Raw genomic sequence first — 72,089 nt, forward strand, 5'->3', positions numbered from 1 at the left:
TTTGCTGTGTTTTTTTAATTTTATTTTATTTTATTTACTTTGTAATAATATTACATTAAAAATATATATATATGAGGTCCCATTGAACCCTACCTCCCCCACCCCACCTCTCCCCCCCCCTCAGCAACACTCCCTCTCATCATCATGACACAGCCATTGCATTTGGCAAGTATATCTTTGGGCACCCCCGCACCTCATGGTCAACGGTTCACACCATGGCCCAAACTCTCCCCCATTCTATCCAGTGGGCCCTTTGGGGATTTACAATGTCCAGTGATTGCCCCTGAAGCACCATCCAGGGCAGCTCCATGTCCCAAAGACGCCTCCACCTCTCATCTCTTCCTGCCTTTCCCCATACCCATCAGCCATCATGTCCACTTTTCTCAATCCAATGCCACCTTTTCTATGTGGACATTGGATTGGTTGTGTCCATTGCACCTCTATGTCAAGAGGAGGCTCAGATTCCACATGGATGCTGGATGCAATCCTCCCACTTTCAGTTGTAATCACTCTAGGCTCCATGGTGTGGTGGTTGTCCTTCTTCAACTCCATCTTAGCTGAGTGTGGTGAGCCCAATAAGTCAGATTGTAGGTGCTGGAGTCTGTTGAGGCTCAGGACCTGGCTATCACATTGTCAGTCCAGAGATTCAAATCCCCTAAATATATCTTAAACCCCGACACTAACTGCACCTCCAGCACATTAGCATGAAAGTCTTATGAAGAGAGTTCCCATCTGAGTTCAGATTCGTCACACATAAACACCAGTTCCAAAGAGGGGCCATCTGACCTGGTAGTTAACCCCATCAGCCATGACCATAACTCCCATGGGTCTCTTTAGCCCTCGAAGGAACCGATATCTGGGGGTTGTATCTGCTTTATCTGTCTCTCTGACTCTGCTCAGTTGTGCATAAGGGCAATCCTTCTGATAGCCTCCAGACTCTTTTTTAGAGACTCGTAGCCATATAAACTCATTTCTCCTTTCCATTTCCCCCTTACATTAGGTCAAACAGCATTTTAAAGTCATGTTATTTTATGTAGACAGGGATATTCCGCTGATCCGTGTTGAACCTTCCGTATGAGGTCATTTTCCAGTTGCATCATCAGTTGGTAGTTGATATTGGTCCCTCGGTGCCAGGGAGGCTCATCCCCGGGTGTCATGTCCCACGCTGGGGGGAAGTTTTGCTGTGTTTTTATCAAGAAACTTTGTTGTATTTTGTCAAATGCTTTTTCTGCCTCTATAGATATGATCATGTGATTTTTTTCCCTTCAATATGTTTATTTGGTGTATTACATTAATTGATTTTCTTATGTTGAAACATCCTTGTATACCAGGAATGAATCCAACTTGGTCATGGTGTATAATTTGTTTAATGTGTTGTTGAATATGATTATGAAGCATTTTGTTAATGATTTTCACATCTAGGTTCATTAGAGAGATTTGACTTTAATTTTCCTTTCTTGTTGTGTCTTTGTTTGGTTTTGGTACTATAGTAAATTGGCATCACAGAATTAGTTAAGCAATGTTCCTTCTGTTTCGAGATTTTGGAAGAGTTTAAGCAAGATTGGTGTTAGTTCTTTCCAGAATGTTTGGCAGAATCCTCTGTGAAGCCATTTGGCCCAGGGCTCTTCTTAGTTGGGAGGTTTTTAATGACTAATTCATTCTCTTTACTTGTGGTTGTTTTTTTGAGATCATCAATTTCCTCTTTTGTCAATGTAGGCTCTTTATGTGTTTCTAGGAATGTGTTCATCTCCTCTAAATTGTCCTTCTTGTTGGAATATAGTTTTTCAAAATATCTTCTTATGATAGTCTTTATTTCTGAGGGGTCAGTGGTGATATCTTCTTTCTCATTTCTTATTTTGCATATTTGCCTCTTCTCTCTTTTTTTCTTTGCTAGTGTAGCTAAGGGTTTGTCAATTTTATTGATCTACTCAAAGAACCAACTCTTGGTTTTGTTTATTTTTTCAAGTGCTTTCTTATTTTCTATTTAATTTAGTTCTACTCTGACCTTTGTTATTTCTTCCTTTCTTCTTACTTTGCGGTTAGTTTGTTGTTTTTTTACTAATTCCTCTAAGTGTGCCATTAGTGCTTCAATTTTGGCTTTTTCTTATTTTTTGATGTATGAATATATGGCTTTAAATTTCCCTCTCAGAACTGCTTTTGCTGCATCCCATATGTTTGGATATGTTGTGTTATCATTTTCATTTGTTTCATGGTAGTTATTAATTTTTTTTAATATTTCCTTCCTAACCCACTGTTTTTCAAAGAGTGTTTAGGTTAACTTACAAATCATGGAGCCAAATCTGGGCCTCTGGCCCTTGCAGATTTCCGGCTTCATTCTACTGTGTCCAGGGAAATTATTTTGTATGTTTTCAATCTTTCTGAATTCACTGAGACTGTTTCTGTGACTTAGCATGTGGTCTATCTTGGAGAATGACCCATGCGCACTTGAGAAGGTTGTATATCCTGCTTTATTTGGGTGTAATGTTCTGTATATGTCTATTAAGTCCAACTCCTATAAAATAGTGTTCAAATTCTTTGCTTCTTTATTGATTTTCTTTTGAAATATTCTCCCCAAAGTTGATAGTGGTGTATTAAATCCCCCCACTATAATTGTATAGGCATCTATTCCTTCACTTAATTTTTCCAGTGTTTTCCTCACATATTTGTAAGTGCTCTTCTTAAAAACATAATTGTTGGTGATTGTTCTTTCTACTTGAAATACTTTCCATTTCACTAACATGTAGTGTCCTTCATTGTCTCCTACTATTGTTTTGCACTTAAAGTCTATTTTGTCTGATACTAATATAGCTACTCTTGCCCCCCCCCCTTTTTTGGGTTAGTCTTTGCTTGTAAGATTGTTTTCCAGTCATTCACTTTCAACCTCCTTGAATCCCTGGATCTAAGATGTGTTTCTTGTAGACAGCATAGATGGGTTTTATTTGTTTATCCAGTCTTCCATTCTGAGTCTCTTGACAGGTGAGTTTAATCCATTGACATTCAGTTTTATTACTTTCAAGGATTTACTTATATTAGCCACAATTTCTTTGGATTTGTGTTTGTCATATTCTGTTTGATTTTCTTTTCCTGTTTTTGTCTTTTTAGTTGCTCTTACACTCTCCTCCAACTCTGTCTCTCTTGGTTTTTTCTTTCTTCTTGCAGAGCTCCCTTTAGTATTTCTTAAAGGGCAAGATTCTTGTTGACATACTCTTTCAGTTTCTGTTTATCTGGGAATATTTTTAACTCTCCATCATTTTTGAATGCTAACTTTCCTAGTTAGAGTAATCTTGTTTGGATATGTTTTTTCTTTTAGTACCTTGACTATGTCAAACCACTGCCTTCTTGCCCCCATGGTTTTAGATGAGAAATCAGCACTTAATCCTATGGAGCCTCCCTTGTATGTGATGGTTCTCTTTTCTCATGCTACCTTTACAATTTTCTCTTTGTCTTGAGCATTGGATAATCTGAAAAGTATATGTTTTGAGGTAGACCTGTTGAGATTTATGGTGTTTGGGATGTGCTGTGCTTCATAGACATTTATAACCATCTCCCTCAATAGGTTTGCTAAGTTTTCAGGCACTATTTCCTCCAACACCCCTTCTGTCCCCTTTCCCTTCTCTTCTCCTTCTAGGATGCCCATAATGTGTACGTTTGTGCTTTTTGCATTGTCATTCATGTCCCTAAGTCCCTGCTTGATTTTTTTCTATCTTTTTTATTTGATTTCAGATGCACTGTCTTCCACATCACTAATTCTCTCTTCTGCCTCTTTAAGTCTATTTTTATTTGCTGAGAATGTATTGATGATTCTTGAATTGGGCTGTTCATAACCAGCATATCTGTTATCTTTTTGTGTATGATTGCAATTTCTTCTGCATTATCTCCAAGTGATTTCTTCATATTCTTAATTTCTTCCTTCTCTTCTTCAAATTGTTCTCTAATATATGTTTTGAGAGTTTTAATTTCTTGTCTGATGTTCTGCTCCTCTTTCTGGTTTTTAGTTTGCTCATTGTATTGGGCTGTGTTTTCCTGATTATTGGTTTGGTTTGTAGTTTTTTGTTGCTGTCGGTCATCATTTTATCTTTACTGGTTTAATCAGTTGCTTAGCTTCTTTTTCTAGTTTGTGGTTTAATTAGATGTTTTTGTGCATGTGTTAATTCTTCTCTTTGTCAGTTTGTTCTTCTTATTCTATTTCCTTGTTGTTGGCTAAGTTCACTTGACAGTAAATATTAGGGCAACAGAAAGCAAAAGGAGTAAGAAAAGAAAATGAATAATAGTAGTATTGATAGGGAATATTAACAGAGGAACCATGTGAGATCTTGAAGAATGGATATTAGACTCATTTAATGTATGTAGAATTATAACAGTAAGAATAGTAGAGTATGTATAATGAGAGATTAACCTGAATATGGGGAGGAATATTGTGTGAATTAAAAGGCCAGTCTGCTCAGGACAGAGGGAAAGAGAAAAGAAAGGACAATAATATAAAAAGTGAATATAGGGAAGTGGACTTGGCCCAATGGATAGGACATCTGTCTACCACATGGGAAGTCTGTGGTTCAAACCCTGAGCCTCCTTGACCTGTGTGCAGCTGGCCCACATGCAGTGCTGATGGGCACAAGGAGTGCCATGCCATGCAGGGGTATCTCCCATGGAGGGGACCCCCACACACAAGGAGTGAGTCCTGTAAGGAGAGCCCCCCAGCATGAAAGAAAGTTCAGTCTGCCCAGGATTGGTTCCACACACACAGAGAGCTGACGTAGCAAGATGATGCAACAAAAAGGGACACAGTTTTTCTGTGCTGCTGACAACAACAGAAGCAAACAAAAGAACACGCAGCAAATGAACACAGAGAACAGACAACTGGGGTGGGGGGGAAGGGGAGAGAAATAAATAAATAACATAAATTAAAAAAATTTTAAAAGTGAATATAAGACAGAAAACAGAACAGAGGTATTAGAAATAAAAAGTCAGAAAAATAGGGGTACAAACAAAGAGAGGTGCAATGTAAGAGAACAACCAATGATCTAGGATAGAAAGATGCAGAGGAAAGTGAGTAGTGTTGATGGCCAAAATCAATACACACAGAAAAGAGGATATGGAGGATGAGGAAATAGAGCAAATGTGAAGTACTCCCTGCAGCACCTTATATAAAAAGAATAAAAAATAAGAGAATGAAAAAAGAAAAGAAAAAAACAGTTCAAAAAGGAAGGGAGGAGCAAGCAAGAAAAAGTAAAAGAAAAAAAAAAAGAAAAAAAAAGGGCCTTGGGGGAATAAAGAGGAAGGAAAAACAAGAACACAAACCAACAAAATATCAGGCTAAGTTTCAAGCAAGGAATCCTTTTTGCAGTTAAATAAAACGTTCCCCCTTTCTCCCATCCTCACTTCTCTCTCACTTCTCTCCCCACCCCAGGGCAGCAGGAAAGCTGCCTGAGAGTTCCAATAGGAGATTCATGTGGGTTCTTGTTGAACCAGCTCATCACAAAAAACGATGACTCTTAATTTCCAGAGAGAGAGCACCCACATCTCACCAGAAACCCCAAGTATACTATTGGAACCTTAGAAAGCATCTCCTACAGTCTCCCTCCTTTGGGTGTGCTATGAGAGGGCTAGCTGATTTTCTGATTCCACCTTCTCCCACACAAAGATTCCTAGCCCAGTGTATTTAGGTGAATTGGGCTTTCTCACCAGATTCCTAACTCCTTTCTTCCCAGCCTCTCCCTAAGCCAGCTGGTATGCTCCTCCAAGTGAAAAAAAAAAAAAAAAGAATAAAGGGGGGGGGGACACCATTAAATGGAACCCGTATTAGCCAGTTTTCCCTGTTGCACCCCCCACTGAATCCTTTCTACCCATGGAATCAGTCCAAAACCAGAGGGCTAGAGCAATCCCGGATATCCAGGAGCACTGGTCTCAGGAAAGGGAAGTCTGGGATACTGAAGACCCAGGGTATATAGGTCCATGGAACATGGGCTATGGGGGCCCAGGGGACACGGATGTGTGGACCATGCATCCGGGGACCACAGGGACCAGAAACTCCACCACACAACTGACAGTTCTCAGGGAAAACCGCAGCTGCCAGCCCCAGGAGGAAGGGTCCCACAAGCCCACACCTTCTGACCTCTGTACTTGTAACTCACAATTCTACCTTTAGCAAGCACCACCGCCCTCACTGTCTCTACAAATCGACGTACATACACCCTCCGCCCTGCAAGCCCCCAAGACAGCCCACTCCAGCAAATCTCCAACCCCACTAGGCTGCCTCTTTGCAGGAAAGACTGTAAGGCACACTCACTCAGAAGCCATCTTGACCCACCTCTTACAGTGGTATTTTAATAGCAGCTTTTCTGTACTTTATTCTGTAAGAAATTACATAAAACTCAAGGGCAAATACTTTCCAGGTCTTTATTTTTCAGTGATTCTAACTGGAAAATGAAAACCTTTCTCTGTGTGTGGTGGGGTAAAGGTTAAGAAGTCAGCCTTGCAAATTTAAAATATTTATAAATACACAAATGTGTGAAATCAAATAGTAGCAATTAAGGAAAAGAGCTAGCAAAGCAATGGTACCTGGGTTTCTCCCATATAGGAGTCTCTATATCTTTTGGGGTAGGCAGAATTTTAAAGATGTCCCTTTCCAGAAGATTCATGTGCCCTGGTTACTCAATTGAAAGATAATCTAGGATAGATGAAGTAGATTGCATTATCTGGGTGGGCTCTTTAAAGCAGAAGGGAAAGAGAAGAATTAGTCAGAAGGGCACAGATAGAGTCAGAGAGATTTAAAATAGAAGAAAGATTCCACCAGCTATTGCTGGAAGGTGACCATATGGAAAGCAATAGAAAGTAATACACCCTTATTCAGTGAGTAAATAATTAGCTTTAACAAGGAATGGTTTCCTGTCATTCACACATTTATCTTATGTACATGTTCAAATACTAACTGGAAAACTAAAACTCTTAATATTACATCTATTATATCCTAATCTTAGAATACTAGGGATGCTTTATCATAATGCTGCATGCAAATAAATAAATAAATAAATAAAAATAAAAAGCCCTTCCAACCCTAAGTAATACCGTGATTCACCAGTTTCTTTCCAGTTCACTCACAACCCTCATTTTCCCAAACCTCGTTTTTGTGACCCTCCTCTTGCTTTCTGTGCCTTGATATAAGGATTCAAGACCTTTGTCCTGCCTGTTGGTAAAACTTTCACTGGAATTGGACTGAATTTGCTCTCACTTCTGTGGTTGCTCATAATAACAACTGTTTCTTTTTAACCACTGCTAAATAAAACCTTATCTAATTTCTTATATTGTTAAATGGTAGCAAATACATACATATTTGTGGGCACCTCTAAGAGGAGAACTTAAATCTCATTTAATATTGTAAATATATTTTTTTGAATTTTAAGAAGATTATATTATTTGGTAATACCTTTATACATCACCATAAAAGGATGATTTTATTTTACTATTTATAATAAACTAGAGTGTTCATACTGTAGTGTTTTGGTTACACAGTTCAAAATTTCCCCTGATATTAAGATTTCCAGAAAATTAAGTGGAAGGAATATCTAAAAGATGTGAGAAACTGCTTCCTATAAAATTTACAACATTAGCACAGTAACTTTCCATATCTCCACTGAAAAAACCAAAGGTATATAAACAGGGTGAAATCCTAAATCAAGCTAGAGAACCAAGAAAGCTGTTAATTTATGTACCACAAACTTTGAGGGTTTTACTTGTTAAAATAAGAAGGAATTTTCCAGAAAAGAATAAAAGAGCCTTAAACAACAAAATGCCGCATGTGAAAAAGTAATATGTCTGGAAAGTAATTGAGACTATTACAGCAGTACTTCTTAAGTTTTAGGAAAGAAAGCTATATTGCTAGAGTTGAGAGTGGTCCAAAGAACATTGAAGTTGCGTCATTTTAATGTCACCTAGCCTCTGTGCATTCATAGTATCTAGACACACAATTAGACTTAGAGGTGGGGTGTGTATGTGGGGAGTATAATTTACTCAGCTGACAGTAAGGCTTACAAGAAGCCAAAAGTCAATGTTACAGGAGGCATCCCTAAGGAAGCTGGGGATTGCCATGACTTTTTATTGATACGTGGAAGTTTGTTATTGTAGGCTTTCTTCTAGGTTTGTTTGAAATGAATTTGCTCTACAAAAATGAAGTAGGAGCACAAGGGCAATGTTTCCTGCTTAGCCTTTTTAGATATCTGGATCCATTCTCAATGATTCCAGGTTACTAAATAAATGACTAACAACCTAAATTTACAATAAGTATTAAATTGCCCTCTTCTCCACAGTTATAACTGAGTAGTTCATACAGAGATCTGTATCACTCTCTTATAGAACCCACTTTTCACCTATGACATTGTATAAGCAACCATAGATATCCAGACATAAGAATTTTGAAAAAAGAAAGGAAAACATCATGAAATGTTTGAAAATATATGGTAATAAAAAAGAAGCAAATTATTTTGAGGACTCAGAAAAGATTTTTCTGGGGAACAGTTATTCCAAGAAAGAGAACGGCATTAGAGAATTTCTGATTTCTTTTTCCTCACCAAGATTTTAAAACATGTGAAAAAACAAACCAACACTTGAGCAAGCAGTCTTGAAGATACATGAATTGGAATTATCAAATATAAAACTGAAAAGAAAGTACCCACATAATAAAGTAATAATTTAATAAAGCGGTATACCAAATAAAAAAATTTCATCCATAACTCTGAGGATGGGCTAAATTGATGGAGAAACAGTAAGAGAAAATATAGTATTCATGGTGAACAAATCCAAGGAATCCAATAAACACAAAACAAGAATATTAGAAAAAATAAAAAAAGAATATTAGAAAAAGAAAACAGACACTTTATAGTGAAGAAAAAAAAAAGACGAAAAACAAAGAACAATAGACAGAAAATTTCCTGAGCTACAAAGAAATATTTGGCTCTGAATGTTGAATAGGATCATAAGTAATACATTTAATATGTGTGTGTCTGTGTCTGTGTGTAGAAAGCGTGTGTGTTTGGGGGAGAGAGAGAGAGAGAGAGAACACCTAGAAATATTATGGTGAAAATTTGAGTGTCAATATTAATTATTGCATTAAACCAGACAAACACAATAAATCTTTTTAATAACTGTTACCATTTAATTTGAATATTTAATATTCAAGAGCTATAATACACCAAATGAAATAGCTTTGCAATATATTTCTAAATACGCAGAGATACAAGAAGAATAAAACAAATTTAATATTATAATTAATAGTTAGTCTTGCTAGAAAGCAGGCACAAAAACAGATGTCTTAACCCCTTTCCCAGAATTCAATTGAAATGATGGAAAAAAACCCAAAAGTAGTAGATGGGGGGAGCCCCTGTATCTCCGAGTGGTCAACAACAGCACAAATCCTGAGAGGTTTTTGTGATCTAACCTGTGGTGAGAACTGAGTGAAAGAAATCATAAAAGGACAGATCAAAACTTTGATATGATGGGGTCAAGAAAAGAGACTATCGGGTGGAAAGTGGGGATCCACAGGAAATCTGGGAAACCATTCTACTGGATGCCACATGTGACACTATAAAATGACAGTCAAAGTCGACAGGACCAGGACTGTTAATTTTAAGCAGAAAGTAGAGGGAGCTTTCTCTGAGCTGACTTTATTCACTTATTCATTTTTCAGATATCAAGCAATTATTGAACATTGATGTGTGCCATGTGTTGTGCTAGATGGTTAGAAGAAAATGTTGAAAAAGATAAAATCCATTATTTCATAAGCTTTAGATTCCATTTGTTTGGAATTCCAGTAAACAACTATAGTAATAAAATAATTTCAAAAATTGTATGTGTTACAAAAGATGAAATGCAGCATGATGTAATCCAGAGTAACAGGTATTGGGGATAGAGTACTTTAGATTGAGTAATCAAGGAAGTTTTCCCTCTTTGAAAAGGGCATTTAAACTGAGACCTGAATATTTAACCTAAAAAATTTAAACTGAGACTTTAAACTGAGTCATAGACAAGCAGAAGATAAAGTGCTTTAAGCTGAAACAATAGCATAAAGAAACACTTATACGATGGGGCGGAAGGAGTTCTACGTTTCAGATGGAAAGAACAAAATCCTGCAATACTGTGAAGATATCAAAACCACCAAAATTAGTTTATGAATAATTTATTTGCAAAGAAAAAATGAATTTTTTGGGGGGGAGCCGGCTTGAAAGTATGATATTAACATCCCTATAGAAGAATAAACAGAGATAGTGGAGGAAATAAAACACAAGGCTAAAAATTTAGAATGCAAGAATATAAAGACACAGAAGAAATGTTTCCCAAACAGTCTCCAATGTAAGTACAAATTAAGCAATTTATAAAGGTGGCATTATATTATCAATAGGAAAAGAAAATATCAGCCAATAAACTCTGCCGGAGCAATTGGTTAGCTATTTGCAAAACTTTACATAGTCACTTATTACCATTCACCAAAATAAATTTGCTATGGATTATAGAATTAAATTTTTACTTAATAAGTAAATCTTAAAGAAAATATAAGGAATTAGCTCTTCAGTATCGTGGTGAGGAAGACTTCCTTAAGTAACATTTGTTGTTTCCTTGGTAGGAATATAAGCTAGCATGTACCGGTGTTGGTGCAAGATTATTTATCTTTTTATATTTTTTACATTTCTTAAATCATCTACCTCGAGATGGTTTTAATTTTAGAATTAGAAAAAATATATTTATTACAAAAAAGGAAATTGAGGGATTTTTTTTTAACATAAGAAAGTTATTTGATGGCTCCTAAATAACACGTGAGAAAAATCACCTTCTTCGCATATCTGAAAAGCCAGCACTACTCTTTAAAATATAGATTTATAACTGTTTTTTAAGTTGTTTCTTATTTTTCAATATTCAGGGAACAAATTGTCCAAACTTATTTTAGTATTTTAGTCTATTGCCTTAAAAACAAAGACAAATGTTGATCTCACCACTAAGATTCAACAGGAGATAAACTTGGTATCTCCATCTTTGATTATGGCGTCCATTGGTGCAACAGAGGTACATAATATATCACATATTTTTATCATGTTTTCCCATTCCTTCATTGGAAATCTTGTCTAATAAAAATAAAAACAACAGTCTATTTTGGGCTTTCAGTGCAGAACTTTCTCTTCTCTGCACCTGCAAAAATGATCAACATATTTTTTTCCTCTCTCTCTCTCCAGAATGCTAAAGCTTTTGTGTTTCATTAATCCAGAACAACTCCATTTTAATCCAGACAAAATGGGCTCCCTAGTACAGCCTTATCAATATTCAAATAAAATTAGCTATGCAAGCCAATGCAATCGTCTTCAAATATCATTGATATTTCTCAGTCAGCAAGTAACAAGGCTGTAGACTTTTTGCATTTTCATCTACTTTAATGTTTACCATTTCAGCTAATGAAATTGCTGTGGCTCTACAAAAAGCTCAAGTTTGAGTAAAGTTTTTTCTACAATTTAAACCAAAGTTGTTGTTATTTTTGTTGTTGTTGTTTAATGAAAACTCCTTGTACTAAAATGTTACTATATTTTGCCTCTGATCCAGTGTTAAATCTATAATTCCACCCTATGGGAAAATATGTATTGCTACTTTTTGGAACTTCCTGAAGCAGCTATTCCAAAACTCATGCCAGTGGAAGCTTTGCAACTTGATTAATATTAGCAAAATGTTCAAAATTCTTAATGGAAGTTCAGGGAACCTGTAGACCCCCGGAGAACAAAAATACATTTAACTGGAAAAAGATGAACAAAATTAAATTTAACTGGAAAGGGACTAATCATTTAAATATTTAAAATATGAATCACATCTAGCTGATTATTATTAAGGACAAAGCCTAATGAGATAATTTTGAAAATCATTTCTAATTTTCCACATCTTACATATGGCCTCTAAGGTGCATCAAGTATTATGCATAGTAAAGCCCTTTATATCTTATACCTTAATTTTATGTCCCACTCTCCTGTTCTTTCTTCATTTAGAATGTCTTCTACTAAATACTCATAAAACTTGCCTTGCCTTGAGCAATGAGTTACTTGAGTCTGAAATAACAAACTAATCATGGGAAAAAGTCTGAGTTCTCTTTGACTTAAACCACGTCATTGAGTCTTTAAGACTGATCCCATTTATTGGTCTTAGTATTCCTAATAGTTCAAGGAAACCATAATTTGAAAATTAAGTGAATAAAGAAGTCAGGATAATAAGAAGCCTAAGGAAATCAAAGAACGTACCTAAGTGTTTGTATATGGGATGCATTTTTAAAATTTTTATAATAATTCCATAATTAATTATATTTTACTTAGAATAATATCACACTGCATATCATAATACAAATATTAATAAATAAATCTAGTTTTAAAAATAGAGAAATAGCATTTATTATGACCCCACAGGTGCAGGAAAAATGTGTTTGGATATTTATACAACTAAAATATGTACATTCAACTAATACACATGCACACATTCATATAATCAACTAAACCTAACAAAAACACTATAACATTCTGAGTGAGTTTCATTATCCTTATAGAAAGATGAGGAAACAAAGGCCCAGGGCAATCTGTCTAATACTGAAATCTGTATGTTTAATCTACTGTACCGGGGGCAGTGGAATTGGCCCAGTGATTAGGGCACCCATCTACCACATGGGATGTCTGCAGTTCAAACCCCGGGCCTCCATGACCTGTGTGGAGCTGGCCCATGCGCAGTGCTGATGTGCACAAGGAGTGCCTTGCCACGCAGAGGTGTCCCCTGCATAGGGGAGCTCCATGCACAAGGAGTGTGCCCCATAAGGAGTGCTGCCCAGGAATAGTGCCGCACACACAGAGAGTTGACGCAAAAAGGTGATGCAACAAAAAGAAACATAGATTCCCGTGCTGCTGACAATAACAGAAGAGGACAAAAGAAGAAGACGCAGCAAATAGACACAGAGAACAGAAAACCTGGGTGGGGGGAAGGGGCGAGAAATAAATAAATAAATCTTTACCAAAAAAAATCTACTGTACCATGCTCTCTCTGCATAATACACTATGCAAAATGATTTCCAAAGTATATCCTAGTAGTGGGAGTCTTTGAGTAAGGGTGAATTTACCCAAGCATGATCTGAAAAATGAAACCCATATGCAAATAATCTGTACATTCAAAAATGATCTATCCCATCTAAAAATAAATATTAGTCCACCCTTCAATAAAGCAAAATAAATAACAAGTAATGAAATAACCATATTTAGACCTTTATACTTAAAGTAGATGGTTTGCATTGACTTAGGACTCATACTTGAATTTTAGTTGTAATAACATGAAGAAGTTCAAATATGAAGTTCTGTGGTTTTTCCCAAACTTTATGCAAGTTTCCCTTTTATATTTTAAAACTTCTGAAGCTATTTCATGAGTTTAATTCTAACATAAGAGTTGAGGAATATGAGCTGGTAATTAAAGGGCTTTATAACAAGTAGAGTCTAAAGAAGGTGGGCAAAGTAGTTCATGTAACTTTTAGTTTAAGAGACTGTTCATTCTATTTTGCCAAAATATAAATGCAAATAAACTAAAGAGGTAGAAACAGAATAGCAGTTATGAATGGCAGGGGAAGCTTAGGGAGATTGTGAAGTAATGAGTTTTGTTTGTTTGCTTATGTCCTGCTTTATCATTATTATTATTAGAATAATAAAAATAGCAATGACTGAAGTGATGAATGCACAACCATGTGATTATACAACATACCCTTGATTGTACCCTTCGGATGGATTTATGCTTTATTAATATGTATCAATAAGTATATTTGTTCAAAAAACTGTACATTATTACAATGCAGTGCTGGTTTCATGCAATGGTGAAAATGAGGGCTGGGATAATGCATATCTTTTTAAGGAAGCTTGCAGATAAAAGGCAAAATAAACCATGTACATGTAATAACCTGTCTCTTCATATTTGGCATAATTTTAGTTACATTGGAGAAAATAATGCAGCTTATTAAACCCAAAAATATTGACTAATACTGGTACCTTAAGATGAGAAGCAATGTCAATTTAAATGTGCTAATAAGAAAGCAACACTATTACATATACTAATGATAATGCATCATAAAATCAGGATAGAACTACTTAATTAGCTTTGGATTTAAAATATAAATCAAAGAACAATTCATAGATTTAAAAATATTTATATGATGTTGTTAATAGCTGAGGATGCCATCTATTTTAAACTAATGACATACATTTTGCACACATGCTGTTTATTCCCATATTCATGTGTGTATATATGTATGTGCATGTATATATTTTTCCCCTCATGGGAAGGTATGGCTTGAAAGAAAAGTCACCATATCCCTTTCAACATTTTATGTGTTAAATCCCCGGAGTCATTCTATACTCGCTGATAAGATTTGACACTACAAAATTCAATTTCAAAGCCACACATAATGCAAGCTGGCTGCACCATTGCACTATCTTGCTGGAGGATAATCACTTTATAATGAGTTTAGTGAAAAGTACCTATGCAATAATTTGTAGTTGACAGCAGCCCAAGGGAACATCTAAATGCTAAAAATTAGCAGCTGAAAGATATTGGATAACATCCTTTTGAAGGTAAAAATAGATTATTTTCTAAAGTACAAGCTGTCTAAATTCTACTTAAATCAAACAGATGGTAAAAGAAATATCTTGTTGCTATAGGCTTTATCCTGTGTTTGTTTTCACTGTTTAATGAATTAAAGGAAGAAAAAAAGTCGAGATTCTTCTCTTCTAGTTTGAGGAAACAATATCCTATCACAGAGAATATGTTTTGTTTCACTGCTATATTATAAGATTGGCAGTTCAAGAAAAAGATTTACACCAGTCCATATAAAGAAGTGCATTGCATAGGAAGCTTAATTTAAATGATTCACATTCATTGTAATTTTGGGATATTAATTAATCAATATGGACCGAAGAATTTAAAATAAAGCACAATCACAACTATTTATAAGACTGTTGCAGAGCTGGGTTGCTATAAACACCACTATGCATCAGAAGAAGTATAATTTTGGTTAGACTACATTGATGCTATTGGTGAGCATCAAAACTTGGATTAATTTCTACCGCAAAGAACTTGCAACACAAAGCATAAAGAAAGAAGGTTATGGCACTGCTTGTTAGGAAGAAATCTATAAAGTAATATTTTAGTGTTCTAACTTGGCACTAGAAATGATAAAGAACTAAACAGGTAAGAGATAGACTAGACACGGTGCCATGTAAAGCATTTTTGAATTTCAGTATATTTCCTTGAATAAAGGGCACCCACTGTATCTGGGTTTTCTAGAGGTCAAAATATTCAACAGCATGACAGCTATAGTTGAGCAGATACAGTCTCTAAACTACTTGTACTTTATTGAAATGATACATTGAGTTAAAATCATACAAAGTTCAACAAACTTATCAGCTAGGGAATGTAATTTTATAATACGATTTTACAATAACACCTATCGTTGTTAAGAGGTTACTGAGGGAGAGAGCATTATGAGGTGGTACAAAAAGGGAAGTCTTCACAGAGTCATTATAGTTTAAGCAGAAGTTTGATGGTTAGTTAGAAGTTAAATAAGCAGAAAGAGCAGGGAAGATCATTTCTCCAAAGGAAAGCAATAAAATTATTTATTTTTAATGTGAAACTGAAGCATTACAGGTTTATTTGGTAGGTAATTGGGACCATTGAAAGATTTAACCAGAGTATGTGCAAAATGATATTTTTTGAAGATTTACTGGTCAGCAAATAGGGGAAAACTGAAGGGAAGGAAACAAATTGTGCAGGACAGGGTGTAAACTATAATGAAAACTCTAATTCATAGTTAGTAGCAATGCTTCAATATGTGTTCATAAATTGTAACAAATGTACTACACTAAGGAGTGATGCTGATGTTGGAAAATGTGGGAGGGGGAGGAATTAGGACATATGGAAATCCCTCATAATTTCATGTGACATTTATGTAATCTAAATTTTCTTTAAAAAATAATTGAAAAAGAAAAAAAAAAGTTACTAAGGTAACCATCCAAGTTAGCGATACTAATGGTCTGAGCACAGGTCACAGTAGAAGGAATGAAAGGGAATATTACAAAAGAAAGAATGAACTGGACTTGGTGATTGATGGAATATGAACGAGAGAAGGAAGAATCAATATTTGTGATAAGCAAGGTTAATGAATTTCATAACCAGTTTGTCTTTAAGTTTCCCAAGAAAGAACAGAATGATGAGTGATTTGAAGATTTAAGCCCAAGGACAGAGAGAATAATTTATTGAAAGGAATACATATGACCAGAGGTGATGGTGATTTTGAAGAAAATTGAACTTATGTTTTCCAAATATTCCCGCTTATCATCGTGCAGAGATTTTGTGGAATAACTTTGGTAATGTGTAGATATATTTATAATATTAAATATATGTCAGTTTCTATTTGACTATTTTGTGCTCTTGAGGTAAATATAGCATATTTGACTAAACTTAGTTGTCATGCTATAATTTGAATCATGTAAATTCAGTATCAATTGCTAAGTTTTATCTTTATAACCAACCATTTAAAACCAGGAATTATATGTACATTTGGAAGATAATAAATTATAGATATGCTATATCGCCAAAATTCAGTATTGTGAGAAACATATTTTTTATATTTGTCACTTAGTAAACCTGGTGCATACATTTTTCTACTATAAAATGGTAGTAAACTAATTTACATTGATTACAAACTGACATTAGAAGCAAAATATTTTAGCGCATTACAATCTCTTTTTATCTCAAACTTTTTGAAATATCAAACTGACGCAGTTTCAGAAATCAGTGTAAAAATATAAAGAAAATTTTACATAAAACAAATCATTTGCATGTTCTAAGGTATTTCTATTGGCAGGGAATATAGATTCAAGTCAACACAACTGGCATATTTCCTCATCGCCTGAGAACAATAAGTTCATGTTTCAGTTTGCTTCTCTCCTTCATGTTAGATAGCAGCAGGCTCTGAGAAAACCAATACAAATGCAACAAGTATATTTTCTTATTTCAAAAGTTCAAGCAGAAGTATGTTCATTTAAAAGAAAGTTAAAAATAGTAATGTCTCTTGGATGGCACAATGGGCAATATGTTTTCCACCTCTATTACCTTGTTACTTCCCTTTATCTCATTCTATGAATTGAAAACTGTATCTAAGTTCCCTTACAAGAGTTTCTGTTTCCAAAAACAAATGCATCTTTATAGATAAATATTCTGATACTCTTTCTTTCTATAATCAGCTTTTTAGAAAGATCTTTTATTTTTAAGGGTGAAGAAGCAAACATATCATAACTCTAATGGAAAGAGTGCTTTCTGTTCTTGATAAAGGTTGGTATACCAGTGTTCTCAAACTTTATTCTTATCCAAACCTGCTCTCACTAAGATCATTCAGTGAGATCAAGCAGTGTACGTTAAATTTTAACAAATTAAAATCATATAATAAATGAACACACTTATTAAACTATGTTGTTATATTTAATAATAATAGCTACTCAGAACAACTGTGGTTCAGGCACTGTGCTCAATAATTTTTATACATGATCTATTTTGACCATCACAAAATCCCATTGATACATAGGTGATCCTTGTTATCATCATGTTAGTTTTAGCTGTTATGAGGTTTCATGAGGATTAACCATAAACCAAACACAAAAAGTTTCACTAATGAACTAACTACAGAAACATTAGCCTCCACTGACTCATCCCTTCATGATAAATACTAGTATCCAACTTTTCCCATTTTATCCTAGTTATAATCAAACATTTTAATTCAGAAATAATTCAAAGAGATGAAACAAAAGATGCAAACTTTAATGAAGGCAACTAAAAATGATATTAATGAACATCTCAATCACAGGTGAAACCAATAACAAATGAGAATCTGTAAGATAGAGACCCATTAATAATTGAATAAGAGAACATGTACCAGAATAATGGGGGGAGTCTTTTGGAAACTGATGAAGCCTTGAATATTTTTCCAGATACAACCTTATCAATGAATACACAAAATAAATCAAATTAAATTGAAGGGGTTATATAATGCTATTATACAATTTTGTCAAAACAATTATACTCACATACATAAAAGTAAAAATCAAAATCAAATCATTTTTCATTCTAAGAAATAATACATAATTATTTTAATAAATACACTTTGGTTAAGTATAAGATAAATGTTTCTCATAGTTTTGGTTATTTTTTCAAGCTATAATCCAAAAGAAACTTTTGGTCACAGTTTGCAATGCATTTTGGTCTTACTTTAATTATTCTTGGATAATGAAGATTTCCTGCATTATTATCCTAATGTTTAAGATCAGGAAACCAATTTACTAGGAAATGGAGTAGCTTGTTGGAATAGCTAGGGTTCAGTCAATGAACAAACCAGGATGAATGAAAATAGAAACTCAGGGTGGGAGACAGGTAACAGGAAAAAGCATGCATGGGTAGACATCTGAAAAGCCCATTATTTCAATTATTTTTTATCTCTAATTACTTTTTTATAAAGACCATTCCCTAGACTTCTAAATCACTATACAGTTTCTAACATATTTTACATTCCTGTTTTTTATAATTCTTGTTTGCCTTTAAGAAAGCATTCATAAGGACAAATAAAAAATGTCCATTGTCAGATGAGTTTGAAATACACTAGCCCAGGAGCTTGTTAAATCAGAAGATTTAAAAATAAGTTTGAGGAATATGGGAAGATGGTTACATACTAACAAACAGAGCTGAATAGTCTCACAAGAACAACAGAGAAAGGGCCAAAAACTGTCTGAGGGAACTGCTTTGGGGGTCAGCAGACCAAGACAATGCAGCTCAACTCCAAGGAGGGTGAAGGACAGAGATGAAGAAGCTGAAATGACAAATGTGAATTACAAAATCCCCATAGCAGACCGGAAGTGCTTCTAGCCCCACCTCCATAATAAGCTGGGGTAAAACATCCAGTTCATTGCGGCTGACTGAAAGGGTAACAGACATCTTCGTCCATGTCATCAGTTTCAAAGGAAAAGGGAGGGATTTAGGGCTGACTTTCTTCAGTGAATTCAGCCAGCAGAGCTCACTCTGAATCTCTGATCTAGAGATTCAGCACAGGCACACAGGAAAGCCAGGACCGAAACTCTTCCGTGGAAAGCCATACTGACAAGCATCATCTGATGGCTCGTCTGGAAATTGCATGGACAAAAACTGTTTGCACTCTTTGTATCCAACACCCGGGAGAAATTCTGCATCCCACAAGTGGGTCCTGGGCCTGATTTTTTTTTTCAGTTATACTATTTTTTGATGGAATTATAATGGAAAATAATAACAAAAGAATAATTTTTTAAATATAATGACTTAGTTTACTTAGTGAAACATAAAAAAAATTGAAACATAAAAAGACTTTAAAAAATTTGAACCATAAAAATTCCCAATAAATCATGTCCATTTATTAAATTTTCTTCCACATACAAAAGATTGTCAAATATGTCATCATAAAAGCCCTGAAATTTATAAACAGTCATTTCAGCAATTATTTTCACATGTTCCACTCTATGTCATATCAAGCAATTGTTTTCCTGTGTGTGCATGCGTTTAATAGCTGTATATTGGAATGATGAGATCTATTTTAGCTGGGTTCTTGGAAGAGTTTTGCTCATGATGAGATGTATTAAAGAAAAGGGTTATTTTTGGTCAGTGAGTACTTATGCTTCACTATAAATGAAGGCAATAAAAAGATCAGCTTCTGAATACAGAATGGTTTGTTCAATACTATATTTTGTTGGTGAAGTTTCTTTTTGGTTCTTGGCTTAATTTATTCCTTCTGCTTTTCGGTAAAAGACAAAGGTAGAGTTGAAATTGGTTTTTGAGACCTTGGTGGTAGACTTCTTGCTGAGACCATTTTAACCTGTGATGGTATTGTTTGGATAGTAGTAGACTTGCTGGAGAGTTCTTGTCATGGATTTAAAACAAAGCTTTTGGGATTCTTAAAGTCATCCTAAGTTGTGATCAATTGTTTTGTGGTGAGTGAACTTTTTAGAGATAGTTGTCTTGTATTCCACTTATATGTTTCAACATTCTTCCGTTTCAGTTTGTAAGCATTTTGTTCAATCACCCGAGAACCAGAATGTTTTTTTTTCCTTTTCCTCAACTTTTATCTATACAAGATGTCTGATGACTCCAAGAATCAGAAAGTTTTGACGTTCTCATTTTTTATATAGTTTTAAGGCTTCTATGAAAGCATTCAGTAACTACTGGAGTAGTTAGTTTGTAGTTTGGGTCTCTCTTCTTGTGAAGTCGCATGTTGTATTCTTTTCATTTTCAGTAAAGGAGTGATCAGGTGTTCAACAGAGCTTTCTGGGGGCTTAACCGTCACTTTCTAATGTTCCGATTTTGAGTAAATTCAGAGTTTTGAAAGGTGGAGGGAGAAAAATCAGGATATGGAAATACTTCACTTGGTTCTTCTGTGAAAGATTTTTCAAAGTGTTCTATGGTTTCTGGATTTAGGTACAGGTCTATCTTTTTAAAATAGCTGAGTAAAGTATCATTTATTCATTTTCCAATAAATCATTTCCATTTGTTAAATTTTCTTCCACACTACCTTTTCCATTTTTCAGATTCTAATTTGGAACTGATTGTTGTTCTCTATTGTTGAGCATGAAGTAATATGAGGATCATTTCTGTCTTTAAAGTAATCTCCATCAGCATAGGGCCAGCAGAGCCTTAATGGAATCTGCTGCTGCAGTCCATGGTAAAAACCCACTTGTTTATCTACTGAAGCACTTGTTAGTGAGTGTTTCAGAGGAAAGAACCTTATGGGATTATCGGGTACATTAAACCCAGTTTACATTGAAGATTTTTTTGTAATCCCTGGGCCTTACAAAGGTAGAAGCCTCTGACTAAGAAACAGCTGCTCTCAAAAACCAACCTTTGGCCAAAATTGTTCTCTACAATGCTTTCTCCATTTAGAGGCTAATGCTGTAGCTGAAATATCCCTTGTTTACTATTTTGTGTTCTTTCCTGAGAATTCTCTGACAAATTAAGTTCTAGAATCAGTTGCTCTACTGAAATTTCCAAATGATTCTTGTTAATTTTGCCACCTGCTGCTATATCCCTTCCAGGTAGGAGGTTTTTTATTTTCAAGAGCAGGTACTTCAGGATCCAAATTCCAGTGATATAAGTTATCATGAGAGATGTTTGACTATATCACCATTCCTGCCATTTCTTCTTCCCATTTTGTTGTAGCTGCTCCTCTGCTTAAAATGCCTACAGTGCCACAAACACAGGTTCCTCCCCAGGGTCATCTCTGAGGGAGTTGCCACTCCAAAATCCAGGTGCCTCTGTGGTATACTGGGCTGGTGGCTTGAGGGGCACCACCTCGAAATAGACTTTCCTGAGTGGGAAGAGAAGGGGGATAGCATGTGTTGGCTGGTCAGGAACACTGGCAACTGTCCTGCAGGGGATACAAGGGCCCAGGAGGAGGTCCAAGGTGGTGTTGTGGGAAGGGGTTGGCTAGGCTTAGGGATGTCAACCTGAGCTGGGTCTGGGGCTCCATGGGCAACCCCAGCATACTGGTCTCTGGCAACTACAATCAGGCAGGGGTATCACGGGCAGCCTGCATTCCAGAAGCTCTACTGGTATTCTGTGGCCACACTGGCCATATTTTGAAAACTTAAGCTGGGAAATTTTAAAGACTGCGAATAAGTTGAGCCAAATATCAAAGAAGAGCTGTGAGAAAAAAAAAAATAGGCAAGAGAGAAATTAACCATCAGAGTAAATTCCCAAACATATTCAAATCTATAGACTTCAAAAAATTACAAGCCTTACTAGGAAACATGAAGAGATGGCTCAGGCAAAAGAATGAACCAAATATCATGAAGAGATACAAGATTTAAGACAATTAATCAGTGACAATCACACAACTCTCCTAAATCATTTCAAAGAATTTAAAGAAAATATGACTAAAGAAATAAAATATTAAGAATATACTACAAGAGCCAAAAGAACAATTTGAAAGACTGCAAAGAAAAGTAACAGAACTTATGGGAATGAAAGACATGACGGAAGAGATTAAAAATACATTAGAGGCACATAAAATCAGATTTGAATTGCTCAGAGACAGAATTAGAGATTTCAAAGACAGAACATCTAAACTATAAAAGACAGTAGAACAGAAAAAGAAAAGAAAAGGAAAAAAATGAAACAGAGTCTTAGGGAATTGAATGACAACATGAAGCACAAAAATATTTGCATTATCGGTGTCCAGAAGGAGCAGAGAGTGGAATAGAGACACAAAGAATATTGGAGGAAATAATGACTGAAAACTTTTCCTTCATTATGAAGGACATAAATATCAATATCTAATGACAATACACCCAAACAGAATAAATCTGAATATACCTAGCTGAGGCAACTCCTATTCAGAATGAAAAATATCAGAGATGAGAGGATTCTGAAAGTAGCAAGACAATATCAAAACATTACATACATGGGGAACTTGACAAGTTTAGCATGCTGACTTCTCAACAGAAACCATGAAGAAGAGAAGAAAGTGGTGTGATGTATATTTACTGTACTGAAAGAGAAAAATTGACATCCAAGAATTCTGTATACAACAAAGCTGTCTTTCAAAAATGTGGTTGAGTTTAAGTCTTCTCAGATGAACAAAAACTGATAGAATATGTTATCAAAGACAAGATTTGCAAAAGATACTAAAAGGGATGCCGCAGTCTGAAAGGAGAAAATAAGAGTGAGATATTTGGAGAAGAATTTAGAAATGAAGATTATTAGGAAGTATAAACTAAAGGATAAGAAGACAGACAATGGAAGGATATTACAAGAGAGAGCTGAAGGACAATTTGGATGAAGTAAATAATGACTTTACAGTAATAATACTAAATATTAATGGATTCAACTCCCCAGTTAAAAGACACTAACTGATAGAACAAATAAAAAGATATATAAGCTCTCTATATCTTGTCTACAAGAGATACACCTCAGACGTAATTACACAACCAGGTTAAAAGTGAAAGGTAGGAAAAACATATTCCATGCAAATAATGAGCATAAAAGAGCTGCGGTAGACCAAATAAATGTAAAACAATATTAGAGTATATGAGCAATAATTACTCAGTGCAACTGGCAAAATGATCCTGTTACCAGTATTCTGTTTTTATCTTCATATAATATAAAAGCTTGCTTTTACTTGAGGAGGACTGCAGAACGGATGTATTTTTGGATACTTCATTTTTTTTAACCATTTCTTATTCATGCATTTTAAAATATTCTATTTGGATCAATAATGGTTTAGCATGACTACTGTTAAACAAGATTTTGAGGATTTTTGCCTCATAAAATTATGAGTTGGCAGATTGCCATGTGCTACAATTCATTCCAATAAGATGTGAAGAACTCCCAAATAGAAATTTGATTATCAAGAAAAAATTATGGCTGAAATGGAAATTAAATAACTAAACCAATATTTGATTTCATTCTTAGAGGTTATTATGTCCAATAGTTACAGATCTCATATAAAATTAAAATTATGTTATAATTAATTTCTATTATATTTGAATTATTATTTACACGTATAAAGGGCTGTTATGCTATTCTTTTTTTATAATTAATTTTATTAAATCAACCTGGTCTTGCACTCTCTTTTAAAATTTGTAATTTCTTTCAGTCAACATTTCTATTTATTTTGCCATTTTTTATAATAAAAAACTTTTTAACAACTAAAAAATGCTGTTGATTATACACTTCGGATAGATCAATAAAGCTCCCTAAAAAAAAAATCAATAATTGTGCAAAAAGAGTCAGAAATAGAAGTTATGTACAACAGGGGAAACAGAGAGATTGAGAGGTGAGGAATTTTCTTGTTTTTGGTTTTTATCATCATTATTACTGAAATATTAAAAATGCTTTAATCATGATTGAAGGAATGAATGCACAACTATGTGACTATACCAAATACAATTTACTGTACAATTTGGATAAATTGTAGGATTTATTAATATTTATCAATAATATTGATTTAAAAATAATTTTGAGAAAGAGACTAAAATATGACTTGGTATTCTTGGCAATTCAGAGCTTATTTAGTTAGGTAATTTGCCCTTAAGTTATATGCTTAGTAATTGTACATAGTGATTATTATTTTTAAAAAAAGTTAATTTGTAAAATGATGATAGGGATATTAAATGACTCATCTAATTGAGTGTTTAAATGATTCATCTAAAAGAGTCCAATCACTCTTTCATAAGAGTTGAAATATTGCTAATAAGTGTGTATATAGATTATGTTTGTATATTAAGACTTAACAGAACAGGCATTTTTGGCAGACATTAAACAAAGTATTGTCTTAATTTAAAAGATTTGGTTCATTGAAGGAAATGTGATGTTGGAGTATACAACTTAATCTAAGAGTTGTTCTCCATCCCCTCCCCCATGTCAATAGACTAATTCCAACATTTTCTTGTAATTGTAGACAATGAGGATTAGAAATGCTAAGCTCTGTCATTAACTTGTAATGTAATCTTACACTTTGGTTTCTCAACTTTCGAATGTGGGAAAAAGCATGTGCTATAACTTTTTCAAAATGTTGTTATGAACATCAAATGAATAATGGATGTGAAAAAACTTTGACAATTTTATTTTATTTTATTTTTTTTATTGACTTTGTAATAATATTACATTAAAAATATATATATATGTGAGGTCCCATTCAACCCCACCCCCCCACCCCCCCTCTCCCCCCCCAACAACACTCGTTCCCATCATCATGACACATCCATTGGATTTGGCAAGTACATCTTTGGGCACCTCTGCACCTCATAGACAATGGTCCACATCATGGCCCATACTCTCCTCCATTCCATCCAGTGGACCCTGTGAGGATTTACAATGGCCGCTGATTACCTCTGAGGCACCATCCAGGGCAGCTCCATGTCCCAAAGACGCCTCCACCTCTCATCTCTTCCTGCCTTTCCCCATACCCATCGTCCACCATGTCCACTTTTCCCAATCCAATGCCACCTTTTCTATGTGGACATTGGATTGGTTGTGTACATTGCACCTCTATGTCAAGAGGAGGCTCAGATTCCACATGGATGCTGGATGCAATCCTCCCATTTTCAGTTGTAATCACTCTAGCCTCCATGGTGTGGTGATTGTCCTTCTTCAACTCCATCTTAGCTGAGTGTGGTAAGTCCAATAAATCAGATTGTAGGTGCTGGAGTCTGTTGAGGCTCAGGACGTGGCTATCACATTGTCAGTCCAGAGATTCAAATCCCCTAAATATATCTTAAACCCCAACATTAACTGCACCTCCAGCACATTAGCATGAAAGTCTTATGAAGGGAGATCCCATCTGAGTCCAGATTCATCACACATAAACACCATTTCCAAAGAGGGGCCATCTGCCCTGGTAGTTAACCCCATCGGCCATGACCATAACTCTCATGGGTCTCTTTAGCATTCAAAGGAACCAATATCTGGGGGTTGTATCTGCTTTATCTGTCTCTCTGACTCTGCTCAGTTGTGCATGAGGGCAATCCTTCTGCCAGCCTCCAGACTCTTTTTTAGAAACTCGTAGCCATATAAACTCATTTCTCCTTTGCATTTCCCCCTTACTTTAGGTCAAACAGCATTTTAAAGTCATGTTATTTTATGTAGACATGGATATTCTGCTGATCCGCATTGAAACTTCCGTATAAGGTCCTTTTCCAGTTGCATCATCAGTTGGTAGTTGATAGTGGTCCCTCGTTGCCAGGGAGGCTCATCCCCGGGTGTCATGTCCCACGCTGGAGGGAAGGCATTGCATTTACATGCTGAGTTTGGCTTCGAGACTGGCCACATTTGATTAACATGAAGGCTGACAGGAGGAAATTCCCAGGCACAATGTTGCTCTAGGCCTTGTTCTTATTTTAGGTTTATCAGCTCACAAGCATAGTCATTAGCATCAGGGGCTCACTGTTGAACCCTCACTCCCTCCCGGTCCCCGCCGCTGTACCTGGGAGACTGTCGCTGCTCCCCTAGGGACCACGACAGAGCACCACTGGCCAGGAACCCAGTACCCCCCCTGCTGTGGTTTTTAATTGTTGCCACTATGAGTATATCCAATCATTACCATGCACCCTGGACATATGTTCTGTACAGCTCCCTGTCAGCCATATATCACCTGTCATTGGTATCCCATACCAGTATCCCTCCATTGCCATTGTTGAAACACTCTGTGATCCAGAACTCCCCGAAATTTGAAGCCCAATATAATGTAATGGTCCCTTACTAGGGAATGGCATATAGCGATGGGTTTAAAGGATAGATAAAGAACTTGGATAAAGTTAGATAAAGAACTTAGATAAAGAAGGTTGATTTGAAAAAATTCCACATCCTATCCTTTTTTGTTTTTTTTTTTTTCCCCCTAATTATTCAGCATTTCTTCACGGGAGTCCTAGACCACAGCAATGCATATATATAATATACAGCACTCCCATACATCCACCACAAAACCTTTTCCCTTCCACAGTGATACTCTTACGCACTATTCATATCATATTTACTTAAGGTGATGTACAGAGTCTGAGATATTAGCTTTCTAACAAGGTAACATCTGTGCTTACATTATGGTGCATACTTTAGGATACACAGTTCTTTACATTTTTAGTTATCCTATGTTTTACATTATGGTTTACATTATCAGTCTGTCATCTCCTTTATGTTATGGTGTAATATTACATGTTTTATATCCATCCTTGTGTACTCTCAAGAAACTCCTCTCTTGCCCCCCATTTACTTTGGTTCCACACATTTAATGTCCATTTTCCCTTCCACCTTGGTGCCCACAGTGACAGCCAACCTCCGTTTCCTGAGGAGCCACTTCCAGAGATAGATGGAATAGTGTTCAGGGCCTAACTTGCTCATCTGCCCCAATGCCCTGGGAGCCACCCTTTCTCTCGAGGGATACAGTTCCCTCTATTTGATGGCATTAGTCCTCCCCAGAATGTGGGTCCACCCCCACTCTCACTACTTGGGATTCCACCCCATGGTGTCACCCACTCTGGCAGAATGAGCATTTAGACATTCCCCAGGAGCCCGTACTGCATCAGACCCTCCCCTCCGAGCATTCTAAACAGGTAACCCTCTTTATTATATTTTGATATGATTTTCTCGGCATTTTACTCTCCACCACCTCCTGACCCTCTCCTGTGTTCGTATGCTACCCCTCCCTCCCCCCACTTTTGGGCAACGTTAACCATCCGTCCCTCCCCAGCCACCCTCAAACCCGTAAAGCCCCAACCAAAGGCAACCCCTTGCCCCCCTTTTATCTCTTCTTTGTGTTCATACTTACCACCATCTCGTCTTAAATTCCACCCCTGCAGACATCGGCTCATATCCTTCCTCCACCCTCCGATTTCCTGTAAGCCTATCGTTCAGTCTCTTGCTATCTAGGGCAGCTTGTTTATTTCATATCATTGAGTTCATGTAGTATTTGTCCTTCAATGTCTGGGTTGCTTCACTCAACATAAGGTTCTCAAGATTCATCCATGTTATCACATGTGTTTGTAGTGTGTTTGTTCTTACAGCCGAGTAGTATTCCATTGTGTGTATATACCACATTTTATTGATCCACTCATCTGTTGATGGGCATTTGGTTTGATTCCAACTTTTGGCAATAGTGAACAATGCTGCTATGAACATTGGTGTACATATAACAGTTTGTGTCCTTGTTTTCAGTTCTGCTGGGTATATACCCAGCAGGGTATTGCTGGGTCATATGGCAAATCTATGGCTAGTTTTTTGAGAAACCGCCATACTGTCCTCCAGAATGGTTGGATCCTTCTGCATTCCCACCAGCAGTGGATGAGTGTTCCCCTTCCTTCACATCCTCTCCAGCACTTGTATTCTTCTGTATTTTTCATAGCTGCCAATCTTATGGGTGTAAGATGGTATCTCATTGTAGTTTTGATTTGCATTTCCCTGATAGCTAGAGATTTGGAACATTTTTTCATGTGCTTTCTTGCCATTTGTATTTCTTCTTCGGAGAAGAGTCTGTTTAAGTCTTTTTCCCATTTTTTAAATGGGTTGTTTATCTTTTTATTTTCAAGATAAAGGAGTTCTTTATATATGCAAGTTATAAGTTTCTTATCAGATATATGATTGCCAAATATTTTCTCCCACTGTGTGGGCTCCCTTTTTACTTTCTTGACAAACTCCTTTGAGGTGCAGAAGGCTTTAATTTTGAGGAAGTCCCATTTATCTATTAGTTCTTTTGCTGCTCGTGCTTTTGGTGAGATATTCATAAATCCATTTCCTATTTCAAGGTCCTGTAGATGTTTCCCTACACTACTATCTAAGGATTTTATGGTCCTGGCTCTTATATTTAGGTCTTTGATCCATCTTGAGTTGATCTTTTTATAAGGTGTGAGATGGTAATCCTCTTTCATTCTTCTACATATGGCTATCCAGTTCTCCAGACACCATTTGTTGAATAGGCCACTCTCTCCCAATTGAGAGGGTTTGGTGGCTTTATTGAATATTATGTGGCTGTATATGTGAGGTTCTATATCAGAGCTTTCAATTCGATTCCATTGGTCTATGTGTCTCTCCTTATGCCAATACCAGGCTGTTTTCACCACCGTAGCTTTATAGTATGTTTTGAAGTCAGGTAGTGTGATTCCTCCTATTTCGTTTTTCTTTTTCAGTATGTCTTTGCCTATTCGGGGTCTCTTTCCTTTCCAAATAAATTTCATAGTTAGTTTTTCTAGTTCCTTAAAGAAGGCTGCGTTGATTTTTATTGGGATTGCATTGAATGTGTATATCAGTTTTGGTAGGATAGACATCTTAATAATGTTCAGTCTTCCTATCCATGAACAAGGAATAGTCTTCCATTTATTTAGGTCTTCTTTGATTTCCTTGAACAATCTTGTATAGTTCTCGGTGTATAAGTTCTTTACCTCTTTAGTTAAATTTATTCCTAAGTATTTGATTTTTTTATTTACTATTGTGAATGGTATTTCTTTCTTGATTTCCTCCTGATCTTGCTCATTATTGGTGTACAGAAATGCTACTGATTTTTGCGCATTGACCTTATACCCTGCAACTTTACTAAACTCATTTATGAGTTCTAGAATCTTCGTTGTAGATCTCTCAGGGTTTTCTATGTATAGGATCATGTCATCTGCAAATAATGAAATTTTGACTTCTTCCTTTCCAATTTGAATGCCTTTTATTTCTGGTTCTTGCCTCAGTGCTCGTGCAAGTACTTCTAAGACAATGTTAAATAGGAGCGGAGACAGTGGGCATCCTTGTCTTGTTCCTGAGTTTAGAGGGAAGGAGTCTAGGATTTCTCCATTGTAAACAATATTGGCTTTAGGTTTTTCATATATACTCTTTATCATGTTCAAAAAATTTCCTTGTATTCCAATCTTTTGGAGTGTTTTTATCAAGAAAGTGTGCTGTATTTTGTCAAATGCTTTTTCTGCATCAATAGATATAATCATGTGATTTTTTCCTTCAATCTGTTTATATGGTGTATTACGTTGATTGATTTTCTTATGTTGAACCATCCTTGCATACCTGGGATGAATCCCACTTGGTCGTGGTGCATAATACGTTTAATGTGTTGTTGAATACGATTAGCAAGTATTTTGTTAAGTATTTTTGCTTCTAGGTTCATTAGAGAAATTGGTCTGTAATTTTCCTTTCTTGTGATGTCTTTGTTTGGCTTTGGTACTAGGGTAATGTTGGCATCATAGAAGGAGTTGGGTAATGTTCTTTTTGTTTCGATGTTTTGGAACAGTTTCAGCAGGATTGGTGTCAGTTCTTTCCGGAATGTTTTGTAGAATTCACCTGTGAAGCCATCTGGCCCTGGGCTCTTCTTAGTTGGGAGATTTTTGATAACTGATTCTATCTCTCTGCTTGAGATTGGTTTGTTAAGATCATCAATTTCTTCTTTCGTCAATATGGGCTGCTTATGTGTTTCTAGGAATTTGTCCATTTCCTCTAGATTGTCGTTTTTGTTGGAATATAGTTTTTCAAAATATCCTCTTATGATAGTCTTTATTTCTGTGGGGTCAGTGGTGATATCGCCTTTCTCATTTCTTATTTTGTGTATTTGCATCTTCTCTCTTTTTTTCTTTGTTAGTGTTGCTAAAGGTTTGTCAATTTTGTTAATCTTCTCAAAAAACCAGCTCTTGGTCTTGTTTATCTGTTCAAGTGCTTTCTTATTTTCTATTTCATTTAGTTCTGCTCTTATCTTTGTTATTTCCTTCCTTCTTCTTCCTGTTGGGTTACTTTGTTGTTGTTTTTCTAATTCCTTCAAATGTGCAGTTTGTTCTTCAATTTTTGCTCTTTCTTCTTTTTGATATAAGAATTTATGGCTATAAACTTCCCTCTCAGTACTGCTTTTGCTGCATCCCATAAATTTTGGTATGTTGTGTTATCATTATCATTTGTTTCAAGGTAGTCATTGATTTCTTTTGAGATTTCCTCTTTGACCCACTGTTTTTCTAAGAGTGTGCTGTTTAATTTCCAAATCGTGGTGTGAAATCTGGGCTTCTGTCCCTTGCAAATCTCCAGCTTGACTCCACTGTGGTCAGAGATAATGTTTTGTATGATTTCAATCTTTCTGAATTCGTTCAGCCTTTCTTTGTGGCCTAGCATATGATCTATCTTGGAGAATGATCCATGTGCGCTTGAGAAAAATGTATATCCTGCTGTGTTTGGGTGTAGCGATCTATATATGTCTATTAGATCGAGCTCCTCTAATATACTATTCAGATGTTTTGTTTCTTTGGTGATTCTCTTTTGAGATGTTCTGTCCAGAGTTGATAGTGGTGTATTAAAATCCCCCACTATAATTGTAGATGTATCTATACTTTCACTTAGTTTTTCCAGCGTTTGCCTGACGTATTTAGAGGCACCCTTGTTAGGGGCATAGATATTTATGATTGTTCGATCTTCTTGACAGATTTTCCCTTTCACTAAAGTGTAGTATACTTCTTTGTCTCTCACAATTGTTTCACATTTAAAGTCTATTTTGTCTGATATTAATATAGCTACTCCTGCCTTTTTTTGGTTATTGTTAGCTTGTATGATTGTTTTCCAGCCATTCACTTTCAATCTCCATGCGTCTCTGGGTCTAAGATGTGTCTCTTGTAAACAGCATATGGATGGGTCATATTTCCTTATCCAATGTCCCAGTCTGAATCTTTTGATAGGTGAGTTTAATCCGTTGACATTCAGTGTTATTACTGTCAAGGAATTATTTGTGTTAGCCATATTTTGATTGGATTTGTGTTTGTCATATTTTGTTTGTTTATTTTTTTTGTCTTTTTTTGTTGTTGTTGTTGGTCTTATACTCTCTCCAACTTTGCCTTTCCTGTTTTTTCCTTTCTTCCTGCAGAACTCCCTTTAGAATTTCTTGAAGGGGAGGTTTCTTGTTGGTATACTCTTTCAGTTTCTGTTTGTCTGTGAATATTTTGAACTCTCCATCATGTTTGAATGCTAATTTAGCTGGATAGAGTATTCTTGGTTGGAAGTTTTTTTCCTTTAGTACCTTGACTATATCATACCACTGTCTTCTTGCCTCCATGGTTTCAGAAGAGAAATCAGCACTTAATCTAATTGAGCTTCCCTTGTATGTGATGGTTTTCTTTTCTCTTGCTGCTTTTAGGATTTTCTCTTTGTCTTGAGCCTTGGATAATTTGAGAAGTATATGTCTTGGGGTGGGCCTGTTGGGGTTTATGACTTGTGGAGTGTGCTGTGCTTCTTGGATATGTACCTCTGTTTCCTTCAGTAGATTTGGGAAGTTTTCAGCCATTATTTCCTGCAACACTCCTTCTGACCCCTTTCCCTTCTCTTCACCTTCTGGATTGCCTATAATACGTATGTTTGAGCGTTTTGCATTGTCATTCAGGTCCCTAAATCCTAATTGGATTTTTTCTATCTTCTTATTGACCCCTTCTACTATCTGTTTGATTTCTGATGTACTGTCTTCCACATCACTAATTCTCTGCTCTGTCTCTTCTAGTCTGCTGATATTTGCTGCAAGTGTATTTCTGATTTCTTGAGCTGTGGTGTTCACTCCCATCATATCTGTTATGTTTTTGCGTATGTCTGCAATTTCCCCTCCAAGTGATGTCTTCATGTTGTTAACCTCTTTCATTACTGCATCAAATTTGTCGGTGATAAATGTTCTGAGTTCTTTCATTGCTTGTGCCAAGTTTTGCTCCCCTTCGTGATTATTGGTTTGTTGATTGGATTCAGTCATGTTTTCCTGATTATTGGTTTGGTTTGTAGATTTTTGTTGCTTTCTGGTCATCTCTTTATTTTGACGAATTTAATCAGTTCCTTAGCTTCTTTGTCTGCTTTTGGAGGTTAATTAGTTGTTATTTTTGCATAGGTGTTATATCTTCTCTTTGTCACTTTTTTCTTCTTATTCTAGTTACTTGTTGTTGGTTAAGTTCACTTTAGAGGAAAGTATTAGTGTTGGGGAAAGGCAATTGTGTAAGCAAGAGAAAAGTGTAAAGTAGTATTGGTAATGTATCTTATCAAAGCAAGAATATGAGATCTGGGAGGATGGAGGTTAGATTCATGTAGATTGTATAGAGTTATAGCTGTAGGTAGAGTACCTTTTATGAAGTAGATGACTGAATATGGGCGTAATATGGTATGAACTACAAAGCTATTCTTTTCATGAGAGAGGGAAAAAGAAAAGAAAGGTAATAGTTTCAAGAGTGGATAACAGACAGAAAACAGAACAAAGGTATTAGAATTTAAGAGTTAGACACTTTGTGGATCAAAGAACGGGAGGTGGGGGGTGGAATATAGGAGAGACAGTACATGATAGTGGATATCAAGTTGCAGGGGAAGGGGGATAGTGTAGGTAGCCTAAATCAGTTCACACAGAAATGAGGCAGCGGAGGATGGGAAAACCCAGCAAATGTGAGGTGTTCCCTGTAGCACCTATTGTGTACTTGAATTAAAATAAAATAAATGGAAAATGAGGGACAAGAGGGAAAGAGAAAACCGAGAAAAAAAAAGAAACTAATTATAATAAAGAAAAAAAGAAAGACAAGAAGAAAGGAAGAAAGAAAAAGAGGATAGGCAAACGGTGGGGAACAGATAGGGGGAAGAGAGATGCAGGTATACACGTGTCACAATTGCAACACTATCTAAAACAACAACCAATAAAACTCCTAAATAACTGTATAAAAATAAAAGGACTTTGGGGGACACGCTAGGAGAAAAGACTAGGGGATAATGCAATATTAGCAATCAGGGCGTCAAAAAGAGTAAAAAATAAGATAAAGTGAAAAGAAAAACAAAACAATATGAACCAATAAAGATAAAACGCAAACGTTAAGGTCCAGGGCACTCATGGACCCCAGGTAGACCCCAGGGCGTGATGGATTCAGGGGTGGAAAGTCTGAGACACTGAAGACTCAAGAGGTGTGAGTCTGGGGTGTGGACCGCCAGAGTCCAGGGGACCCAGACCTGGCACCCTCAAATCTGGTCCACAGAAAGCTTAGGAGCCCCGCAGTGCAACACAGGCCTCAGGGATCCCCGTAGCTGGGTGCCAGCCCCGTGGGGGAAGCCAGATCCGCGAATTCTATATTGAATGTCTGATCCCTGAAATTCACCTACTCCTCAGGGTTTCAGCCTTTGGACCACTCCCTCCCTGTGCTCCCACGCAACGGCCACTTGAGGGCGCCTCTACACCACGGCCAGTTCAATGACCCAGATCCCAAGCCCAGCCGGGTGGGGTGGGCTTCAGCTGGAAACTCCGAAAACAGACTCTAAGATCCGAAATCCCAAACTTCGCAAAATATTCCCCAATCAGCTTCCAGACGTGTCCTCCTCCCTCACTGCACCCTACAACAGTCTCCCAATTGTGTCCCCTTATTGCACAAAATCCAATTCTGTTGCAGATCGGCAGTCGGACCTGTGGGGATGGGGCTCCAGGCGGAAGCGCTACCCCCCCCCCGTCCGGCGACCAAAACGTCCCCCGCTTCACAACAAAGCACCGTCTGTCTCCCCAAATCGATCTGCAAAGGAGTCTTGTCCCAACAATCCCTCACCAGCCAGCCCAGTATCCGCGAATTTCTCAGCACCGCAAAGCCTCCAGAAAAAGGAAAAAAAAAAACCAAAAACCCTGGCTGCCGCGGCTCCGGAGCTTCAGGAGCGCCCGCTACCGCGGCTCCGCCCACCCAAGGAGGGAACTTCCCGAGCCCAGCTGGGACCTCCGTTTATATATTATAGACGTATCCTCTCTGTTACCTTCCCACCGAAATGACGTCCAGACACCTTCCAACCAGCAAAAATCCCCGAAACAGCGCGGTCCCAAAGAGCCTTCAACGCTGCCCAGCCGCCCCCTACAGAGACATTACCAGGCAAGCTCATGCAGCCACCATCTTGCCTCTCCCCCCCAACTTTGACAATTTTAAAGTTGTATATTGCTGCAATGGATTATTGCTTCCAAAATCTAAAACACTAATATATTTGATAAAGTTACCACATCACAGGATAGTACATTCATATATCAAGGGAAACAAATCAATTAGTGAAAAAAGACAAAGATCTTATAAGAAATTATTTTAAAAACATGAAAATATTGCAAAATTTGATATTACTATCATGATAAAAATGGCAAATGCCCACTGCATTATGTGTATGAGAGAAAGCACCTCTTTCATAGAATGAGGTGTGTTATTCATTTCACAATTTCATGTCCACGTATTTTTTCTTTTTTCTTTTTTCATATAATTATGGTATATGTATATTATAAATTGCATTTCACAAATTTTATTATTCATAGTTAAATGTGCTTTTTAAAATAATACAGTGCCCTTAATTTTATTTTAGGCCTCCATTAAAATTCTAAGATCATTTTAACCACATGAAATATAGGGATATGAATCTAACATTAACCAAATTTGCATTGTATAGACTAGACTAATGAGAATTCTAGCTAGACTAGGGCTTTCAAATGAAAAGAAAAAAAATTAGGTATTTCTATGAGTTTTATTAATCCAACACATCTATTTAAATGAAAAAGAATGAAAAATGTGTGACTTATTTTTAGGTTCAGTAATTAAAAAATAAATTAACTTCAAGGAAAAAATATCAAATTTTAAAATGACTATTGCACATTGTTTATGAATATTTAATTGAAGCACAGAAAACTGGAACAATTTTAAGCTGTTAATCACAGACTTCTAAATTTATATTAACTAATGGATGTGTAAAATTCTACTTGTTTTATAAAAATGCCTAATTAAAAATCCTTTGAGGGGGAAAAAATCTTCACATCATTAAATAAAGAAGAAAAGAACATTACATGAATCTATATATAACTTTAAAGAGATAAATTAAGAATTTATTCATGATAGAATACTTTGCCTGATTTTTCATACATGAAAGTTTCAGGAAAAAAAAGGTTAGGTGCTCAAAATTATGTTTATGCAGCTTGGTCATAATCAGGATAGTGTTGTGAGATGCTTCATGGGTCCATCCACCCACCATAGTAACTGTAAAAAGAAATGAAGCAATATATATGGCTAAAATATTTAAAATGGACTTGAACGTTCATTCTGGAGTTACTCTTAACAAATCTCAGTCAGATATCACAAAGTGCCAAAATAATGCAAAGCCTCAAGCAGCAGAGTTTCTCAAAACCCTAAGGACATCAAAACACCCTAAACAAAGCACAAGATAAAGAACAATTGGAAGAACAATTGGAGTACCCCAAACATCCATCAGACACCCAAAGCTAATCTAGTCATCTTTCTCTTTAAAACCTTTGCTTGGAAATACAAAGACAGGACAGGATTGGGGTTAATACCCAAATCCGTTCTATTGGATTTGCAATTCTAAGATCCCAAATAAATGCTTTTGTCTCCTTGCAGCTTTGTTTGTTAATAGCAGTTGACAGAACAAGGAAGAATTGGCAGAAAAAAATTTTCAAAGCTCCAGAAAACATTTAAAGGACTAGAGTAAAAAGAGTGAGTACAGAATCAAGAAAAACGTTTATTTAAAAGTGATAGGGATCCCACTGAGGTGTGCATAAGCATGACCCCTCTCATAACCTCCCGGCTCTTTTTTGAAGAATCTTAGCCATATAAACTCATTTGACTTTACCATTTCCCCATTTTATTCAAGATCTTTTTCTAGTTGCATCATCAGTTAGTAATTGGTAGTAATCCCTCAGTACTAGGGAGGCTCATCACCAGGAGTCATGTCCCACGCTGGGGGTAAGGTAATACATTTACATACTGAGATTGGCTTAGAGAATGGACTCATTTAAGCAACGTGAAGTGTTGCAGGTTCTCAGCAGGTAACTCTTAGGCACCCTGAAGCTCTAGGCCTAGTTGAAACACCAGGCACACTGGCTCACAAGCATAGTCATCAGTATCAAGGGTTCATCATTGGACCTGGGACAGCCAAGGTGGATACAACCACAGGTACTACTACTCCTGAGGGCTACAGAGACACCAAGGTTCTATGGTCATGACAGGTGGCTCTGGAGTTCAGTGCCTTGTCAGTGGGTCCTATTTTGCAATTGGTGTTCCTGAGCATAATAGAGTTGGGCTCAGCGATGACCTTTCTTCACATGCCTCTTCTGTCACTTTTACTGAATCTGTGGTTGATACTGGAGTTGGTGTGTATTCAGGAGACTTGAATCTCTGGACTGACCATGTGCCACCTGGGCCCTGAGCCTCAGCAGAGTTGCAGATCCTACTCTCCATTTCTTTGGTCATACCTAGGTCAGCTAGCAGGAGTTGAGGTTGTTCAACCAACATACCAGGGAACCAAGAGTGCCTACAACTGCCAGCAGGAGAATCACATCCATTAAACATGTGGGATCTAAGCCCCTTCTTGATATAGAGGTGGAGTGGACTTCCCCATCCCAGCGTCCTAGGATGGAGGAACAGAATATGGTTTAGATTGAACTTACTGGTATTCTACTATAGAACTATTGTGACTATTAATGGAAGAAATTGTAGCATTGATTTGGAGAAAGTAGCCACAATAGTTACTGAGGGCAGGCAGAAGGATGAAGTGATGTGATGTGGAGGCATTTTTAGAAATTGGAGTTGTCCTGGATGATATTGCAGGGACAGATGTTGGACGTTATATGTCCTGCCATAGCCCACAGAATGGACTGGGGAAGAGTATAAACTACAATGTAATTTATTATCCATGTGGTGCAGCAGTGCTCCGGAAGGTATTACCCAAATGCAATGAATGTGCCACAGTGATGAAAGAGGTTGTTGATGTGGGAGGAGTGGGGTGGGGTGGGTGTGGATTATATAGGAAGCACTCATGCTTTTTAATGTACCTTTTTGTGAACTATGTACCTTCAAAAAATACAATTAAAATAAAATAAATAAATCTCAAAAAATTACAAATTAGACTATCTGAAACAAATTTTCATATGTATTTAGAAAAGTGAATGTACTTTTTTGGAGTTACAGATTTTTCACCATAAAGTACTTGCACATCTGAACTGTAATAATTCTCAGTTTTGTATGGTTATCCTTGTTATTGGGAATGGCTTTTTAATGATATTTTTAGTTCTGTATTTCTGATGAAGACAAATGCTATTGATTTTGTGTGCTGTTAATGTATCCAGCTACCATACTGATCTCTTTTAACAGTTCTAATAGTTTTTCTGTTAATTCTTTTGGGTTTCATGTGCAAAAATCAATGAATCTCTGATGCATGCTACAACATGGATGAACCTTGAAGAAATAATGTTGTGTGAAATAATACAGACATAAAATGCTGTATGATTTCATTTATATGAAATAATTAGTATATGCAAATTCCCATAGATTAGAGGTTATCAGGAGCAGGGAGTAAGGGAGAGGTATTGTATTATTGCTTAATGGATATATAATTTCTGTTTTGGGTATTTTTAAAGTTTTGGTATTAGATGGTTGTAATGGAACACAGCATTATGAATTTAATTATTACTTTTAAATTGTATACCTGAAAGTGACTAAAATGGAAAATTTTATGTTATATAAATGTTAACACAATAAACATTAAACACATAAAAAAAGTAGTAAGATCTCATGGTACCCTTGCTGATGCCTCTCTCACTCAGCATAGGAACCAGCCCACACTCCCTGTGTACATATTGCTGGTAGTCTTGGTTCTGAATGGAACTGTGCTTCTGTTGTTTGTGTCTGTCTGTTTAATGTTTATTTTCCCAGTTATGGATGCTAATACTAAATTAACAAACAAAAATTCTGAAGAGATTTTTATTCAAATTGCCTAATGAAAAATTTATACTCTTTGAGTACCAGAAATTGGAGAAGCTGAGCTTCTGGTACTCTTTAAAATCCTTCTGTCTTTTCCCTCTGGATTCTTAGTTTAGCTCTTTTCCTTTAATATTAAGATTTTCCAAATCCTAATGAAGATTCAGAGGTCCTTGTAAAGAATTTAATCTTATCATTCAGATTTATAAGCCTGGATATTCAAACCTTTGCCAATTAATTTACAGAACTGCTAGTAAAAGTCATGCAGAAATTTAGAAAACAAAACTATTTAGAAAAGCAAGGCAAACGTGCTTTTCAATACACTGCTACCTTATAATAAAAAGAATATAATCTAAACTAAATATTTTGAATGCTTATTACTTATGTCCTCATACATAAAAGTAATTCTTTTAAGGAAAAGAAAACTTCTATCCAAACTTTGTTTAAATTAAATTTGTATGTATAAGTAATTACGAAGGATTTCAGAAAACTACAAAGACAAAATATTTTCATAAGTTTCAAAATTCATATACAATCAAATTGTATATATTACATTGTGTTTTATTTCTTGGAAAAATTATAATACCTATATGTGCCATTAATCCTTATTTTAAAAATTATATATTACTGTTTTAAAGTGCATTAATGAACGTTTTTTAAGTAAAAAATGATGCTAGTACAAAATGTGTTTTCATTGCTTCATTTGTATAGTTTCGCTATATTATTTAGAAGAATCAGGAATAATTGTTTAAAAATATTTAATGTTTTCTGTTCTTTTTCCAGATTAATTCTAATTAGACCTGGATAACCACAATCTTTAAATTGGTGCTGTTAAAGTTTAGTAAATATTAAATTGAATAACTTGTTTTAAAAAAGGTAAAAAAATTTTTTCCAAGGGTTTTTTAATTTCCCTGCCATCTCAGGGTATTCTCTTTAAAAGAGCTATGGGTAAAGGGCCATGTGCAATAACATATGGAAATGTAAGTTCAGCTTCGAACTCTGTCTACTAGACCTAGAAATTAAGAATGATAGGAACAGGAAAATATTTATAGAATAAACCTTAGTTGGCATCATTTGTCCTGTAATTAAATGATGTAAACTTTTTCACAGCCTTGGGATGAGAATAATTAATAATCCAATTGCCAAAAGAAAGTTTTTTAAATTATGATTGGAACAAACTAAGCAATTATAGTATATTCCGGAATCTGGTAGTCAGCTTTTGAGGTTTTGCACAATTTTAGGAATATTACTTTTAATAAAGAAGTTCAAGTCTTCCATGGCGGAAAAGAAAAAATAATATTGTTTAAACTATAATTGGGTCAATTTTATTCAATTTAAGTGTAATCTCCATAGGTTTACACAGATAATAAAGAAAAAAATTAGCATATTTATTACATCTTTAATATACTGAAAATATTAAGTTTGTGCTTAATAAAATTAAGTTAAAGGGAAAAAATGTAAATCTGTCCTAAAGTGAAATGACCAGTTTTATGAAACCTAATGTAGACTTAAATGACTAAAGAGAGAAGTATAAAGTTTGTGGAAGTGAATTCATAGTCAAAGCTGACTAAAATTCAATAAGCTTGATTAAGGGAATGTTTTTGTCCTACGATGAAATGATTGGCTTTCATTAAGGCAGGTATAAATAAGAGAAAGCTTCAGTAAATACAAAAAGTTGTACAGGGCTTGTGAAAAAAATTTCATGTGTTAATCTCTAGCAACAGTTTTATTTAAGGAGATTAGGGCCTGAATTGCAAAGTCTTGCAGCAGTCACATTTATCCTTCAGCTCTGATCTCTAATTGTTATTTTAAATCCTAAGATGCTTTATTTTTACATATATCTTTATATCTCGGTAGAAATTTTAAAGTACCTGTATAACACCTGGAACCTAGAATTACAGCTAGCTAGCTCAAAAAGTGGTGAAGAAGAAGCCCTGTTGCTACACAAAACGAGTGGCTCTATGAGGTAAAACACAATTGACATTAAGCCCTGTTCCTTTGGAGGGTTAACATGTGTGTTATTGTAAGCCTAGATTTTGCCCACTGTAATCAAATATCCTAGGGCCTATAGCAGAAAATTCCACTATTATATTACTCACCAGAAAAAAACCTCCCCCTCTTAGCACCTAATAAACATTTGTTCTTGCACCCTGTAGCAGCTTGATATGGTTATGAATTCCAAAAATAGATGTTTGATTATGCTTGTAATCTGATCTGTACCTTGGCATGATTGAATTATGATTATGGTTAAAGGCATGACAAAGAACAGAGTTGAGGGTTTCTGATGTTGGAGTTTTGATGTTGGAGTTTGATGCTGAGGTCTTAAGCTGAAACCCTGGGGAAGGAGACACCTGATAGTGCACAGCTGACCTTGTGGAGAGAGGCAAAGCCTAAGAGCCTCACAGTCTACAGCTGAACTTGTGGAAGAAACAGAGGTGCTGAGCCCAGAGGAATCCAGAAGGCCTGAACCCTCACAGACATAAGCAGCCATCTTTCTCCAACATGTGGAAATAGACTTTCATGAGGGAAGTAACTTATGCTTTATGGCCTGGTAACTGTAAGCTCCTACCCCAAATAAATACCCTTTATACTGCCAAGCAGATTTCTGGTGTTTTGCATCAGCACACCTTTGGCTGACTAATACACACCGTTAGGCTTCTTTTCCAGGTTCAGAGCTTTTTCTAAATTCTTTCTTCAATGTCTTAATTTTTGAATTTTTAAAGAAGCCTTTGATTATGTAAATGTTACATGAAAAATATAGGTGATTCCCATATACCCCACCCCTCCATTTCCCAACTTTCCTAAATTAACAAGATCTTTTATTAGTGTGGTACATTTGTTACAATTGGTGAACACATGTTAAAGCATTGCTACTAACCATGGAATATAACTTTCATTATGGTTTACACATTGAGCCATACAATTTTATAGGTTTTGACAAAATGTGTAATGGCCTGTATCCTTCATTACAATGTCATGAAGGACAATTCCAATGTCACCAAAATGCCCCCATGTTGCATCTCTTCTTCCTACTCCCTCCCCTTAGAACCTCTGGTGGCCACTGTCTTTATATTAATATCAAATATACAAGTTTTTCCATTGCTAGAATAGCAATAAATCTGTAATAGGATAATAATAGAAAAATAATGTCTGCTTTAGTTCATTGTTCATTCCCCAATCTTGAGTATTTGGGGATGGTGATGCCCACTCAGTTTCTGATTAAGAGGGGGCTTAATGGGGTAGATGGAAGGAACTGTTTTGCTTGCAGTTGTTGATACTCTCTGTTTTATGGGATGGGTGTTGTCATGAATAAGTTCAATGAACTGGAGAGTACATTTTGCAACTCTGCTGAAATTCAGGGCTCAACTGGCATATGCACAGATGGAAGATTTAAGTCTCTAGGACATACACATAACAAGTATAATGCTAATTATAGGTTTGAATAAAAGTGGATGAAGGGCCATGTGTAGGGAAACCATATGTGTGTCCAACTATGTCACAGTGGGGAGCATAAATTCCAAGGTAAATTTCATGGGCAGGGCACCAGACTCCTAAAGTGTCTGCCCTACTTATGGTATCTGGATATCTCTAGAGCCTTCTGGATCCCCACAATTTGAGGCACTGTTTACTGTGACAGTCGATGAGATCCTGCTGATATAGGCATAAGCATAACCTTTGGAATGACATCCAGACTGGGGCTGCCACAGTAGTAACAACCAAGGATTAATCAGACTGTTAGAAATATTGATATATGCCAGCATCAGGCATGTGTGGTCTCCCCTGGAATATCCTTTGCTTATCATTAAGATAAGAGTCACTTTTCTAGGTGGCAGCCCTCAGAACCCAAGAACCCCTACATTTGCTTATCTTACTTTTTATATTGTAGCTGTGGTCTTATATCACCATACTACCATTTATAAACCCCCTGTTGCATGCTCAGTGCCTTTTGTAGAAGAGGTGGCAGAAAGATCGTAAGAGTTGTGGGACAAGATGGATTGTAGCATATATAATTTTGCATTTTTCTCTCCCAACCCTTTCAGTTCTTTCCTCACCCAAATTGCAACAGTGTAAAAGAAAAAGGAGGGGATACATGTGTGGAACTAATCTAAAGATATGCTGATCAGCATTGCCCCATCAGCTATTACACCTGGACCTTGGATGCAGTAACTCAAGGTCTTCCTTCCAGCCTACATGCAGTCATTGCCACTGTGACTGCTGCTCAGACAGTCTCTGCAGTAGCCCTAGACTCAGCTCTCACTATTTCTGTGCCTCATTACCATGAAGAATCTGTTTAAAAAATCCATAGTGACTGTGGTACTCACTTGACAAGGCAAACCTGTTCTCAACTGTCAACTTCACCCATCCTGTAGCACCTTTGCTGTGCCTATCACCCACAATCAAACAGGCTACATAAATGCACCCATGGCCTAATTTTGCCGCCAGTTAAAGTTTTTCACCAAGCACTCATGAATTTTCTGGAATGATTTTTGGCCTCCACCAACTTTCCCCATATGTGAACATTACTGGCAGACCTATGGCCTTATTTCCCTAGTCACAGGTTGCTGAAGTTAGTTCCTCACTCACTTCCTACTGCCCAAAGCTCTCACAAATTCTTTCTGAGCTCCAGAAAACTGTTTCCAAGTCTCTCTCTACAGATATCCACAATTATCCGCTGCCTGTAAAACCAGGAGATTAGGTATATTAGAAATGGCATCTTCTTTTTTTTTTTTTTTTTTTTTTTAATTTTTTTATTTTTTATTGACTTTGTAATAATATTACATTAAAAATATATATGTGAGGTCCCATTCAACCCCACCCCCCCACCCCCCCTCTCCCACCCCCCCAACAACACTCGTTCCCATCATCATGACACATCCATTGGATTTGGTAAGTACATCTTTGGGCACCTCTGCACCTCATATACATTGGTTCACATCATGGCCCATACTCTCCTCTATTCCATCATGTAGGCCCTGTGAGGATTTACAATGTCCGGTGATTACCTCTGAAGCACCATCCAGGGCAGCTCCATGTCCCGAAGACGCCTCCACCTCTCATCTCTTCCTGCCTTTCCCCATAACCTTTGTCCATTATGTCCACTTTTCCCAATCCACTGCCACCTCTTCTATGTGGACACTGGATTGGTTGTGTCCATTGCACCTTTATGTCAAGAGGAGGCTCAGATTCCACCTGGATGCTGGATGCAATCCTCCCATTTTCAGTTGTAATCACTCTAGGCTCCATGGTGTGGTGGTTGTCCTTCTTCACCTCCATCTTAGCTGAGTGTGGTAAGTCCAATAAATCAGATTGTAGGTGCTGGAGTCTGTTGAGGCTCAGGATCTGGCTATCACATTGTCAGTCCAGAGATTCAAATCCCCTAAATATATCTTAAACCCCAACATTAACTGCACCTCCAGCACATTAGCATGAAAGTCTTATGAAGGGAGATCCCATCTGAGTCCAGATTCATCACACATAAACACCATTTCCAAAGAGGGGCCATCTGCCCTGGTAGTTAACCCCATCGGCCATGACCATAACTCCCATGGGTCTCTTTAGCCCTCAAAGGAACCAATATCTGGGGGTTGTATCTGCTTTATCTGTCTCTCTGACTCTGCTCAGTTGTGCATGAGGGCAAACCTTCTGCCAGCCTCCAGACTCTTTTTTAGAAACTCGTAGCCATATAAACTCATTTCTCCTTTCCATTTCCCCCTTACTTTAGGTCAAACAGCATTTTAAAGTCATGGTATTTTATGTAGACATGGATATTCTGCTGATCCGCATTGAACCTTCCGTATAAGGTCATTTTCCAGTTGCATCATCAGTTGGTAGTTGATAGTGGTCCCTCGTTGAAATGGCATCTTCTGAAACATGAACTTGAGTTCCAGTGGAAAGGACACTTTCAAGTCCTCCTTACAACCCCCACCACTGCAGTTTCAAGGAATTGATTCCTGGATTCACCTATCACACCTAAAATTAGCCCCATTACTCCAAGCAGACCACTGAAAGTATCTGAAACCTACCCTGCACCTCAGTAGGGTGGAGAAGCAGCAGGAATCTAACAGATACCTCTCCCAAGACCTTATACATAGGCTTAAAATCTCTTTTGTTTCTATTATTAACTAACGCATAACTCTTCTTTGAGAGAAAAAAAAACACCCTGACTGGCTCCCTAGGAACCCTTGTTAACTCTTTAACTTCTCTTTGCTGCAGTTAATTCCACTGCCTTTATCTAGACCTTAACAAACATTGTCTTTCCTAGCCTTATTGTCTAACTACAATGACCCTTACATAATTTTTTTTTCTTATTCCTTCATGGACCAAGGACTATTCTGTCTTCCCTCAGTTTTCTCCTTCCTATGCAATACCACCCTAGGACCTTTCACGATTCCTTGCCTTCTCATTGACCCAGAGCTCAGTGAACAATGCGCAGTTGGCTCTGTAATAGACTACAACTTCCACCCATATAACTTTACCTCTTCAACATGAAATAAAACTGCTATCAGTTTAATTATTGCTGGAATAGGGTTCAGACTCTGACTTTTAGCCCCTTGGATAGGTTTTGGATTCCAAGAACATGCCATCCACCACCTTAGTGCCACCCTTGAAGACATAGCACAAGAAATGGAGCAAGTCCTAAAACGACTACCTACCTCTCACAATTCCATCACAGCCATAACTATGGACAACCAATCAACTTTAGATTACCAACTGGCAGAAGAAGGAGGCATCTGTGCTGCTGCCAACACATCTTATTTTACTTGGATCAGTACCAATGGACAAGTCACGACTGACATCCAGAAAATCTTCAAACAAGGCAAATGGCTTCACAGCATAAACTAGCAACCAAGGGACATATTTTAATCAATTAAGGAGTTTCTGCCTAACATATCTTGTTTGAACTTCCTATTCTCACCCCTGATCATGCTTAACAATATCCTTCTATTTGGACATGTTTTCATCCACATCATCACCAACTTCATTGCAAAGCAGCTCAAAGTCACCAGACCTTATCTCCTGTCCCTTATTGCTTTGCTTTACAGTATCAGTCTGTAGAGGTCCTACCTGGTCATATCTAGTCTTCATGCAGTCAAAAGACTACCTTGAACGAAAGGAGGGAATGTGAAATTGGAATGATAAATGATTTTACAAACCATCTTTATTTACCTGAGCTTCCATTTTATCCAGGCAATTATAAAGAAGAAACAGAGGTTGACTGAAGCAGGCTGATATACCAATAATGCTTTGTGGTGATGATAAAATTCCCTGCCCCAGGTGGCGGACTTGGCCCAGTGGTTAGGTTGTCTGTCTACCACATAGGAGGTCCGCGGTTCAAACCCCGGGCCTCCTTGACCCATGTGCAGCTGGCCCATGCACAGCGCTAATGCACACAAGGAGAACCATGCCATGCAGGGGTGTCCCCTGCATAGGGGAGCCCCACGTGCAAGGAGTGCACCCCATAAGGAGAGCCGCCCAGTGTGAAAGAAAGTGCAGCCTGCCCAGGAATGGTGCCGCACACATGGAGAACTGACACAACAGGTTAACGCAACTAAAAAAAACACAGATTCCCGTGCTGCTGACAAGAAAAGTGGACAAGGAAGACGCAGCAAATAGACACAGAGAACAAACAACCGGGTGGGGAGAGAAGGGGAGAGAAATAAATAAATAAATAAATAAATAAATCTTGAAAAAATTAAAAAAAATAAATAAATAAAATCCCTTTTAAAAAATGTCCTTGCCCCAGCCTGGGAAGAAGAACTTTAACACAGTTTTCAAGTTGTCACCAGCAAGTCCTGCTGAGGCTGACCATATAGCCACAAACTTACATCAACATCCTGCTTGCTAATTAATGAACGAGATCTCAAAGACATTCTGCCCAAACAGTCCCCTTGTCTGGTAGTACACAGAATACACAAAATTTATGGCATACAGCTACTAAGCATACGTCATGTCCACTTTATCCTTCCCCATTACCCCCATAACTTCTCGTTTCAAGCAGCCATATACAGTGCTCCCCAACTCAGCCTTTTGAACAGAAACCTCTTTTGGTGCTGCTTCTGTTTTAATGCAACTTTAGCTCAATAAATATTCTCTGTACCTCATTCTTAAAGTCTTTATTTTTATTTTAAGATAATAGTGCATACCAGAAGGGGTGTTACAGTCACATTTCCTAGGTATCCCACGTTTGTTCCACAGCTGCATGATGTATTGGAATGGCAAGACCATGGCCTAAATTAGGTAGTGGCATATTGAGCTGCTTTTAATGAGAGAGGTACTCCATGTCCCTGGACTCAAAATTTCATGGTGTTGCAATTTTCACATCCAGTTTGGTGGTGGATCCACCCAATCATGGAAGTAGTCATGGGAAATTCAACTATTTCATGGATGTCACTGAGAGTAAGTTCATTGCCCTCATTCTGCAGACATGAATCATTATAGACTGAAGAAAATTATACAGTAAAGAAGGAGAGATTGAAGAGAGAGAAGGGAGAAGGGAAATTGATGGAGGCACATTCTGTGGTAATGTAAATAGGATAAGGACTAGACTACAGGTAGAACTAATTTAAAATTTTTCTATGTGACTTTAGACTATTCAAAAAACATTTATAAGGACAACCTGACCTTTTGACATTTTCTGAAGTTCCCCACTGGATAGAAACATAATGTATTTTGCATGCTTCAAATGTGTTCATTAATATTTCAAAGCAGCTGAGTGTTTTTATTAGGTCGTCTTATGCAAAATTGTTTAAGTAGCTCTTCATTACCTTGAATGTTTATGCAGAAAGGTATGTATGTGACTTTCAAGATTCCTCCTTTAACAGTTCTTTATTTCCTATTTATATTATGAGTAATTAAGTCCTAATAGATTGTCTTTGATTTAACCTTCAGTGAATATAAATGGTATTCTGGGGAAAAAAACTTACTCCAATTTTACTTACTATGCTTCTACTGAATACTTCATTAGTGTTTTAATTCATGCAGAAAAAGTTAAAATGTATTGAAGGTGACAATTCCTACATGAAAAGTACTGCAACTCTGTTTCACTTTTGCTGTAAATGCAGTCTTTTTGGGGGGAAAGGCAAGGCTAGGGAAGAGTTGTTGGAGTTGATAGGTGAGTTGTGTTCCATGTGGAATCTAAGGCCCCTCTTGATGTAGAGGGGTACTGGACTTAATCATCCCAGAGTCCAGAGCATGGAGAAATAGAGTATAGATTAGAGTGGACTTACTGGTGTTCAGCTGGGGAACTATTGTGATTAGTAAGGGAAGAAATTGTAGTATTGATATGGAGAAAGTGGCCATGGTAGCTGCTGATGGTTGAGAGAGGGAAGAAGAGATATGATATGGGTGCATTTTCAGGATTTGGATTTGTGCTGGGTGGTGCTATAGGAAAAGATGCTAGACATTTTGTGTCCTGCCATGGCCCAGTGGGTGGACTGGGGGAGTGTGTAGACTACAACGTAGAGCACTGTCCATGTGGTGCAGCAGTGCTCCAAAATGTATTCACCAGGTGCAGAGAAAGTGCCACGATAATCGAAGAGGTTGTTGATGTGGGAGGAGTGGGGTGGGAGCGTGGAGAGTATGTGGGGAGCTCATATTTTTTTAATGTAACATTTAAAATAAAATAAAGAATAAAAATCTAATATATATATATATGTATCATTATTCCAACAACAGTATCATAATGCGTTTTAATAAGGAAACTGTGCTACATTCTGAAAAAAAGGAAATTAAGCAGATTCAGTTTTTGACTTCAAAGACAAAGAAAACATTTCATCTTTAGAGGTAGAAATATCCATATGCTATATTGATAGAAAATCGCATGTTTCAAAGCAATTCACATACATCTATTTGTTGTTTATCATAACTATATGCTATAAGCATCTGGGCAGTAAAAATTAGTAAGTTAATTAAAAACTAGAAGGTAGTGTATTTAGAAGTGCACAATGGAGATTGCCCATACCAAAGTAAGAGAGCTGAAGTAATTATATACAAATTCTTTGATTCTAGCAATTTTACATCTGCAAAATTTTCCTATGTTTATATCTATTATTGGGGGAATCACTGGCCAACATTGAAGATTCTTTTTTCCTTGACAGGCCACAAATTAACTGACAGTTTATGTTTATAAGAAAATGAGTCAAAGGTTCAAAACATTTGAATACTTTTTGAAAGGGGAGCTGATGCAAAGTATAAGAAAATGTGTTAGCTTATATAAAGGGAATTTACCAGGGGTAAAACCTTCCAGTTCCAAGGCTGGGTGAAAATTCCAAACTGAGGCACCATCAGATATTTTTTCCCACCAAAGTCAGTTACTGTTGATCCAGCATGTTGCCACATGGTGAAGCAAGATGTCTGTGTATCCCTGCTAAGGTTTTAGCTTTACCCTCTGGGCTCACCGTCTCCTATTGAGTTCGCCATGTGACTAGCCACTTGGAGCATTGAGCTTCAGTGATCCTATAGTCCTGTTTCACCTGTCATAAAGTTTTTCTCTTAGGGCTTCTGTTCTTGCAGCTCATCGATGGGCAAAACTATAGTCTTTTCTCTCACATGGCAGTTCTATTTTCCTCCCTCTATCTGTGTGAGTCCATTTATATCAGACCCAGCAAGGGGGCAGGGAATAAAACTGAGTCATGCCTTATTAACATAGTCCAATAAAAAGCCCCTATAGCAATCTTAACAGGTAATCTAATCCAAGTAACCTCAGCTGAATTTAATGCAATCAAAGAATATCACAACCAGAGGAATCAGTTAGTTTACAAACATAATCTTTCTGTTTTTGGGATTCCTAAAATCTAAAACAGCAACAAAGTTTTTAAAAAAGACATTAATCCGAGAGAACCAGCAAGATGGCAGCAGAGTAAGTTGCTCCTAAAGTCAGTTCCTTCTACAGGGCAGTTCGCAAATACAGGGTGCTCTCTGGAGCTAGATGAAGCACCAGTTTGGGGTCTCCTGGCGAACAGAAGAGCACCGTGCAACATCTTTGAAGGAGTGGAAAGAGGAGACTGCCCATCTGCACAGAACACTCATGACAGTACATGTCATGAGGGCTGGTGCCCATCTTCCACTGGAGGCACAAGATACCGCAGGAACCTTTCCATAGTGGAAATTGAAAGCTCCACTTCCCCAAAATGGTGGAGGAAGAGACAGTTGGACACCAATTTCAGCTACTGATAAGTAAATTCAGTGGGTTACAATATACCCCTAAGAACAGCTAAAGTTTGAGCCTGTCCAAGTAAGAAAGAGGCAGGGAGCCACCATCTTAACTCCATGCCTGGCATAAGGGGAATTGGGACAGTCTGAAAATCACAGTAATGTTGGGGATGGGTTTCTTTCCATCCAGATCATATTGCAAATCTAGCTCCAGTGCCATCACTAGCAGGGAGGAATGTGTGGAGATCTCTACCAGCCTCTCCAGGAAATTACCGGCCAAGACATGGGGCTGGTGATTATCCTACTCTGGTGGCATGGGCCACCCAGGAGCTATTCTATGGCTGGAATTGGAAGCTCTGTTTCTCAGAAAGAAGGAGAGAGGAGACAGTTGGCAGCCAATTTTGGCTACTGATTGTTAGACTTGGCTGGCTAAGATCGATCATGAAGCAACAGCTGGGGTGTGAACCAGCCCAATTCAGAAAGAGGCCAGTAGCTACCATTTTGACTTTGCCCCCAGCCTGAGGGCAAGCCAGGCTGAATGAAACTCAGTGTCTGCAGAAACCAGTTTCTTTCACGTGGATCAGCTTGAAGCCTTAGCCTAGACTTCAGCCCTGCCTCTGGCAGGGAGGAAGCTGAGGAGACCTGCATCACCCTATACAGGTAACTGCAGGTAACTTTGGCTGGCATAGACTGAGAATCAGAAGTCTACCAGGGCAATTGTGGTCTTCTTGGACCCACATGGCATAGACTGCAGCCCACACCTGCAGTTCCACCCCCACCCCAGGCAGGGGAGGAAGGGGCATGAAGCTTCTTCAGTCTCTCTGGGCAACTACAGTTTAGGCCTCCACAATTTGATTATTCCACACAGCTGTGACTCTGTCCCTACTGCTGGCAAAGGAGAAAGTTGAAAGAAGCTTCCTTGGTCGTTGGTGCAATGAGGACAGCTTGAGTCTCCACAGCTTACAGCACCAACTACATGCTTGGCTCCTACTGCACAACCAGCAAGGGGAAAGCATAGGAAGCCCTAAAACTAAAGAGAAAAACTGCACCCAGAAAATATACTCTACTAAGCCACATGCAAAGAAACCAACAAAAAATTACAATTCACACCAAGAAATAGGAAGCTATGGCCTAGTTAAAGGAACAAGATAAGCCTCCTCATGACATAGAAGAGCTGAGAAAACTAATCACAGATGTTCAAACAAATCTCCTTAATAATTTCAATGAGATAGCTAAAGTGATGAAAGATATTTGAAGACATTGGAGAAGCGGATTTGGCTCAATGGATACAGTGCCTGCCTACCACATGCGAGGTCCAGGGTTCAAACCCAGGGCCTCCTGACCCTTGTGATGAGCTGGCCCATGCACAGTGCTAATGCACACAAGGATTGCTAAAAGTCACACAGGTGTGTCCCCCACATAGGGCGGTCCCACATTCAATTAGTGCACCCTGTAAGGAGAGCTGCCCCATGCAAAAAAAGTGCAGCCTGTCCTGGAGTGGCACCACATACATGGAGAGTTGATCCAGCAAGATGACACAACAGAAGAAAAAGAGACAAATTGCTGGTGCCACTGACAAGAATACAAGCGGACACAGAAGAAAACACAGCAAATGGACACAGAAAACAGGCAACGTGGCGAGGAAGAATAGGAGAGAAATAAAAAAGAAGAAGACATTCGATGAAGACAAAGAAGAATTTGAAAGCATACATTGAAAAAATAGCAGATATTATGGAATTAAAGGTACAATCAATGAAATTAAAAATGATTGGAATAAAAAAATAGCTAATTTGAGAAGGCAGAAGAAGGGAATGTGAAGCATGAAGAAATGGCCTCTCAAAGTGAACATGCAGCAGAACAGATGAAGAAAATGGAAAAATTGAACAAGATCTCAGGGAAATAAATAACAGTAAAAGATGTGCAAATACATGTGTCATGGGTGTCCCAGAAGGAGAAGAGAAAGGAAAAGGGGCAAGAGGAATATTTGAAAAATAAAGGTAGAAAATTTCCCAACCCTATTGATGCACATAGATATACCTGTCCAGAAGCACAATGTATCCCCATCCAAAAAAATCCAAAAAGACCAACTCTAAGACAGATACTCATCAGAATGACAAAAGAGAAAGACAAAGAGAGAATTCTGAAAGCAGCAAGAGAAAAAAAATGAATAACATGTAAGGGACATGTGCTGATTTCACACCAGAAACCATGGAGGAAAGAAGACAGTGGTCTGATATATTTAAGATAATACAAGAGAAAAAATTCCAGCCAAGAATCTTATATCCAGCAAGACTGTCTTTGAAAAATGAGGGCAAAATTAGAATATTAACACATAAACAGAAGTTGAGAGAATTTCTAAGCAAGAAACCAGATTTTCGGGAAATACTAAACAGTGTGCTAGAGCCTGAAAAGAAAAGACAGGAGACAGGGGCCTGGAAGAGAGTCTAGAAATGAAGATTATATCAATAAAAGTAACTAAATGTGTCAAAAGAGGGTGATAATAAAATATGACAGATAAAACTCTAATAGTCAGAATAAACTTAATCAATGATGTAAAGCACTTTGTATTCAGAAAACTGCAACTCAGTGTTAAAACTAATTTAAAAAGCCCCAAATAGCTGGAAGAACATTCCATGTTCATGGATTGGAAGGCTAAATATCATTAGGTTGTCAATTCTACTCAAATTGCTATACAGATATAATGCAATCCTGATAAAAATTCCACCAGCATTAAAGAAAATATTGAAAACATGATCATTAAATTTATTTGGAAATGTAAGGAGTACTGAATAGCCAGAAAAATTATAGAAAGGAAAAGTGAATCCTCATCTCCAGACTTTAAACCTTAATACCTGCATATAATTGTAAAAGCAGTATGGTACTAGTCTAAAGACCAAACCAAATTTATGGTTCAAAAAGACCCTCATAGGTATGGTCAAGTGATTTTTGACTAGCCTTCAAACTCACATAGCTTGGGCACAACAATCCATTCAACAAATGGTGCTGAAAGATTTGGATATCCATAGGTGAAAGAACGAAAGAGGACCCCTCTTTCTCACTTTATCCAAGAATTTTCTCAAAATGGATCAAAAAAACTAAAAACAAAAGCAAGAACCATAAAATTTCTAGAAGAAATTTTTGGAAAATATCTTTAAGACCTGGTGGTAGGTGATGGAATCTTAAAGGAGATAAGAGGTGAACTGAGGGGACTAATGATTTTTAATGTATGTAGATGTTTTAATTAACTTTACTGTAAAAGTGTGGAAATGTATAGAGTGGATGGTAACACACAGTGAGTAACAGCTAGTTTATAAATGGGGATGTGACTGAAAATGGTAGTCTAGTTATGTAAATGCTAATTGACAGAATGCTAGAGAATAATCTAGAAACTGGATAGCACAGTAAACCAAGAGGTGGGTGAGAATTGTGGTTGATAGTACAGATGCAAGAGTGCCCTTTGTTAGCTAGAGCAAATGTATATCACTACTGCAGGGCATTGTGAATGTGGAGAAGCACGGGAAAAATACAGCTGGAGTGACCCATGGACTGTGGATAGTAGTAATAATATAATATTCTTGCATTTATGCAAAAGATGTACTGTGTTGCTACTGAGGCAGTAAGGAAAATGTGAGCCTAATATACACTATGGACATGGTACCAGTCAGATGATATTATTTTGTCTGTAGCAAATGGCCCACCACATTGTGGTATATTGATTTAAGAGTATTGTTTGGGAATTCTGCATATGTGCATGAGTGTTTTATAAGTTTACAACTCTGTCATAAAAATATATTTAAAAAATAATATTAGGGTGGGTTGGGGGAAACATACGACATGTAAGATAAGGACTATAATTAGTAGTAAGATTTTGACAATATTCTTTCATAATTTGTAACAAATATCTCATGACAATGCAATGTGTTGGTGGAGGGTTGATGTATGGGACTCCTGTATGACATTATGCATGTTTGTTTTGTAAGTTCACAACTTTTACTCTGCAATTAATTGTTTATGTATGCTCATATATAAAAGACACAAAGATAATAATAATAGGATTGGATGGGGAAAATATTTTTTAGTAGTAATATTTTGACAATGTTCTTTAATCATTAGTTAAAAAGGTTTAACAACAATGCAAGCTATTGGTGGTTAGGCTAAGTTGTGAGAATCCTGTATGATGATATATATATTTGTTTTGTAATTTCATAACTACTATTACACAGTTGTTGTTTTTGTATGTTTATGTATGAGTGATATACTTCAATATTTTTTAAAAAAAATTACTTGAAATTTGACATTAATCAGAAAGATTCTTTTCCCAAAACAAATTCCTTTAATATCTGCTGGTAGGACATGTTTTCTTGAAAGGTTTCAAATGTCCAAGGACAAATGAAATCACTGCATATTTACACTCTCAGTATTATGAAGAACAGACAAAAAGATGCCTGTCGATGCTCAAACAATGGGACATAGTCAGTACTTTCACTTCTTCATGTACCTTGGCACCTTTTTAAAAAATAACAGCTTTTTTGATGTATAATCCATATCTATACAATTCACCTGTTTAAAGTGTATAAGTCAATGGCTTTTAGTATATTCATAGAGTTATGCAACACTTGCAAATCTGTTTTAGCACATTTTCATAGACCTCCAAATAAACCTTATAGCCATTAGCAATCACTACCCCCTTTGCCACTATGAATGTACTTTTTGACTCTGTAAATTTACTTATTCTGGACATTTTGTATTTATAGAATCATATAAATATGGTCTTCTGCGACTAGCTTCTTTCACGTAGCATAAGGTTTTCAAGGTTCTTCTGTGTTGAAGCATGTATCAGTATTTTGTTCCTTTTTAATCAATGAATGAAATTCCATTGTATGTATATAACACATTTTGTTTATCCATTCATCTATTCATGGATATTTGAGTTGTTTTCATTTTGGCTATTATGAATAATTCTGCTATGAATATTCATGAAAAATATTTGTATGAACATGTTCTTCTCTTAGGTATATACCTAGGAATAGAATTTCTGGTTCATATGGTAACTCTATGTTTAACATTTTGAAGAACTGCCAGAGTATTTTCAAATGTGTTTGCACCATTTTACAGTCCCACCAGCAGCATACAAGACTTCCAATTTCTACATACCTTTGCCAATGCTTGTCTTGTTATTGTCCAGCTTTTAAAATTCTAGCCATCCTAGTCGGTGTGAATTGGTATTCTTTTTGTGGCTTTGATTTATTTTTAAGGATTAATGATGTTGAATATGTTTTCATATGCTTAGTTGCAATTTGCTTATCTTCTTTGGAGAAATGTCTATTTAAGCCTTTTGTCCATTTTAAATTGAGGTATTTATCTTTTTATTTTAATAACAAACATTTTTCATCACATGATTTCTGTGTCTGAGGACTCCGGATATTTCTTAGATATATACATCTTTCTCACGGTCTATCACAATTCTGCAATTTAGGGATTGGTCAAGGCTGAAGGCATCCCAAAACACAACTGTGGAATTATGTAATTCCATGCTCTTTCAAGTGACCATTGGCAGGATTCAGGTTCTCAGTGGCTATTGACTAAAGACATGGATTCCTTGCAATGTGGGATTCTCCATAAGGCTACTCAAAATGCAGCAGCCTGTTTCGTTGAGAACAAGAGAAGGAAAAATGGAGAGGCAATGAGCAAAATAGAAGTTAAAGTGTTTTTTTTATTGTTTTTTTGTAACTCAACATTGGGGAAATGACATCCATCACTTTATTTATTTAATTATTTTAATTAGAGAAGTTGTAGCTTTAAAGAAAATTCATGTAAAAATTATAGTGTTCCATATACATCCTATGTTGACACTTTGCATTAGTGGGATACTTTTGTTACAATTGATTAAAGAATATTGAAATTGTACTGTTAACTATATTGCATAGTTTACAATAAGGTGTATTTCCTCCCAAATACCACACCTATTATTAACACCTTGCATATTAGTATGGTACAATTTTAATAATTCATGAAAGAAAATGTTTTTATGTGTTTTAATAACTATAGTAATAATTTATAGTAGAGTTCACTGTGCTATACAAACTTTTATCTTTGATTTTTTTTCTAATATACATATGACCTAAATTTCCTCTTTTAAACACTTTCACATACATAATTCCTTTCTGTTAATTACACTCAAAATGCCCTGACACTTTTCCTTATATATACAATGATTGATTGGAAGGCATTCTATGAAAACTTTGCTTTCTCACTGGAGGCACTGAGGATCAAACTTCCTCTAGTTGCTCAGAAGAATATTACAAAGACTTAAGTATTTATAAATTCTCAAATATCTAATATTTTCTCTTTTCTTGTTATAAAAAATCTTAACGGATTTATAAATGCTTTAAACTTCATTATATTATATTAAGCTCTACTGACAATTTACTAAGTCCATATATTTACATATAAATGTAGCACTGTCACATGACAAATAACCAAGGTTATGGCATACAGAGGTATCATTGTCTAATTTGATCCTCTTAGTACTCTTATACAACTGAATAAGGATTATAGAAACACATACAATTACAAAAACTACAATTAAAATTCTTATATACTTATTTATTCAGATGTTGAATGCAGCCTCATTGTAACAGCAAACATTGAGAGCAGTCTAAATATTTTTGAACAGGAATACAGCAAATTTAATAAATCATATATAGATATATAATAGAACACTTTAAAACATTTTGAAAGCATGAAGGAAATCTAAATTTACTGATATGAAAAGATTACCACAAGTAACTAAACTGATAACACTTTGTGAGAAAATATTAACACATACATCAATATATTGATGGAAAATTATTTTATAATAAGATTTTAAAAGCAGTTAACGAGATTATGGAAGAATTTCCAATTTCACTTAATAAATTTCTTATTAAATGTAAATTTTAACTTAAGAAAAATATAAATATATAAAATAAAATGTGTAAATTGAAGGAGTGTTATAAATGGTATAATTTTGCTTACATTAAATATGTATATATATATGTTTATATATAAATGAAAACTCTAAACCAATAGATACCTCATTTTTAATAGTATTACTTTAAAGAGTTTTTCCTTAAACAGTTACTGTAGAACTTTTACTTTCTTTTACTATATGGCTGTTATCCAACAATTATGTAGTGTAGTGATTTATACTTAATGATATTAGCTATTTACACTGCTTTCATCAATTTTATTCTATATTAATATTCTCTAGGTAATAACAACTGTTTACCCCTGTCAATTTACATCTTTTAGAGAAATATGATGATCTCATATTCTAGAGACTCAGATAACCACTTAAAAATGCATTTACTAGTAAATTACATTTTTAAACATTAAATTAAACTTTTGAGGTAAAGTAAAAATGTAGTGCCTATTTTGAAATTTGTTACAGATTGTATAATTTGTCCTTTAATATTTAATATTATACATTTTCTAATGTTTATTATTTTGATTATAAATATAATTAATATGTAATGATTAAAATAATGTGCTTCAATAAATAATCAAGAGGAGTTTGGATGATTATGATATGTTTTAATAGACATCATTTATTACTGAATTCTCATATTTAAAATATATTGCATAAAATATTACCTACACAGTTTTTAGTATCTAAATTCTATTTATTTTAATATCATATTTACTCCTAAAACGAAAATATTTTGACTTAGGATAGAAGAAATTTCAATTGAATGATTGAAAAATCAAAGCCACACTAAATGCATCATGTTAATTTATGGAAGCACTTGGTGAATATCAAACCTATACAAACAAGTGATTTTATTTATTTATTTGTTTTTATTTATTCATTTTTCAAAAAATATTACATTAAAAAAATATGAGGCCCCCATTCACCCCCACCGCCCCCACCCCACCACTCCCCCCACAGTAACACTCTCCCCTATCATCATGACACATCCACTGCATCTGGTGAGTACATCTCTGGGCATCACTGCATCCCATGGCCAGTGGTCCACACCATAAGCCACACTCTCCCACGTTCCATTAAGTGGGCCATGGGAGGACAGACAATGTCCATCAGTTGTCCCTGCAGCACCACCCAGGACAACTCCAAGTCCCGAAAATGCCTCCACATCTCATCTCTTCCTCCCATTCCCCGCACCCAGCAGCCACCATGGCCACTTTTCCCACACCAATGCCACATTTTCTCGATTATTAACTACAATAGTTCATGAATAGAATATCATTAAGTCCACTCTAATCCTTACTGTATTCCTCCTTCCTGTGAACCTTGGCTTGGTTGTGTCCATTCCACATCTTTGTCAAGAGGGGGCTTAGATTCCACATGGATACTGGATGCAATCCTCCTGCTTTCAGTTGTGGGCACTCTAGGCTTTGTGGTATGGTGGTTGATATTCTTCAACTCCATGTTAGCTGAGTGGGGTAAGTCCAATAAATCAGAGTGTAGGAGCTGAAGTCAAACAGGTGATTTTAAACAAGTGTATCTCCTCTTCACAGCAAGTAAAAAATACTCAGAACTTTTTCTTTGTCTTTTTTCCCCCTAACTCTGTTGTACTCTTTACCTTTTTAATTGTACTGAATAATAGGTAATCCACTGAATCTACCAAGGACTATCTTTCACAGGAAATAAATAAGACTGCTGAAAAATTAATCTTAAGTGGCAGCATCCACCAACCAAGTCCCTTGAAATTCAGATGGAGGGAAAGTGAATTTAGATGAAGTAATGAGTGAGAGCACAGATGATAGAATTTGTAAATGATACAGATAGATTTACCATACTAGATCCTATGTGTATATGCTGCATTTGGTGAATTTACGGTATTAAATGTCAGACTAGAAATACTTCCAATACCTGTTTGTCTTTCCTAATCAGGAAGTAGAATCTCACAAATATAAGTGATTTGCAATTCAGCTCCCTGAGAAAATTGAGCATATTATCATTATGTGAAGAAATAAAAATGTTTGATTTACTAAGGTGGAAAAGGTGTTTGTTTTCTTATAGATATTTGTATTTAAACTTTGTCACACAGAAGCACATATCACAACATTACTATTTCATCAAACCAGGTTAAAGTTTAGTTGATTGACTGAAGAAAAATATACATATCACAAAATTGATTATTGTATAACCAAATAGGTCTTTCCATATAAATATATGAATGGTAGCCTTTAGATCAAGTTGAACTATCCAAAAATACAACTACACTTACTGTTATCAGATTGTTTAAGTGGAAAATGAATTCATGGAAAATCATAAGTCTATCATCTTTAAACATGATCAAGCTATCACAAAATGTTTTCAAAATGATTTCACAGAATTAATTGTTTAGATCTAATTATATCTGGAATGTACAGACTCTGCTATTTATGATGAGGCTTTTTTGCTTTTAGTGTATTAATCTATTTATTTTTTGTAAACCATGTATAGAAAAATTAATTAAAATACAGCCTTTCAGAATAACCTTAATTCTTATCAAAGCTGTTTACCATAGAAACACACATGACCAAAGTATCACGTTTTATTTTCTTTAATTGTGTTATGTAAATCATAAGAACAACATATCATTATTGATAAAGAAAGTCAAGTAACTTTAAAAATTAATGGAGATTTACTATTGTTCCTAATTTTTAATTGGTTTTCAATTTGCTGAAGCTTAAGAACTACATGTTTCAAAAATTTTCTCAGCACTCTATTTATTATACATTAAAATTACCTCTAAAACCACAATATGATACATTGCTTATCAATCTTTTATCCTCAGACACAATTAATAGGAAAAAAGAGGATACACAGATCTCCTAGGAGTCTGGGAGAATGTTGTCCAAAACAACTTCTAGCAAATTCATTGCTTTCTATAAATCTTTGATTTTCTCTTGCAAGCACACATGGATTTTTCGCTCTATTCCATACTTGTATTTGTTTAACCAAAACAATTATGATGTTTTTTACAAAATTTTTGTTTAAATTTCATGTTGTAGGGTGATGAATCTGTTTATATTCTGACTTTGCATAACTTTTACACAAAGTTAAGTTTGACAAGCACAATATTTCAGAATTCCAAGCTCCAAGGTTGAAACTGAAAAGAGGGAATACCATATAATTTCTATAGAAGAACTGGAACAAAATAGTTCAATTGTGTTAATTTAAGAGCCTGAAGAAACCATTATCTACTTGATAATATCAGTGTAATAAGCTTATAATGAGGATGCCTAAATATTTTCTTTCACCTTGAAACTTCCAAGAAGTTTTTTGTTGTTAGTTTTAATCAAACCTGCATCCTTTTAATTTTAACTCATTAATACTAGTTCTGTTATGTTCGAGATATAGATAATACGATTCCTAAAAATAGTCATCCCATAATTAGAATATATTGGGAGATTCTTCTTAAAGATGAAACCCAAATTTTAATTTACCTGAAATGTGAGTGTGCCCTTTGCCTCTTGTAATGTGTGCAGTTGTGTTTGTGTGTGTGTGTGTGTGTGTGTGTGTGGAGAGAGCGAGAGAGAGAGAGAGAGAGAGAGAGAGAGAGAGAGAGAGAGAGAGAGAGAGAGAATATTACCTAAATCTGCATTTGAAGTGAAAAGTTTACTTGTACAAAACGAAAATGTTGTCTCTTGAATGCTGATGACATAATTTTTATAATGTAAATTAGTAGCTGTTATAAGAAATTGCTCATCCAATTGGATAGTCATAGTCAAAATGGAAAACTCATGATCAAATACACAAAATTAAAACCATTATTGTTTTAGGGTTTGTGACAGAAGTTTCAAATGTTAAAAGAAATATTGATAATTTTTTCCAAACAAACAAACAAATCATCCTGCTAGTTGGAGATACTTTGAACAGTTAATTTGTCTTGACAGACTTTAGGGATTCTATTTAATCAGACATTCTACAGGAACTGTACACATATTCTGTCATGGGTGAAAGTGGTGCCTGGCAATATCTTCCATTAGGAGTTTCCCAAAGTTGTTGATTTTTTGAGCAATTGCACAGAGAGGGTATAAAAGAAACATGAGAAATGTTCCCTAAAAGTAACAATATCATCAAATAAATAGATATATTGATTATTCAATAATTTAAACAACATGACTAAGTATTTTTCTCCTTATGGAACAAATAAGAAGTTTAAATTCAGAGAAGTTAAGAAGCTTACCTGTGGTCACATAGTTAGGTAATACTTGGTGTAACCAAGATTTAAACCACCTGGGCTGACTTCTGGTTTCCAGTCTGGTGTTTCAAGAGCTTGGAGTCATCACTCCCATCCTTATGAGGTAAAAAGCTGAAATAATGGATGAGCAACAATTCTTCTTATCATCAGATACCTGAGGCCACAGGGAAAACCACATCCTAGAAACTGCAGAGATTGTCATAAAGAGGAGAATCACAGATAAATGGGGAAGAAACTGCAAAAAGAGGCAGAATCAGGTAAGAATACTTAAAGGATAATTTACTAATTGCTGGGCACTGAACATGGGCTATGATGAGAGAATAAGATCTTCTGGAGGCCCCACCTAAAGGGCCCCCACAGTTTCATGAATTGTACTTCCAGGAGCCTTACCAGTTTCCCATAGAGTAGATCTTACAAAATTCCCTGGTGATTTCAAAAGGGAATAGTAACCATTTTGAAATAAACTCAGAACATTCTGTTCTCTTTACCAAATACCTGCTCTTAAGAGAAACAATTTTCCCAGAGACTAATCAGTATGGAGAAAGGGAAGTACCCAACTCCAGCACCCTCTAGCCTTCCTGTCTCATGTAAGGGGTGAAAAAGAAAGCTGAGAAACAATCATGAAGGTTTCAGCCTAAAGTGACAAGCTCATTAAAAGACCAAGATCTAATCATAGATTTTTAGAACACTTTCCATCAATTTCACATCTTACCACACCTTCAGTAAGTTTCATGTATAATAACAGAAGACTAAAGCTGAAATGTACTGCAGGGCTCAGACCCTAATTAGATGTCTTTAAGGAAACCCAAAGACAACAGAACACACACAAAAAACACAATAGGAAATTTTAGCCTCTGATACATATAACTACTGAAAACAGTAAACACAGCCTATTCCTAGTCAGATATACAAAAAAACTCACAATAAAGGCTTATCTGTCTCAATTCCTTTTATTCAATACATCAGATCCAATTTTCAACAATCAATTATAAGTCATACTAAAAGGCTATAATAAAGACAAGGTGAAGAGGCAGAACAAGCATCAGAACCAGATTCACATCTGGCAGAGGTTTTGGAATTATCCAACCAGGAATTTAAAAATAACAATGATTTATATGCTAAGTGCTCTAGTGGATAAGGTAGATAACATATATGAACAGATGGGTAATATAGACAGAGAGATGTAAACTCTAAAAAGAATCAAAAGGAGATACAAGAAATAAACAATGTAACAAATAACAAATGCTTTTGATGGGCTCATCAGTAGACTGGACATGGTAGAGGAAAGAATAAGTCTAAGGAAAGAATCAGTGAGCTTGAAGATCTATCAATAGAAACTTCCCAAACTGAAAAGCAAAGGTAAAAGAGTTAAATAAATGAAACAAAATATCCAAGAACTGTGGAACAATTACAAAAGTTGTACCATGTGAGTGATGGGAATATAAAAAGGAGAAGAAAGAGAAAAGCACAGAAGAAATATTTGAAGTAATGGCTGAGAATTTTCTAAAATTATTGGCAGACAACAAATCACAGATCCCAGAATTCAAACAACACTGAGCAGGAAAAAAACACTCAAATCTGGACCTAAGCATATAGAATTAAACCACAGAAAATTGAAGAAAAAGAGTAACCAAAGTCTGGTTCTAAAATTCCTTACTAATATAATGGAGTATAATACACACCCACCCACTCTATTAATTCTGGTCTGATTGTGTAAAGAGATTAAAGTTATTTCTTATCATTTCCCTTATACTTTTAGTATTTTCTAAAGTTTTCTTTATTTAGTCTGTATCATAATCATACCTGTAAAATTATGCAAAATATTATCTTATTTATTAAATTATAAAAAGACTGGAGTCTTACAGTTGTATATTGTTTACTCTCTTCAATATTCATATATTTTAATTTGGAATAACCTCTAATATATTCCATCTGAATCTTCTATAGTTTCCATTTATAATGCCTCATGTATAGCCCTTTCATTGAAACATCTTTGATCAATATATCCCAACTCACAGAAAACAGTGATCAGTTGAGGAATTGGTCATATGACCCAGAGTCCTTTCCTGCAATTTATTTTTTGACTGGAATAAAAATACTCCACTCCACTGAGGCTCCATAATTGGGGAAATATGAATAGAATGCTCTTGATGGCTAGCTTCCCTGTAATATGAAGAATGCATGTATGTAAAATTAAGACAGAGGAAAGGAGAGATGGGAGTTATCCTGATAGTAGTTAGACCCAGTCCTGAGAAATGGGATCGAGGCCAGGAATGCATTATTATTATTTTCTAAGATAGTTTGTTTATTGATAACTGGTTACATGTGGCAAACATGGACCATGTTAGTAATCCATCCCTTTTGGTTTTCTACTGGAAAATGATAAAAATGAATTCCTCAGTTTATGTAAGTTTTTCACTAAGAATTTTCTCTGAAACACTAGCCTGAGTAAGGAAAATGTGATTAAATTGTTTAACCCAGTTTGACCACTTTGTGTAATTCCTATCACTGGATTCACCTGAGTGTTCCAGATAGTCAAGAGAAGTTTTAATTTTGACTAGAATCCAGCATGTTAGATTTCTCTCCCAACATTGTGACATCGGATATTTGATAAGGAAGGCTTCTAAAACTACATTCACAACCTTGTTCACTATGTTGGATCAGACAGGGTTAAGTATAAAGAATCAGGTTATTTCGCAAAAGGATAATCTCCGTGCTAATACTGGTTGATTATTTGACAGATTTGGTATGAGGTTTTCAACTGCTTAACGTTTTCATCATCCAGGCCATATTTTATTTTTTTCAATTATAAGAATGTCACAGAAGGTTTTGTCACTTGTTTTGCTGAAATCTTACTTGATCTTCACAGATTATTTGTTGTGGCTTTTATAGTTCAATATGAAGAGTATTAGCACAAAAATTTTAGTTGGAAACTCTCAGTGGGAGTGCAGCTCAAAGACAAATTAACTTTGCCGAGACCAAACCAGATTGGACAGATATATTAAAATTACAGAAAAGCAAAACAATTCTAAGAGGATAATTGATGATTAAACAGTGATGCTTGAAATCACATATATTTTTCTGAATCAGGGGTCCTATCATTCAACATGTGCTCTTTCAAAGATATTTAAATTTTCACACTTAGAAATCTATTTCTTTTCTCCCATCAAATATCCCTGGAAAATGTCAATGACAAATGTCATTGAGTTCAGAGTGTTTAAAATTTTAATTGATGTAAAAAAATATATATAGATAAGTATCTATATATATTGAATACTTTTTTCAAACCTGACATACCTATTAACTAGTACCCAGATAACAAAATAGAACTCCAGAACTCAGATATCCTATTTCAGTCTCTCTTCAATTTAATACCCCTCCAGGGGAAGCAGACTTGTCCCAATGGATAGTGCTTCTGCCTACCACATGGAAGGTCCACAGTTCAAACCCTGGAACTCCTTGACCCATGTGAAGCTGGCCCATGCACAGTGCTGATGTGCGTGAAGAGTGTCATGCCACGCAGGGGTGTCCCCTGCATAGGGGAGCCCTACGTGCAAGGAGTGCACCCCGTAAAGAGAGCCGCCCAGTGCAAAAGAAAGTGCAGCCTGTCCAAGAATGGTGTCACACACATGGAGAGCTGACACAAGATGATGCAGCAAAAAGAAACACAGATACCCGGTGCTGCTGGTAAGGATAGAAGTGGTCACAGAAAAACACACAGAGCAGACAACTGGGGGGGGGGGGGCGGAAGGGGAGAGACATTAATAAAAAATAAATCATAAAAAAATACCCCTCAAGGGTTAATCATTGTCCTAATTTATACCTCTTTGGATGATTTCTGTCTTCTTTTGCACTTTTTATAAATGGAATTGTTATTATGCAAAATGCATGCTTTTGTATCTGTCTTCTTTCATATATTTATAAGATTGATCCATATTAATATATGTAGTTGTAGATTGCACATTTTAATTGTATTGCTTTCCCTCTGTGAATATACCACAATGTGCATATGAAGACATTATTTTTGTGCATAACTTGAATGATTTGCAAACATTATTCCCCTTTCCCCCTTAAAAATGATATTCTCTTGTGTAACTACAGTAAAGCTATCAAAATCAGATATACATTAAGGTAATATTTTATCAGGTCTACAGAACTGATCCAAAGTTAATCACTTGAACCACCATTTTTCTTCAATATTTTATCAAATCCAGTATGAGATATTACATTTAGTTGCCATGCTTGATTTGTTCCTTTCTATCTGGAAAAGTCTCTAAGCCTTTTCCTTCACTACAACATATTTAAAGAATACAGACCATATTTTTTGAAGAATATTTCTTCAATTTATATTTTCTGAGGTTTCTTTATTATAAAATTAATGTTGTGCATTTTTGGCAGAAATACCACACAAATAAAGCTGTGCTCTTGTCAGTACTTGATATGAGCAGGCATATGATAGGTATGTGTCCCATTACCAATGGTGTTATGTGAAAACTTTTTAATCATATATTAACTTTCTTTAATAGATATCCGATTATTCAGATTCTCTCTTCAGTCAGCATTGATATCAGTTTACTTTTTGAAAGGCTTCTCTTTCATTCTTTGTTGTTGTTTTTTATTCATTTTTAAAAAATATTACATAAAAAAAATATGAGGTCCCCATTCACGCGCACTGCCCATCCCCCACCACTCCCCCCACAGTAACACTCTCCCCCATCATCATGACACATCCATTGCATCTGGTGAGTACATCCCTGGGGATCGCTGCACCCCATGGCCTGTGGTCCACACCATAGCCCACACTCTCCAACGTTCCATCCAGTGGGCATGGGAGGACAGACAATGTCCGGCAATTGTCCCTGCAGCACCACCCAGGACAACTCCAAGTCCCAAAAATGCCTCCACATCTCATCTCTTCCTCCCATTCCCCACACCCAGCAGCCACCATGGCCACTTTTCCCATACCAATGCCACATTTTCTCGATTATTAACCACAATAGTTCATGAATAGAATATCATTAAGTCCACTCTAATCCTTACTGTATTCCTCCTTCCTGTGAACCTTGGCTTGGTTGTGTCCATTCCACATCTATGTCAAGAGGGGGCTTAGATTCCACATGGATACTGGATGCAATTCTCCAGCTTTCGGTTGTAGGCACTCTAGGCTCCATGGTGTGGTGGTTGACATTCTTCAACTCCATGTTAGCTGAGTGGGGTAAGTCCAATAAATCAGAGTGTAGGAGCTGAAGTCTGTTGAGGCTCAGGGCCTGGCTATCATATTGTCAGTCCAGAGATTCAAATCCCCTAGATATATCTTAAACCCCAGCACCAACTACAATTCCAGTAAAGTAGCATGAAAGGTTTGTGAAAAGAGATCCCATCTGAGTCCAGCTCCATCACGCAGAAAGACCAGCTGCAAAGAAGGGCCAATTGACATGGCAGGGAGCTCCATCTGCCATGATCATAGAACCTGTGGGTCTCTTTAGCCCTGAAAAGAACCAATACCTGGGGTTGTATCTACTTTATCTGTCTCTGAGACTCTGCCCAGGTGTGCATAAGGACAATCCTTCTGACAACCTCCAGACTCTTTTTTAGAGACTCATAGCAATATAATCTCATTTGCCTTTTCCATTTCCCCCTTACTTTAGGTCAAACAGCATTTTTCACTCCTGTTATTATATGCAGACAGGGATATTCTGCTGGTCTGCGTTGAACCTTTAATTCAAGGACATTTTCTAGTTATGTCATCAGCTGGTACTTGGTAGTGATCCCTCATCGCCAGGGAGGCTCATCCCCGGGTGTCAGGTCCCATGTTGGGGGGAAGGCATTGCATTTACATGCTGAGTTTGGCTTCGAGACTGGCCATATTTGAGTAAAACGGAGGCTGTCAGGAGGGAACTCTTAGGCACAGTGCTGCTCTAGGCCTTGTTTTATTTCCGGTGTATAGGCTCACAAGCATAGTCATTAGCATCAGGGGCTCACTGTTGGACACGCATTCCTCCCTGGTCCTTGCCGTTGCAACTGGGGGACTGCCGCTGCTCCCCTAGGGACCACGACAGAGCCCCCCCCCCCCCGGCCAGGAACCCAGTACACCCCCCCAGCTGTTGTTTTTAATTATTTCCACTATGAGTATATCCAAACATTTCCATGCACCCTGGACACATGCCCTGTATAACTCCCTGTCAACCATATGCCCCCTGTCAATAACATCCCATACCGGTATTCCTCCGCTGCCATTTTTTAACCACTCTGTGATCCAAAACTGCCTGAAAAGTGAAGCCCATTATAATGTCAGGTTCCCTTACTAGTAAAATGAATATAGCAATGAGTTTAAAGGTTAGATATAGAATACATATTGATTTGGAAAAATTCTACATCCTGTCTTTTTCTTTTTTTTTTCCTAATTATTGAGCTTCTCTTCACAAGAGCCCTAGATCAGAGTAATTCATCTATACAATACACAGTACTCCCACATATCCATTATAAATTCTTTTCCCTTCCAGAGCGATAATCTTTTAACTTATTCATATCATATTTACTGAAACTGATGTACAGATATTGATACAATAGCTTTCAAACAAGGTAACATTTGGGTTTACGTTGTGGTTTATACCTTAGGCTATACAGTTTTCTAAATTTTTTAGTTATCCTATGTTTTACATTGTTTTACATTATTAGTCTGTCATCCCCTATATGTTTTTGGTGTGATATTACATGTTTTATATCCATCCTTGTGTACTCTTGTGAAACAATTCTTTTGCCCTCACTTTTACTTTGGTTACCTCTATTCAATATCTATTTCCCCCTCCCCTTGGGGCACACAGTAACAGTCAATCTTCATTTCTTGTGGAGCCATGTTCAGAGATACTTGCAACAGTGTTGAGGGCTTGACTTGCTCAACTGCCCCAATGCCCTGGGAGCCACCATTTCTCTTGAAAGATACAGTTCCCTCTATTTGATAGCATTAGTCCTCCCCAGGATGTGGGTTCACCTTCAGTCTCATTATATGGGTCTCTACCCAATGATATAACCCACTCTGGCAAAATGAGCATTCAGGTATTCCCTAGGAGTCTGTCCTGCATCAGATTATCCCTTTGAATATCTTAAACAGGTAACTTTCCTAATTATATTTTGAAAAGGTTTTCTCAGCATTATACTCTCAACCAACACCTGACAGTCTCCTATGTTCATATTTTGCCGCAACCTCCTCCCAATTTCTTGGGCAATATTACCCATCCGCCCATCCCTAGCCCCCCTCAAACCGCAAAGCCCGATCCAAAGGTAACCCTATGACCCCATTTATCTCTTCCTTGTACACATACGTACCTCTAGCTTATCATAGATTTCACCCATGTAGATGTCAGCTTACATCCTTCCTCTACCCCCTGATTTCCTGTAAGCGTAGCTTCCGGTCTCTAGCTCTCTGAGGCAGCTTGTTTATTTCATATCATTGAGGTCATGTAGTATTTGTCCTTCAATGCCTGGGTTGCTTCACTCAACATAAGGTTCTCAAGATTCATCCATGTTATCACGTGTGTTTGTAGTGTATTTGCTCTTAAAGCCGAGTAGTATTCCATTGTGTGTATATACCACATTTTATTGATCCACTCATCTGTTGATGGGCATTTGGGTTGATTCCAACCTTTGGTGATAGTGAGCAATGCTGCTATGAACATTGGTGTGGATATATGGGTTTTTGTCCTTGTTTTCAGTTCTGCTGTGTATATACCCAGCAGTAGTATTGTTGGGTCATATGGCATATCTATGGTTAGTTTTTAGAGAAACCACCAAACTGTCCTCCAGAATGGTTGGATTTTTCTGCATTCCCACCAGCAGTGGATGAGTGTTCCCATTTCTTCACATCCTCTCTAATATTTGTATTCTTCTGTTTTTTTCATTGCTGCCAATCTTATGGGAGTAAGATGGTATCTCATTTTAGTTTTGATTTGCATTTCCCGGATAGCTAAAGATTTGGAGCATTTTTTCATGTGCTTTCTTGCCATTTGTATTTCTTCTTTGGAGAAATGTCTGTTTAAATCTTTTTCCCATTTTTTAAATGGGTTATCTTTTTATTTTCAAGATATAGGAGTTCTTTATATATGCAAGTTATAAGTCTCTTATCAGATATATGGTTGCCACATATTTTCTCCCATTGTGTAGGTTCCCTTTTTACTTTCTTGACAAACTCCTTTGAGGTGCAGAAGGCTTTAATTTTGAGGAAGTCCCATTTATCTATTTCTTCTTTTGCTCTTCCTGCTTTTGGTGTGATGTTCATAGAGCCATTTCCTAATACAAGGTCTTGTAGATGTTTCCCTACACTGCTTTCCAAGGTCTTTATGGTCTTGGCTCTTATATTTAGGTCTTTGATCCATCTTGAGTTGATCTTTGTATAAGGTGTGAGGTGGTAATCTTCTTTCATTCTTCTACATATGGATATCCAGTTCTCCAGGGACCGTTTGTTGAATAGGCCATTCTCTCCCAGTTAAGAGTGTTTGGTGGCTTTATCGAATATTATATGGCTATATATATGAGGTTCTATGTCAGAACTTTCAATTTGATTCCATTGGTCTGTGTGTCTCTCCTTATGCCAATACCATGCTTTTTTCACTACTCTAGCTTTGTAGTATGTTTTGAAGTCTGGAAGTGTGATTCCTCCAATTTCGTTTTTCTTTTTCAATATGTCTATGGCTATTTGGGACCTATATCCTTTCCAAATAAATTTCATAGTTACTTTTTCTAGTTCCTTAACGAAGGCTGTGTTGATTGTTATTGGAATTGCATTGAATGTGTAGGTCAGGTTTGGTTGGATAGATATCTTAATAATATTTAGTCTTCCTATCCATGAACAGGGAATATTCTTCCATTTATTTAGGTCTTGTTTGATTTCCTTGAACAGTCTTGTATAGTTCTCAGTGTATAAGATTTTTACATCTTTAGTTAAATTTGTTCCTAAATATTTGATTTTTTATTTACTATTTTGAATGGTATTTGTTTCTTGATTTCCTCCTGATCTGGCTCATTATTGGTGCACAGAAATGCTACTGATTTTTGCACATTGGTCTTATAACATGTGATTTTACTAAACTCATTTATGAGTTCTAGAAGCTTTGTTGTAGACCTCTCAGGGTGTTCTATGTATAGGATCATGTCATCTGCAATTAATGAAATTTTGACTCCTTCCTTTCCAATTTGAATGCCTTTTATATCTGGTTCTTGCCTCAGTGGTCGAGCAAGTACTTTTAAGACAATGTTAAATAGAAGGGGAGAGAGTGGGCATCCTTGTCTTGTTCCTGACTTTAGAGTGAAGGATTTTAGGATTTCTCCATTGTAAACGATGTTGGCTGTAGGTTTTTCATATATACTCTTTATCACGTTCAAAAAATTTCCTTGTATTCCGATCTTTTGGAGCGTTTTTATCAAGAAAGTTTGCTGTACTTTGTCAAATGCTTTTTCTGCATCTATAGATATAATCACGTGATTTTTTTCCTTCAATATGATTATATGGTGTATTACATTGATTGATTTTCTTATGTTGAACCATACTTGCATACCTGGAATGAATCCCACTTGGTCGTGGTGTATAATTCGTTTAATGTGTTGTTGACTATGATTAGCAAGTATTTTTTTAAAGTATTTTTTCGTCTAGGTTCATTGGAGAAATTGGTCTGTAATTTTCCTTTCTTGTGGTGTCTTTGTTTGGCTTTGGTACTAGGCTAATTTTGACATCATAAAAGGAGTTAGGCAGTGTTCCTTCTGTTTTGATTTTTTGGAAGAATTTCAGCAGGATTGGTGTTAGTTCTTTCTGGAATGTTTTGTAGAATTCATCTGTGAAGCCGTCTGGCCCTGGGCTTTTCTTAGTTGGGAGGTTTTTAATGACTGATTCTATCTCTTTACTTGTGAATGTTTTGTTGAGATCATCAATTTCTTCTTTCGTCAATATAGGCTGTTTATGTGTTTCTAGGAATTTGTCCATTTCCTCTGATTTGCCATTTTTGTTGGAATATAGTTTTTCAAAGTATCCTCTTATGATAGTCTTTATTTCTGTGGGGTCAGTGGACATCTTCTTTCTCATTTCTTATTTTGTGTATTTGCATCTTCTCTCTTTTTTTCTTTGTTAGTCTCGCTAACGGTTTGTCAATTTTATTGATCTTCTCAAAAAACCAGCTTTTGTCCTGTTTGTCTTTTCAAGTGCTTTCTTATTTTCTATTTCATTTAGTTCTGCCCTTATCTTTGTTATTTCCTTCCTTCTTCTTCCTGTTGGATTACTTAGTTGTTTTTTTATTCCTCCAGGTGTGTAGTTAGTTCTTCAATTTTGCTCTTTCTTCTTTTTTGTGTATGAATTTATGGCTATAAATTTCCCTCTCAGTACTGCTTTTGATGCATCCCATATATTTAGATATGTTGTGTTATCATTATCATTTGTTTCAAGGTAGTTATTGATTTCTTTTGAGATTTCCTCTTTGATCCACTGTTTTTCTAAGAGTGTACTGTTTAATTTCCATATCTTGGTATGAAATCTGGGCCTCTGGCCCTTGCATATTTCCAGCTTCACTCCACTATTGTCAGAGATATTATTTTGTATGATTTCGATCTTTCTGAATTCATTAAGCCTTTCTTTGTGACCTTGCATATGGTCTATCTTGGAGAATGATCCATGTGCACTTGAGAAAAATGTATATGCTGCTGTATTTGGGTGTAATGATCTGTATATGTCTATTAGATCCAGTTCTTCTCATATACTGTTCAAATATTTCGTTTCTTTGGTGATTCTCTTTTGAGATGTTCTGTCCAGAGTTGATAGTGGTGTATTAATATCCCCCACTATAATTGTAGATGCATCTGTTCTTTCACTTAGTTTTTCCAGCATTTACCTCATGTATTTAGAAGCGACCTTGTTAGGAGAATAAATATATTTATGATTGTTCGTTCTTCTTGACAGATTGTCCCTTTCACTAATATGTAGTATCCTTTTTTGTTTCTCACAATTGTTTCACATTTAAAGTGTAGTGTGTCTGATAGTAATATAGCTACTCCTGCCTTTTTTTGGTTATTGTTTGCTTGTAAGATTATTTTCCAACCATTCACTTTCAGCTTCCATGAATCTCTGTGTCTAAGATGTGTCTCTTGTAGACAGCATACAGATGCATCATATTTCCTTATCCAATGTACCAGTCTGAATCTTTTGATAGGTGAGTTTAATCCATTGACATTCAGTGTTATTACTTCCAAGGAATTATGTATGTTAGCCATATTTTGATTGGAGTTGTGTTTGTCATATTTTGTTTGTTTATTTTTTTCTTCTCTTTTTATCTTTTTTGTTGCTCTTACATTCTCCTCCAACTCTGTCCTGTTTTTTCCTTTCTTCCTGCAGAACTCCCTTTAGAATTTCTTGAAGGGGTGGTTTCTTGATGGCATACTTTTTCAATTTCTGTTTGTCTGTGAATATTTTGAACTCTCC

At 36.4% G+C, this 72,089-nt stretch overlaps 1 pseudogene; it reads right to left on the minus strand.

The window, feature by feature from the left end:
• Positions 1 to 19,690: 19,690 nt before the first annotated feature.
• On the minus strand, positions 19,691 to 46,511 carry LOC101434001 (protein FAM217A-like; annotated as a pseudogene).
• Positions 46,512 to 72,089: the final 25,578 nt, after the last annotated feature.

This window comes from Dasypus novemcinctus, chromosome X (assembly GCF_030445035.2).
Source record: "Dasypus novemcinctus isolate mDasNov1 chromosome X, mDasNov1.1.hap2, whole genome shotgun sequence".
In the NCBI taxonomy this organism is placed as follows: domain Eukaryota; kingdom Metazoa; phylum Chordata; class Mammalia; order Cingulata; family Dasypodidae; genus Dasypus; species Dasypus novemcinctus.